The following is a 72,089-nucleotide window of genomic DNA, read 5'->3' as shown; positions in this document are numbered from 1 at the left end:
CTATCACGATACACTGAGCTCCTGACAGCAACCCATTGTTTCACAAATGTTTGTAGAAGCAGGCTGCGTGCCTAGGTGCTTGAATTTATACACCTGTGTCCATGGAACTGATTGGAATACCTGAATTTAATTATTTAGGTGGGATAGTGAAGTAAGTCAGACATGTTTCCAGGGAGAGTTGGACTCCATCAGGGCTGCCCTTTGTCTTAGATTCTGTTCATAATTTTTATGGACGGAATTTCTAGGTGCAGCCAGGACGTTGAAGGGGTCCGATTTGGCCACCTCAGAATGGAGGTGGATGGAGGTGGATGATGTAGTTCTGTTAGCGTCGTTGGGCCGTGATGTTCAGCTCTCACTGGAGCGGTTTGCAGCAGAGTGTGAAGCGGCTGCCATGGAATGCCCTCTTCGGGTTCAGAATGAGATCCTTCCCCAAGTGGAGGAGTTCAAGTATCTCAGGGTCTTGTTCATGAGTGAGTGATGAATGGAGCGGAAGATTGACAGGCGGATCGGTGCGGCGTCCGCAATGTTGCGGGCTCTGCACCGGACTGTCATGGTGAAGTACGAGCTGAGTCAGAAGGCGAGGCTCTCGATTTACTGGTCAATCTACGTTCCCATCCTCACCTATGGTCACGAGTTGTGGGTAGTGACCAAAAGAACGAGATCGCGAACACAAGCGGCCAAAATGGAAATGGGCTTCCTCCGCAGGTTGTTCCCTACCTCACAGATCAATACTTCTTTGTAAGTATGGATACATGTTCTTCAGGAACCCATGAGATCAAGTGTGGGGTTCCCCAGGGGTCAATTTTAAGTCCAATTCTTTTTAATCTTTACATGATTCCCCTCTGTATGTTTTCAGGAGGCACAGCATCAGCTTTCATAATTAATGCAGACACTTTTAACAAAATTACAATATCTTAAACCAACAAAAACTTAGTTTTATTCCACATATCAAAAACATAACAAATATAGGTTTTTACCATCTTAATAATATAGCCAGAGTCCACCCGTTACTCTCTCAGGCCAGCACGGAGATGCTGATGCATGCTTTTATCTCTTGTTGTTTAGATTACTGTAATGCCCTGCTTTCTGGTCTTCCAAAAGAGAGTATCTCTAATCTTCAGCTACTGCAGAATTCAGCCACATGAGTGCTGATGAGGACCAGGGGGTGGGAGCACATAACACCAGTTTTAAAATCACTCCATTGGCTCCCCATATGCTTCACGATCAATTCTAATGTTCTTAACGTCTTAACAGTCGTGGCCTTCTCATTTATCGGACTTACTTTTACCACCCCAGCCCTCACGAACCCTGAGGTATTCCGTTACTGGTCTTTTAACCATACCACATGTTCGATCAAAAACACACAGGGAGGCGGCTTTTAGCTAGCCTGCCAGAGAACCTCAGGGCCGCAGAGTATGGATACATGCTCAAGACTCAAGACTCACCTTCTTAATTCAGGCTTCAGTCTTCAGTTTTTAGCTCCAGTGTTTCCTCATGGGGACCTACCACGCTGGGAGCTGCTTTTGGTCCACTGACGGGGGTGCTGTCCTGTGGACTGCTCTGGCCAGGGTCAGGGCTGTCTCTATAGTCACGGATGTCTCTGTGATGGCGCTCCTTGTAGTCGTGGGCCGGGAGCCCTCTCAGTGTGGTCGGCCCACAAGGGTGGCTTTTTCCTTGCCTTAGATCTCGGTGCCTGGCCATGTCTCTGTCTAATAGGTACAGTGGGTATGAGCTTGTGTGTTTTTGTGTGCATGTGTGCATGCGTGTGTGTGGGTGTGTATGTGTGTCTGTATGTCTCTCTGCATATTTATGGGGGTGGGAGGGTTGTTTTTTAAAAAATATTTTAAAATGTGTTTTGTCGTTGTTGTTTTTAGCCACTTTGTGTTGTGTTTCAAGCATGAAAATTGCCATATAAATCAAATTTGATTTTATTTGAATCAGTGGGTCGGTGGTTTGACTTGGTGGTTTGGCTTTGGCTTCCCTGGACAACATGTTTAAGTGTCCTTGAATGTGCTTTGAAGTGGTAAACTATTTTGTCAGTACTGCCCGACAGTATATAATATCAACAAAAGATTCAGAGACTGGAGACATCTCTGTGAACAAAGGGACACAGCTGATAAATCATTTCTGGATGTCCAGAAACCCTTATCTAACACAGCTCATCGCACCATCAACCAATGCAGGTTAAAGCTCTATAATACAAAGTAGAAGCCATACATGAACAGGATCCAGAAACACAGCTGTCTTCTCTGGACCAAAGCTCATTTAAAATCGACTGAAGTGGGATGCCAGGTTGTTCAAATGGTTAAACAGGCGCTAAAGCTCCTGGACACAGCTGGCCTGGGTTCAAGTCCTGGCTCAGGGACTTTCTGCATGTCATCCCCTCTCTCTCTGTCCCCATTTTCTGTCAAATAACTGTTGAATAAAGGCCACTAATGCCAAAGTATATTTAAAAAATAAGTAACATGGACTGAGGCAAAGTGTAAAACGGTAAGACTTCTTTTTGAAAATCATGGACTTCATGTCCTCCAGACTAAAGAGGAGAAGGACCATCTTTTTGCACCAGACAATGTGCAAATTTCTCTGTTCTTCCCTGCAGTCCAGGAGAAATAACTGAAAACACTCCTAATACTATCACATCACTTGACATGTACAGCACAGGCTCAGTCAGTGTCCACTGATCAAGGTTGAGTGAGTGAGATTTGGTGTGGCTCAGGTAATTTGTAATTCTCATACATTCTGCACAGAATAAGATGTAAAAGTTAGCATATCGATTTCACTGAACATAAATTAAAGATGCTAATGTATCTGGTTTATTGTTAACTACAGAAGTAAATAATCCTCTTGGTAGTTTTAGCTTAGTTTGAACACTTTTTTGTTGTAAGGCACATTTTTTCCAGAGATAAGCCTATTTAAATTTGTTTGACAGACAGTGTTACTGTAGAAATTTTGTAATTATGATGTTAGTTTCTATATGTTGCATTTTCATGCTGTCTACTACATGTATGTCAAGCTATACCCCCTGTCATGATAAGATAGGCGTCTTGCGGAAAGTATTTTTGAGAAGTGTGGAAGGGAGCAGGGCCTTGACACTGCTCACACAACATATTATTTAGGGTCAGAATGTTCTCTGTCGAGGCAATGACAAAGATGCTGTGGCAATATCAGACACAGCAGTACCAGACAGAGATTGGGTTTAGGCCACATACACACAGAATGATATCAGGAAGTATAAGAGGATCTCACAAACTGAGGTCGCTGGGAATTCTTATAATAAATAAAAATTTACTGATAATTCACCAATGAAAATCAAATCAGACATTGCTTTTTGAATTGTGGTTCAACAGAATCATTTAAAAAACAAACTAATGAAACAGGCCTAGACAGAAATGATGATACCCCTAGAAAAGATTGAAAATAATTTAACTCGAGGGACATGTGAACCTAAGATGTGTCCTCTAATTAACATCACAGGTGTCTTCAAACTTGTAATCAGTCAGTCTGTCTATTTAAAGGATGACAAGTAAGGCAAGGCAAGGCAAGGCAAGTTTATTTGTATAGCACAATTCAACAACAAGGTGATTCAAAGTGCTTCACAGAGACATTAAAACAGAAGAAATAAAAAGCATGATTTAAAACTTAAACAAAAGAAAGAAATAAGAACAATAGATAAAGTCTGATTCCGTTTTGAAACTCAAGCTTATTCAAATGCAGCTGAAAATAGATGTGTCTCCAACCTGGACTTAAATACACAGTGTTTCAGCTGATCTGAGGCTTTCTGGGAGTTTGTTCCAGACATGTGGAGCATAGAAGCTGAATGCAGCTTCTCCATGTCTGGTTTTGACTCTGGGAACTGATAAAAAACCGGATCCAGATGACCTGAGGGGTCTGGAAGGTTCATAGTGGGTCAGGAGGTCACTGATGTATTTTGGTCCTTGACCATTCAGAGCTTTATAGACCAGCATCAGAACTTTAAAGTCTATCCTCTGATGGACAGGCAGCCAGTGTAAAGACTTCAGAGCTGGACTGATGTGCTCCACTTTTTTGGTCTTAGTGAGGACTCGAGCAGCTGAGTTCTGGATGAGCTGCAGTTGTCTAACTGACTTTTTAGGCAGACCTGTAAAGATGCTATTACAATAATCAAGCCTACTAAAGATGAATGCATGGACTAGTTTTTCCAGGTCCTGCTGAGACATCAGATCTTTTAGCCTTGATATATTCTTAAGGTGATAGTAGGCTGACTTTGTTATTGCCTTAATGTGTTTGTCCAAATTTAGGTCTGAGTCCATCACTACACCCAGATTTCTGGCCTGGTTGGCAGTTTTTAGATTTATAGATTGAAGCTCTGTGGTGACTTTCAATCGTTCATCTTTGGCTCCAAAGACAATTACCTCAGTTTTGTTTTTGTTTAGCTGGAGGAAGTTGTGGCACATCCAGTCATTAATCTCCTCAATGCATTTTCCAAGGGCCTGTACAGGCCCTCTGTCTCCTGGTGACATTGTTATATACATCTGTGTGTCATCTGCATAGCTATGGTAGTTTATTTGGTTGTTTTTTATAATCTGTGCCAGTGGGAGCATGTAGATGTTAAACAGAAGAGGTCCCAGGATGGACCCTTGGGGAACTCCACATGTGATTCTTGTCTGCTCAGATGTAAAGTTACCTATTGACACAAAGTACTTCCTGTTCTCTAAGTATGTTGTTGTATGTATGTAACCAGTTTAGTACAGTTCCGGAAAGACCAGCCCAGTTCTCCAGTCGTTTGAGTAATATATTGTGGTCAACTGTATCAAAGGCAGCACTGAGATCCAGTAAAACTAAGACTGACATTTTTCCACTGTCTGTATTCAGACATATGTCATTAAACACTTTGGTCAGAGCAGTCTCAGTGCTGTGGTGCTGTCTAAAGCCTGACTGGAAGGTATCATAGCAGTTATTTTGTGTTAAAAAGTAATTAAGCTGTTGAAAAACCACTTTTTCAATGATCTTACTTAAAAATGGGAGATTTGAGATGGGCCTGTAGTTGTTCATTTGCGTCTTGTCAAGATTGTCCTTTTTCAGCAGAGGTTTAATTACAGCTGTTTTTAGAGGCTCTGGAAACACATCTGATGTTAAGGATAAGTTCACAATCAGTAACAGGTCTGACTCCAAAGTCTTTGAGACCCCTTTGAAAAAACCTGTTGGTAGGATGTCTAAAAAGCAAGAGGAGGACTTCAGGTGATGTAAGATGCCCTCCAGGTCTTTACTGTTAATGCGTTGAAACAGTGTCATGGTGTTTAAACCGGTTTTCGGTGGACACGGTACATATGCTGAACCTGCTGCTGATGTACCAACTGCTTGTCTAATATTTTGGACTTTGTCTATGAAGAATTTGGCAAAGTCATTGCAGGCCATGGTGGAATGGAGTTCAGTTGCCACTGAACAGGAGGGTTTGTTAGCCTGTCAACTGTAGCAAATAAGGCCTGAGCATTATGACTGTTTTTGGTGATGATGTCAGAGAAGTAGGATTTCCTTGCATTCCTCAGTTGTAAATTATAAGAGTGAAGTTTCTCTTTATAGATGTCATAATGAACCTGGACATTTGTTTTTCTCCATCTGTGCTCAGCTTTCCGACACTCTCTTTTCCCATTTTTCACCAGTGTGGAATTTCGCCATGGAGACTTCTTCCTTCCAGAGATAACCTTCACCTTAATGGGAGCAATAGCATCCATAACATTTAACATTTTAGCATTGAAGCTACTGACGAGCTCACTGACTGAACCCCCGGACAGGGCAGGTGTTAAAGAGAAGACCTGGTTAAAGATCTTACTAATGTTTTCAGTTATACACCGTTTTGAGATCACTACTGTTGAGACATTTGTGTGCACTGAAATCGTACTCTCAAAGAAAACACAGGAATGGTCAGACAGGCCCACATCAGACACAGTAATCTTTGAAATGCTTAGACCTTTAGAGATCACTAAGTCTAGAGTGTGCCCCCTATTGTGCGTGGGCTCTGTTATATGCTGAGTCAGCCCAAAGTTGTCCAGAGTGTTCCTCAGGTCTTTAGTCCCTCTGTCCTGAGGATTGTCCATACGGATGTTAAAATCACCAACAATAATTATACACTGAAAATCAACACAGATCATAGACAGCAGTTCACTGAGGTCTTCAGAAAAATCTGCACAGTATTTAGGGGGCCTGTAAATATTCAGAAACAGGACTCTGGGTGAGGCCTTCAGCTATATAGCCATATATTCAAAGGACTGAAAACTTCCAGGAGATAACTGCTTACATTGAAATGATTCATTGAATAAGACTGCGACCCCTCCTCCTCTCCTGCTCATTCTGGCCTCGCTGATAAAACTGTAACCAGGAGGGGTTGACTCAATAAGAACAGCAGCACTGTTATTTTGTTCCAACCAAGTTTCAGTTAAAAACATAAAATCCAGTGTGTGCTCAGTGATAAAATCATTAATTAAGAATGTTTTCCCAGCTAAAGACCTAACATTTAATAAAGCCAACTTAAGTGTTTTAGAGGTATTATTTGCCCCCTCGTGTTTGGGAGCAGTCTGTGGCACACAAGGTATGTTTACTTTATTTAAAGATCTTTTTGAGTGCAACTCTCTGTGTTTTGACTGGGTCACATTTCTCCTTCTGTCACCTAAAAGTACAGAAATTTTAAAATCTTCTAATGAACAGGGCCCCAGCTTGTCCTGGGAAAAGTCACGACTGTCAGAATCCACACAGCCTGGACCCCTCACACATCACACATCAGACTGCGGAGACAGTACATGGTGGCAGCGTGGAGGGACAGAAGGGGGTGGGGCTGGGCTCCGTCGCTTCGGCTGCTCTAGTAGGGGCGGGGCTCGGCGGGGAACCTTTGGCCGCTTTGGTGGGGGGTTTATGGGGGATAAAAAGGGATTGGGCTGGGGGGTAGATCTAAGCCCAGCATTGACCCGTTCCATCATCTCCTCAGTGAATTTCAGGTGAGGGGAGGAGGAGGGAGAAAGGGAGGGTGAGGAGCACAATGACCTGTCAGGGGTTTGGGGGCTGGGGAAGGTCCTGGTCCTGGTCCCTGGTCCTGGTCATTAGTGCTGTTGAGAGGGTTTGGGGAAAATAAAGACCTCTCTTCTTGCCTCTGATGTCTCTCCTTTCCAAAGTTCCTCTTGGGTGGGGGCAGATGGAGTTCCTCCTCAAGGTTTCTGCTGGGATTTGTTTGTTCCTCTCTATGAGATAACTCCTTGTTTATCTCAGCCTTGGCCCTGAGCACAGATGGATGACGTAGGAAATAAAATATGTTGGAGGTGAACAGTTTCACCCCTGACTTGTTCAAATGAAATCCATTTGCCTTAAAAAGATGCCTGCGTTCCCAAAAAATGCTAAAATTATTAATAAAATGCACTGAGTGGTCAGCACATGCCAATAAAAGCCATTTATTCAGTGCCAGCAACCTGCTGAATCTTTCCTCTCCTCCTCGGACTGGTGGTACAGGTCCACTGATGAATACAGCTGCATTCAGCGAGCTCACTGTGTTTAATAATCCAATGAAGTCCTGTTTCAGAACCTCGGATTGTTGCTTGGACACATCGTTTGACCCTGTATGTAGAACGATGTTTGTCACAGTTGGATATTCATGTGCAATTCCAAGAATTCTCTCCTTTAGATCGTTAACCATATCCAGAGGAAAGCAGAGGACTTTAGTGTTCTTCCCACACATCCTTTGTGCATCATTTACGGCAGAGTCACCCACAATCAGAGTTTGAGGCCCAGCCTTTAGCTTTCCCTGTGGCCTTTTACTTTCCAACAGGTTTTCAGTCCTTGCCTTGCTGCTTTGGGATGGATGGTCATCCAATAGAGATCCAGAGTCCTTCGATAGTGGAGCAAATCTGTTCTGCAGTTTCACACTCGGTTGTTTTGGAGGTTTGTTGTTAACCTTCCCATTCACAGATGTCCAGTCCTGTTTCCTCCCATGTACAGGGGTAGAAGAGCTCCTCTGTCTCGTAGGGAGTGAAGGCCAGTCGGTTTCTCGTCCTCCCACTTTCAGGAGACATGATTTACTCTTTGGTTTTGCACCGAGACAGTTCCAGGGAGGATTATTATTAGCTGATTTATTATAATGCACAGAGTCTACTTTCTTGGTTGTGTTATCTGTGCTCCTTAGCTGTGTGTTAGCTTGCTCATCTCCGCTGTTTTGAATCAATGGCAAGGTTGTTTCATTTCCACATAATCCATTTACCTCCACATTTACTAAGCAATGAATTTTCGTCTCCAGTACTGCAATCTTCTGCAGGAGGCTGTAGTAGTCATCTGTGGAGAAGGGAGGCATCTTGTTGCTAGTTAGCCTAACGGTTAGCACCTTTCCAGGCTATTTAGCTTTAGCTGAGTGCTAGGTGCCCGGACTGTGTGTAGGCCACGCACACGGAGTTGCTGGCTCGACAGATAAGTTGTAAAAAGAATAAAAAATTATTAAAAATGATTTAAAAAGTCTTGGTTCACTTAAAAGAAAAAGAATAGAATTAAATCCAAGACTTGTGGAAAGAAATAGAATGATTTAAAAGCAAATTAAGCAGTAAGCAGCAGGAGGAAGCGGAGACGCGTCTGCACTCTTTAGAAGCAGGAAGTATAAGTAGTCACTGTGCTGTTTGGTGACATGGTATCTACCACACTAAACATTGACCACCGGAAGTGAAGGAGAGAGCTGTCTCAGGAGACTCCAAAGGCTATAAGACTATCTCCAAGCAGTTTCATGTTTCTGTGACTACAGTTGTACATATTATTCAGAAGTTTAAGGTCCACGGGACTAAAGATGAGAATCAACACCTCCAAATCTGAGACTATGGTTCTCAGCCGGAAAAGGGTGGAATGCTCTCTCCAGGTCGGGAATGAGATCCTTCCCCAAGTGGAGGAGTTCAAGTATCTCTAACTCTCTATTTACTGGTCAATCTACATTCCCATCCTCACCTATGGTCACGAGTTTTGAGTACTGACCGAAAGATCGCGAATACAAGCGGCCGAAATGGGTTTCCTCCGCAGGGTGTCTGGGCTCTCCCTTAGAGACAGAGTGAGAAGCTCAGTCATCCGGGAGGGAGTCGAACCGCTGCTCCTCCGCATTGAGAGGAGTCAGATGAAGTGGCTCGGGCATCTGGTTAGGATGCCCCCTGGACGACTCTCTGGTGAGGTGTTCTGGGCACGTCCCACTGGGAGGAGACCCCGGGGAAGACCCAGGACACATTGGAGAGACTATGTTTCTCGGCTGGCCTGGGAACTGGCTGGCCTGGATGGATGAATAGATGGATGGGACTGAAGATAGCCTGCCTTGACGTGACCGCAGGAGGAAAATTGAGAGACGGATAATACAAATGGTAACCAAAGAGCCTAGAACAACCTGCTAAGACATTAAAGGTGAACTCCAAGGTCAAGGTACATCAGTGTCAGATCACACCATCCGTCACTGTTTGAGCCAAAGTGGAGTTCATGGGAGACGACCAAGGAGGACATCACTGTTGAAAGGAAATCTAAAAAAAACAAGACTTGAATTTGCCTCAAACCTCACCTTTATCACCATATCTAGTTCAAGTGGACGCTGGCGCGATTTGCTGCCACTACTCATTGGTAATGTGGAGGTTACACTTTAGCCACTTATTTAATTTTCCTCAGTGTTGCAACCCTATCCAGCTGCAACTGTCAACAATGTGGGCAATCCAGTGTTACATGTCATTGTATATTTTTTGCTGTCCCTTTGTATGTGTCTGCCATGTCTCTGTGTTTAAGGTGCAGTTTCCTGAGGGATGATTGAGGGTACCTCCATTAAGCTGTGGGTGTGGCCTATATAAGTGAATCCTCCCTCTGCCCTCTGCCCCCTCTCAACTCAGGGGTACGAGATCCTAGCTTTTGTTTGTGTTGCACTTCTTTTTGTTGTACATAAATGTTATTCTTTCACATTGTACTTAGTATGGTGTCTCTTAAATGTGTTGTGACTTTGAGCCGGTCGTAACACCAGCTTTACATCTGGTCTGCAATAGTATGGATTCCTGTGCTGTTGTTTCTCCAACCCGGGTTGGGCCTTCTCCAGTACACTGTGTTCGAGCTCCTTCGGACCGCTACCAGCTGACTGAGCCTCCGCCAACAATGCTGCGCGTCCACCCAGATGTTGCTCTCCTACCATGCGGGAGGGTGGGTCTCGCCGGAATTTCCACCTCAACAACTCCAAAACCATCAAATCCTTCTGGTTGTCCACTCATCGCCCTCACAAGAAACCCTGCCCTGTTGAGCACAGCGTGCTAGCCAGCCTGACTAGGTCGGCTAACCCTCTGGTCAAACATGACAACAGCACCATCAACTTCGGTCTTCTCAACATTTCTCTTCCTGCTCTCAACAAAGGCGGTTGCCTTTCTCTTCTCTCCACTATCTCCCCTCTATCTTATCTTCCCTGCTTTTCTTCACATCTTGTCCTGTCTTGTCTCAAACTTTGGTGCCTCTCTCCGTATTGCTATCAAACTTAAAATCATGGAATTGGTCAATTGGTCTCAACGCAATTGACAAAATTTTCTTGACGAGAAGCTCAGGTTCGGGGGAACCTGTCTGCCCTGATGGAATGTTCGCCGCTGGTTACATGAGGGACTCCTGGGAGAAGTGGAGGGTCCTGTGCCTGGAGATTCTTTCCGTTGAAGACATCGAGGAGCTTTACAAATTTGGAACCATGATAACAGGCTATCAATTGACTGGATTAGGCATTGCCCTGGTGTATAGGAAAATTCGGAAGTCGGAGAGAGCGGTCCGAGGGCCCATGCTGCTCGACATGATTGTAGCAGTGGGCAGAGCTGTTGGCGGTCAGACTGTGGTCATTAACCGCAACATGGATAACATCTTGGAGAAGCTGGTGGCTTTGCAAAGATGTATGGATCGTTTTTGTGACCAGAATGGACAGAGTAAGTCGTGTCCATTGAAATACGACTACTCGCCCTAACACATCAATCATAATCTAATCTGCATTCCAGCTCTCCTGTGGCCTTGGCCAAGGTCGCTGCTGAAACCCCTACCCCTACCACCACTTTCGATGCATCCACCTCAACGACATACTGCTGGTCAGGATCAGGCACCTGGAGGATGGGAGCTGATGTGAACCAGGTCTTAAGGGTCCAGAAGGCCTCATCTGCAGCCATGGTCCACCTGTAGAGTACCTTGGAGAATGTGAGACTGGTAAGACTGGCTGCGATGGAGCTGTAGTTGCGGATGAAAGGTCAATAAAAGTTAGCGAAGCCCAGAAACCTCTTTAGCTGCTTGCGGGTGTCAGGGATGGGCCAGGACTAAACTGCTAAAACCTTGGTTGGATCCATCTGGATACTGTCCTGCACCAGGATGTATCCCAGGAAAGAGACAGAGGAGGCATGAAACTTGCACTTCTCAGCCTTGATGAAGAGAGAGTTCTCCAGAAGTCGCTGCAGGACGGACTGCACATGATGAACATGTTCCTCATGAGACTTGGAGAAGATAAGGATATCGTCCAGGTAGACAAACACACAGCGGTTCAGCATGTGTCTGAGCACATTGTTCACCAAGGCCTGGAACACTGCCGGGGCATTGGTAAGCCTGAAGGGCATTACTAGGTATTCTTAATGACCTGTGGGTGTGGCAGTCTTCCACTCATCACCCTTTCGAATCCACACCAGGTGATAGGTGTTGCGAAGGTCTAGCTTAGTATAGATGGTGGTCCCGTGTAGAAGTTTGATAACGGAAGAGAAAAGAGGAGGGGGATAGCAGTTCTTGATGACTCGTGACATCATTTAAACCCCGGTAGTCAATACACGGTCTCAGAGTCTTGTCCTTCTTAGCAACGAAGAAGAACCCCACCCCTGCAGGTGATGAACAGGGGCAGATGATGCCAGCAGCCAATAAGTCATTGATGTAGGCCTCCATGGCCTCCTTCTCAGGGTGGACAGAGAATACAGCTGTCCCTTTGGCTCCATGGGGACTGTGAGGGGGCAGGGAAATCGCCTTGGTCTTGCTGAACACCTCCTTGAAGTCATGGTACTCAAGCGGAACCCCTCCCGGATCCAGTACGATGCTGGTCGAAGACAAATGCCGCTGTGTGGCAGATCTGGTGTCATGATGAGCTCCACCCTAGGATGACTGCCGTCGTCCAATCTATGTGAGGATTATCACGATGAAGCCAGGGGAAGCCCAGGATGAGTGGAATGCGTGGTGACTGCAGGATGTGAAACTGGATGGTTTCATGGTGATTCCCGGACAATAGGACATGGACAGGAGTGGTCTGATGGGTCACTTTCCCTAGAAGATGACCGTCAAGGGCACTGCCGGATACAGGACTAGGCAACCGGACAAGCCCTATCCCCAAGCAAGTTCTTCATCCATTATGTTTACATCTGCCCCAGAGTCAATGAAAATGGCAAGGATGTGAGTCTCCAGGCAGGAGGAGCTTTACTTGGAACAATCTTCTTCCACTCCTGATGAGCTTGTATCTCAATATAACAACTGTTTAAATAACATTTTGAACTTTTTTGCTCCAGTGAAAACTCGGTCTGTTACTTTCTTACACACTGCGCCCTGGTTTACCCCTGAACTCAGGTCCATGAAGGCTAAATGTCATCAGCTTGAACGTTTCCATAAAAAAACTGGTCTTACAATTCACAAAGAAATCTACAAAACTCACATATTACACTCACATGTTGAGTTGAACTGCTGGCTGAGAGGCAGGTTTGGGTGTGTCTCCTAGGCTGGTGGCAGGGGATTGAATGCACCAGGTGGAGATGATCTGGTGATCGGGGTGGTTTGGAGGCACTCACTCACAGTACAGTTAAGAGCGAGCAGTGTGTGAAAGGAATGGTTGGAGAGTCTGAGCTTGGAAAAAGGAGACTGCAGGACTAAACTGGTCATACAGAGACCGACCGGCCCCTATCAAGGGGTCCGGCACTCCATAGTCCCGGAGCACCCCCCACAGGACTCGGTTGAACGCTTTCTCCAAGTCCACAAAACACATGTAGACTGGTTGGGCAAACTCCCATGCACCCTCCAGGATCCTGCCGAGGGTATAGAGCTGGTCCACTGTTCCACGGCCAGGACGAAAGCCACACTGCACCTCCTGAATCCGAGGCTCGACCATACGACGGATCCTCCTCTCCAATACCCCCGAATAGACCTTACCAGGGAGGCTGAGGAGTGTGATACCCCTATAGTTGGAACACACCCTCCTTCTCCCTTTTTAAAGAGGGGGACCACCACCCCGATCTGCCTGTCCAGAGGCACTGTCCCCGATGTCCACGCGATGCTGCAGAGGTGTGTCAGCCAAGACAGCCCTACAACATCCAGAGCCCTGAGAAACTCAGCCCCAGAAATGGGAGGTCCTGTCTCTGAGCTCTCCGACTCTGCCTCCTCCGAGCACGTGTTGGTAGGATTGAGGAGTTACTCAAAGTATTCCCCTCACCGACTCACAACGTCCCTAGTTGAGGTCAGCAAAGCCCCGTCCCCACCATACACAGTGTTGACTGTGAGCCGCTTCCCCCCCCGAGACGCCGGATGGTGGACCAGAATCTCTTCGAGGCCATCCGGACGTCGTTCTCCATGGTCTCACCGAACTCCTCCCAGGCCCGAGTTTTTGCCTCAACAACCACCGAAGCCGCAGCCCATTTGGCCTGGCGGTACCCATCAGCTGCTTCCGGGGTCTCACTGGCCAAAAAGGCCCGATAGGACTCCTTCTTCAGCTTGACGGCTTCCCTCACCACTGGTGTCCACCAGCAGGTTCGGGGGTTGCCGCCAAGACAGGCACCGACCACCTTACGGCCACAACTCCGATCAGCCGCCTCGGCAATGGAGTCACGGAACATGGCCCATTCGGACTCAATGTCCCCCACCTCCCCCGGGATATGGTTGAAGCTCTGCCAGAGGTGGGAGTTAAAGCTCCTCCTAACGGGGGATTCTGACAAACGTTCCCAGCAGACCCTCACAATACGTTTGGGCCTGCCAGGTCTGATCGGCATCCTCCCCCACCAGCAGAGCCAACTCACCACCAGGTGGTGATCAGTTGACAGCTCCGCCCCTCTCTTCACCCGAGTGTCCAGGACATACGGCCGCAAGTCCGACGATACAACCACAAAGTCGATTATCGAACCGTGGCCAAGGGTGTCCTGGTGCCAAGTGCACATATGGACACCCTTATGCCTGAACATGGTGTTCGTTATGGACAGTCCATGACTGGCACAGAAGTCCAACAACATAACACCACTCTGATTCAGATGGGGGGGGGGGGGGGGGGGGGGGCGTTCCTCCCAATCACACCCCTCCAGGTCTCACTGTCATTGCCCACGTGAGCATTGAAGTCCCCCAGCAGAACGAGGGAGTCTCCGGAAGGAGCATTCTCTTGTGCCTCCCCCAGGGACTCCAAAAATGGTGGGTACTCTCAGTTTGGACCCGTCCCCCCACCCGAAGGCGGAGGGAGGCTACCCTCTCGTTCACTGGGGTAAACCCCAATGTACAGGCACACAGCCGGGGGGCAATAAGTATGCCCACACCTGCTCTGCACCTCTCACCACGGGCAACTCCAGAGTGGAAGAGAGTCCAACCCCTCGCAAGAGGACTGGTTCCAGAGCCCAAGCCATGCGTCGAGATGAGTCCAACTATATCTAACCGGAACCACTCAGCCTCGCGCACCAGCTCCAGCTCCTTCCCCAACAGAGAGGTGACATTCCACGTCCCAAGAGCTAGCTTCAGTAGCCAAGGATCAGACCGCCAAGGCCTCCGCCTTCAGCTGCTACCCATCTCACATGGCACCCCCTTGGCCCCTCCCACGGGTGGTGAGCCCGTCGGAAGGGGGACCCACATCATGTTTTCGGGCTATGCCCGACCGAGCCCCATGGGCACAGGCCCAGCCACCAGGCACTCGCTGCCGGGCCCCATCCCCGGGCCGGGCTCCGGTGGGTGGCCCCGGTGTCTGGGCAAGGGATGACGTAGTCCAAATTTATTTTTCATCATAAGGAGTCTTTTGAGCTGTTCTTTGTCTGGTCCCTCATCTAGGATCTATTTGGCTTGGGTGACCCTACCAGGTGCTTGAAGCCCCGGGCAACATAGCTCCCAGACTCACTGGGGCACGTAAACTCCCCCACCACGATAAGGTGACAGGTCATGGGAGAGGGAAAATCATCAGTTTGAGCCTTTTATTAAACAGACTCATGCTTAGACTTTGCTTCAGCTCTGTTTGAAGTTTATTCCAGACCTTCACACCACTGACTGAAATACACATTCTCTTCATGGTGCTTCAAACCCTCAAGGTTCTGAAGTTAAGGTTTTCCCTGTAATCACAGTCCCCCACTCTATCAGTGAACAGTTTTTGAATATTATCTGGTAGTTTATTTCTAGCTTTATACATCAGCTGAGCGGTTTGAAAATCTACCAGATCTGGGAGTTTGAGAAGGCAGGACTGTATAGATAATATGTTAGTATGGTCGTGGAATCCCGTCTCATGAACCATTCTGATGGCTCTTTTTTGTAATGTGCATAATGGTCGCAGCAAGGTTTTGTAGTTGTTGCCCCATACTTCCACACAGTAATTCAAGTAAAGCAAGATAAGTGAGCAATATAGGATATGAAGTGCACCATAATTTAGAAAATGTTTAGCTTAGCTGAGAATAGCAATACTTCTGGATATTTTAGACTTAATGTAGTTAATATGCGGTTTCCAGCAAATCTTATGGACTATCATCACTACCAGTTTCTCTCTCCACCGACACATCATCTATTAGGATTTGCAAAAACAAAATGAAGTATTTTAGAAACTTTACTGATGTCATTAATATAAAGAATAAACAGTTTTGGTCCCATTACTGACCCCTGGGGGACACCCCAAACAATGTCCAAGCAAGATGACTGGCAGTCACTCATTTGCTTAAATTGTTGCCTGTTGCTTAGATAGCTTTTCATCCAGGATAGGACTTTTCCCCTGATACCATAGCGCTCTTTCTTGATTAATATTTCATGATTTATTGTGTCAAATGCTTTTTTTGTGATCAATAAATACACCAACTGCAAATTTATTTTTGTCTAAGGAGCTGGTGACTTCTTCTGTTAATTCAAGGACTGCCATTGCTGTGGATCTTTGTGATCTAAATCCATATTGACTTTCAGAAAGTAGTTTATGTTTATGAATGAATGTATCCAATTTTGGAAAATTGTGGAAGTAGAGAAACAGGCCTATAATTTGTGAATTACCTTCTTAATTATTGCTATGTCAATGCCATCACAGTCAGTTGACCTTTTATTTTTACATTTACTGACAATATCCAACATTTCTCTTTCTCTCACTGTGGTGAGAAACATTGAATAAGGATTTCTGCTGATTAATGTTTCATTCGGAGCTCCAGCTGTTGTAGGATCAGGGATTTTCTGCCAGTTTAGGTCCCACACTTACAAAATATTTATTGAAATTATGAACCACATCTTTACTGTCCTCAAAATTCCTTTGTAAAAAACTGTGGAAAACTAATTTTTCCAGAGTTTTTCTTGATAATATCCTTTAATACATATCCTTTAATGTTTTTCTTATTTCTATCTAATAATTTACTGTAGTAATCCTGTTTATCTATTCACAAAATAGCAGCTCATTTGTTTTTATATTTGTTATATTTCTTCTCTACCTCCAATGATCTATGCTTTATGAAATCTCTATATAGTTTGTTCTTTTTTTACAGGCATTTTGCAATCCCTTCATGATCCATGGAGCTTCTGACTATTTGTTTTTATGAGAGAATCATTTTAATGGACAGTTTTTGTCACATAATGATTTAAAGATATTAAGAAAATTTTCATATACTTTATCAATATTCAGCCTCCTGCAATTCTGACTCCCAATTATGTTTCAATAGTTCATCTTTGAGTGAATTGATTGATTCTTCTGTTCCTATTCTTTTAAACCGCGGCTTGATTTTCTCCTTAGTTTTCACATAGAAATTGTCACTAACTACAAAGACTAGTAGATGATCACTAATATGTTGAATTATTAATCCCCTTATTGTATTGTTATCTAAAATATTAGTAAATATATTATCTATTAATGTGGCACTGTTAAGTGTGATCCTGCTGGGTCGAGTGATTCTGGGAAAAAGGCTCAGACTGTACATGGTATTAATGAACTCTTTAGTAGGTTTGTGATTGTTTGAGTTAAGTAGATCTATATTAAAGTCACCACAGATGAAAAAGACCTTCTGAGATGTAACTATATATGTTTGCTCAAACCATTCTCTAGATATTTCCATATTAGAACAATGAGCTCTGTATATACAACTAACAATACAATTTTTAGTTTTTTCCATATATATTTCAGCTGTTATACACTCAAATGCATCTTTAGTCACGCTGGTCATGTTTTCTACTGTTTTCTACTTTAGGTTTCTGTCCACATACACAGCTACTCCTCCACCAGTTTTCCCTTCTCTGTTGATATAATTGAACTCATAACCCTCCAGGTCAAAGCCAGCCCCCCTTTCAGAGCTGATCCAGCTTTCAGAGATGGTAATAATGTTAAAAGGCTGTTTAAACTGGCTCAGACAGTCTTTGATGCTGTTAAAGTTTGTATATAAACTTCTGCTGTTGAAATGTATGATTGAGAGCTTATTGTCTACTGTAACTGTCCTGTTGTATTGATCTGTTGTATAGTAGCAGCAGTTATCAACGATGTCATTGAAGAAGTTATTATCTGGGTCTACATCCTCTTCCATGTCCTGACATTTATAGTCCATATAGCTGAATGTTTTCAGTTCCAGGTTATCGGCACTAACAGTCGTAGGTGTTAGTGTTGTGTCCATAAATGATGAAGAAACACTTCCTGTAACTTGTAACATGGTGACAGTGATATCACCTGTGATCCAAATGTTCCTCAAAGACTTCAGTTGTACACCATTGTACTACAATATTCTGTTCCTGCATTAATGGCTACCACATTCTGTCCCCTCGACTAAACACTCAAAACGGGCTGTGCATACATACCACTATTCAAATACAATATTTTAGCAGTCACGATGGATGGCATGAAAGAAAATCTTTGTTGGTAAGAATAAATTGTTTTCTCATTTCTGACTATATCATAATTTGCTACTAAAATGCGATATCTACATCTCCCTTTTCAGATATCTTAAATTAAGTTTTGACTTGGCGAAATGACGTTGTAGATATCTCAAACTGGAATTACTACTAGTCATAATTCAGTTACAAAACTTAGTTTTGAACAATGTTTTGAACAATGTGTTACAAAACTTAGTTCTGTAACACATTGTTCTGTTAGGAAAATACCTTACAATGAGATCTTTAAGATATGATGGAGCTTGGTCATTAAGAGCTTTATATGTGAGGAGAAGAATCTTAAATTCTATTCTGAATCTAACAGGGAGCCAATGAAGAGAAGCTAAAACTGGAGAAACATGATCTCTCCTGTTAGTTCTCATCAGAACTCTGGCTGCAGCATTTTGGATCAGCTGGAGGCTTTTCAGAGAATATGTGGGACAGCCCAATAATAAAGAATTACAGTAGTTCAATCTTGAAGTAACAAATGCATGAACTAGTTTCTCTGCATCAGCCTGAGACAGGATGTTCATGATTTTAACAATATTACAAAGGTAAAAGAAGGCAGTCCTAGAAACCTGTTTTATGTGTGTCAAATGATAAAGATATCTACAATTTGATTCTGACTTGTCATAATTCCAGTTCAAGATATCTTTAATTCACCTTGTTATAATTGGCTTTGTTCTTAGACATTATGTATTCATATTCTGTATTTTACTAAATAACCTATATTCCTAGCTGGTACTTTTCCACTCTGCTCATACTGCACAACAGATGACCTTAAATGGTCCAAGACCTTAGAATGACATAAACAGCTGGGTCAGACAAAACATCTCTATTAGGGCAGATAGGTCTGGTACATTAGATCCGAGCCTAAAACAGCACTCACACACACACACACATTGTTTATCACATCCAAAGAACACAACAAGGACAGTGTTTGGCCTGGTCATGCCACTAAAAACTGGCCAATTATACTCTGACAAGTGTGAATACAACTTCTGTGAGATAAAGCTGAATATGAATATGAAATGTTTCCGGATATCGGGGCTCGGCCTGACGGATTTCCTGCAGGAGCTCTGGCACTCCGAGTCCAGCGCTGCAATATACTTTACATGTGACCACTAATAAATACTTTTTTAATAAATGATTTCTCCAGCTTGTTGTTGGGCTTCCAATGAAAGAATCGGGCTAACAACCTCAATTAAAGATATCTACATGTCCCTGTTCAGATATCTTAAATTGAGTTTTGACTTGGCGAAATGACGTTGTAGATATCTCAAACTGGAATTACTGCTGGTCGTAATTCAGTTACAGATATCCGTAATTACGTTGCAGGTATCTGCAACTGAATTGTAGATATCTGTAATGACAAACCCCATACACATGAATGGCAAATGTGACATGATTTGTCTTAGCAAGAATGTAGTTGTGGATTTCTGTAATTCAGTTGTGCCAAGGCAAAACTGAATTACAGATATCTCTATATTTCCTTTCTGTCACGATTTAGGTTTGATTCATGTCTTGTCTCGTCATTTCCTGTTTTATTTTTAAACACTAACTGCTCCTCTCGTTTCAGGTATCTTGCCCCTCCTCTTGTGTCAAGTGTCTTATTGTCCTCCCTGATTCCCAAAGTGTTTCCACCTGTTCCCCATGGCTCCTCTTGTGCTCAAATAGTCTGCGTCTCCCTCTGTTCCGTGCCAGTGTGTTGTTTCTTGTCATGAGCTTCTCTACTAGCATTTTTTCCTACAGTATCCACAGCCACAGAATCCATGAGCCTGAAGTCGAGCGATCCTCCCTCAGAGCTATTTTGTTTGTAAGTTATTCCTTGTCCATAGATTAGTTCACGGTAAGTTTCATAGTCGGTTTTGTTCCTCCCTTTTGGAGTGATTTTGCTTTGTACCCTTTTCATAGTCACCTCCATTAGCGGAGCTTTGCGTTCGTTAATGTTTAAGTTTCATAGTTCCTCCTTGAGTGGAGCGATTTAGTGTTTTTGTTCTTAAAGATCTTTGTGCCGCCGTTAAAGGCGTGCTTATAGTTAATTGTTAAGTTTCATAGTGCCTCTGTTCTTTAAGAGAGCGTCTTTTGTTTAAGTCCACCTCAATAGGAGAGCGTGAAGCTTTATTTTGTAATAGTTCATAGCCCTTTGTTTTCCTCCTAGAGTGGAGAAGTTTTGATTTTGATCATTTTTCATAGTCGCACCATCCTCAAACATATTTAGTGAGGAGAGTGTTCAGGATTTCACAGCCTTTTCATTTGCTTTGCTTGGAGATCCTCCACCTGCTGTTTATATAGATAAACATTCTTGACTTTAAATCGACCCTACATCTGTGTCCTGTGTCCCGAGGCCCTGACAGTTTCGACTTGTCACAATTACGTTACTGATGTCTTGAATGAAAAATCCAACTATTCAACATGTAATTACGCCTAGTCAGAAAGACATTGTTGATATCTACAATGTTAATTGTTGGATTATTTTGAAATGAAATCATTGGATTTCATTGGATTATGATTACAATTAATTGAATTCCAATCAGCTAGAATTGGACTATATTATTTAAGTGCCTTGAGATGACAATTGTTGTAATTTGGCACTATATAGATAAAACTGAATTTAATTAATTCTGGATAGTTAATCGTAGCTTTTAAATGTTAAAATGGCTTGCCATAGAAATGGCACTAAAGTGTACAAGCTTTTGTGACATCAGTTATGGTGCAAGACGTTGAGCGCAAGGGTGAGAGCGGCGAACATGAATGCGTCACAATATCAGCTGAGTGAAAACAGCACTGTTGGTTTCCCGGCTTGATGTGTGTAAGCACACAGCAAGGAAGGATGGTTTTGCTTCTCTAACTAAAGAGTGACTATTCTGCCTTTGGACCTTCACACACAACATGATGTGCAACAAAGAGGTGTCAATTTCTAAAGCCTATCAGTCTGAGAGACAAGATGCACAGAATTATAATGTCACTGTTAGAAAGGCTCCAGATTTCAGTGATTAATATTGTTTGTTATCCGTCTTGGTAGTTCCACCTTAAGGGTTAACATTGAACAAAGTAGTCCGCACCACCTTAAAAATGCAAGGTATTCTGGTTATTGTAGTGGTGCCAGAGAAGTGAGCGCCCGTTAAGTTTATTTCAGTCATCATTTATATGCTGTTCAGCAACAAAGTGCCAGTGTGCGTCATTGTTGATTAACCACACTTTCACACACCTATTCAGTGTTTGCACCGTTTCCTGCCATCCAACCAATCTCTTGCCTGTAACTCACCTGTGCCTGCCTCTCATCAGTAAACTGCCAAAACTGGATTCCAATCTCCTCTGTTTGTGTCCTGACTGATGCCCCGGGAGCGAATGTAGCTTAACTCATAACGTACCAACCCTATACAGTCCTTTATTCTATTCTCACCAACAGTCACTGTTTCTATTTGAGGCTGGCATGAAATGACCAGACTTCCTGACAGATGCACTGGTGTCAGACATGTGGCATTAAAAGCTTTTCTTCAATAGTCAACCTTTTTTTTTTTTTTCTCTCCAGTTTGACAGGTTTTGTCTGCTCGCTGCATGCTCACATATATACATGAGGTGGATGCATCCATGTTGAGTCCCAAGCAGGTTCCAAGGACATCCTACATTTCATATTGATATTCAACCTGAAAACATCCAATGTTGTTTTGGCCACACATCACTGTGGTTTGAGATTAGAAATCACAAGATGAAAGGAAATGCCAATGATTTTTCTTCCAAATAATTAACCATATTTCCAGTTTTAGAGTCCTGAGTGATGCCAGAGAAGAGTTGTTGTGTCAGATCCTCAGTGTGTTGAATATTAATCTAAAAGAAAAAAACTAAGTGGATTATCAGTATGCAGAGATGACCCTAAAGACAGTCTGGTTTCCTTTTAAACTCATCTACACATATCCTTCTGTTAATCTGTCTGTGTCCAGGTTTTAAATGTAGATCAGGTATAATAATATAGCAAAGATTTATTAAATATAAAACCTTTTTTATAAAGCAGCACTAAGCAAATAAAAAGAAGATGCTGTCAAATATAGTTCACAAATAATAGTTTGTCAGTACACAATTAGATGATTTGTTGTTGTTTCTGAATCTATGCATATTTTCAATAATTCCTCTCTCTAAGCGATTGTGTTTTCTGCTTTTCTAAATGGTTGCATCTTATGGTCATCAGCCTCCCTGCGAGCATTGTGAAGTAATAAAGGATTGTCACAGCACTGTTTTCACCGCATACAGATGAGTTGTACCAGCAGAGGGCAGTAGAGTCAGCATAGCTAACTGTCACAACCCTCCACTGATGATTGCACCACTGAACAGACCAAAAACACGTACCATAAATACTTTACAGAAGACATGTGTGGTACATTTTTGGAGAAAGACCCAAACCCTGTGTCTTGGCAGCTGTGCACTTTCATTGTCACATGACCATTCATTATGGAAGCACCCATCATTTCTGCCAAGCTGTAAAAGGATGAATGATGAGTATCAATTTGGCTAAAATATCATGATATATCATGAATACTACATTAAAGCCAAATTATCCAAGTCTGAACATTTTTATGATGAATGTTGGTGATTTGGCAACATATGAAGCTATACTTAAATCATCTAGTCTAAGGAAGCTATTTGTTAATTATTTTCAGGTTGGAGGATGCAACAATTTTAATAGGTTTTGAACAACCTAATATAAAACAAGCATTGAAAAAGAGAAACAGTGATTTAATTAGAAGAAAAACACAACACAGCGTGTACAGACATGAAATTAGCTTGACTCACACATATACTATCAAAGCAGTTGCACCTGTATAAAAGACAGTCACTGTTTTCAGAAATACTTTTGCATAGCCCTCAAAGTACCAACTGCTACTCATATTTCAAAATGATCTTTAGGCATTCATAAAAGTAAGGACAGTTATTGTATCATACACTAATAAAATCTTATGCTGCAGGAAATCAGTTATAACGTACAGCTTTTTACCGCATATGAGTCGTCTCTTACAATCATAAAAAAACAACACGTTTTTCCTTCATTAAAACCTTCCACACTATAGCTTGAGGACATTTGACCAGTCATTTGAACTTTGCGTTGTTCACAAGTTCCCAAAAGTGAAAAGGATTGCATCTATCCATCCATCCACTGATTTAGAATCACCAGTCAACTTAACATGCATGTTTTTGGATGGTGGAAGGAAGATGTAGGATCCGGTATATCCTGCTGTCATGCAACAGAGCTAACCACCACGCCAGAGGGGACAACAAATACCGGAACACCATTCAAAGGATACCTGTTGAGACAGAGAAATACAAGTTAATGACAACAATGATGTCATATATACTTATTGTCATATGAGAGATTAAACGGGGGAAAAAAGAGAGCAAAGTGAGGAAATGTGTGACATAAGAGGCCTCCGAGCAGTCTAGGCCTATGGGAGCTTAACTATGGGATTTTTCAGGGTCACCTGAGCTATCCCTAACTATAAGCTTTATCAAAAAGGAAAGTTTTACACCTAATCTTAAAGGTAGAACCCTCCGAAGCCTAACAAGGATTTTATTGTTTGCGGCCTTCCTGATGCACCTTTCCACACTCTCACCAAACATAATACTTCTGGGAGATTTTAACATTCATATGGACAATGCCAATAATATTCTCACCAAAGACTTCACATCATGCTTGGACAGCTTTGGACTGCAGCAATACGTCATTTTCCCCACACATATTAAAGGACATATTTTGGACTTAATCTGCTGCTCAGATGTTATACCTCTTAGCTGCAAAGCAGATTCCCTGCCTCTTTCAGATCATATGTTTTCATCGTTCAGTGTTAATATCTCACTCTTCAAATCTAACCCCCCACGCAATATAACTTTCCGTAAAATTAAGGACATCAACTTGGACAATCTATCTTCTTGTATCAATAGCCTTCCTAGTGCTGACAGGTTTTCCACCCCGGATGAATTGCTCTCACACTACAACAATTGCCCTCATAACCTTCTAAACAATCTTGCTCCACTCAAAACCAAATCTGTTTCATTCCCCCATACTACACCTAGGTTTACTCCCATTCTTAGACAGTTGAAGGCAAAAAGACATCAACTTGAAAGACCCTACAGGAAAACTGGTCTCACTATGCACAAAGACATGTATTCAAATCATATTCTTCACTACAAAGATTGCATTTCTACAGCCAAATCCATACATTATTCTGGTTGAATCAGTTCAAATGAAGGTAAGTCTAAGGCCCTTTTCTCCCTGCTTACAAAAATCACAAAAACGCTGGATTCACTTCCTGCCCACTGGTACTCCTCTGATTTCTGTAACACTTTTGGTATTTTTGGTAATTTTTTTTTCTTCAAAAATATTACATATCCACCAACAGATTATACCCATCTCTACCCCCAATTCCATTTTTCCCAACCCATTCACTTTCAGTATTCACTCTACCCTCAGTTAATGAAGTTTCCAAACTCATTCAAAAATCCAAATCTTCAACCTGTCAATTAGACCCTCTTCCCACAGTCCTTCTTAAAGCCACCCTCCCCTCTCTGCCCCCTCTCATCACAGACTTTATACACTCTTCCGTTACCACTGGTGTTGTTGCAATAATTTATATGAACAATTCCAGTCTGGCTTCCATCCCCTCCATAGCACTGAAACAGCACTCCTTAAAGTCTCTAATGACCTCCTCCTTGCTGCTGACTCCGGTTCACTATCCATTCTCCTTCTGCTTGATCTGACGGCAGGCTTTGACAAAATCTCACACACCATCCTTCTGGACAATTTTTCCTCTCTTGACATCACAAATACACCTCTTAACTGGTTTCATTCATATCTTTCAGGCAGCACTCAGTTCATTCAGTTAAGATCATTCACTTCCCATCCAGTCCCTGTCACCTCAGGTGTCCATCAGGGCTCTGTCCTTGGGCCCTGCTGTTCATTATTTACCTTCTCCCCTCTGTCACATTTTCCGCAAACATCATATTCACTTTCACTGCTACGAATGACATCCAGCTCTACCTGTCAACCAAACCCAACTCCACCCTCCCACCTTCGTCCCTCACTAATTGCCTCCTTGAAATAAAATCCTGGTTCACCTCAAACTTCCTTAAAATAATTTGCAATAAAACAGAACTTCTTTTAATAGGCACAAAATCTACATTAAACAAACTCCATAACTTTTCTATGTCTATTGATAACTCTTCCATCTCTCCCTCCCCTCAGGTCAAGAGTCTGGGTGTCATCCTCGACAGCACCCTCTCCTTTGCCTCCCACGTCAATAACATCACTGGGTCTGCCTATTTCCATCTTCGTAATATCAATCATCTCCGTCCTTCTCTAACTCCTCATTCCAACTGCTGTTCTTGTTCACAGTCTGGTCACCTCCTGTTTAGATTATTGTAATTCTCTTCTTTTTGGTCTTCCACATAAAACCCCTCATAAATTATAACTGGTCCAAAACTCAGCCTGTATCATCACACACAGCCCTTATATTCATCATATCACAGCTATTCTACAACAGCTCCATTGGCTCCCCATCATACATCGCATCAACTATAAAACACTCCTCCTTACATTCAAAGCTGTCCACAACCTCGCCCCTCCATATCTTTCTGACCTCCTTCACATTGTTACACCTGTCCGCACCCTCAGATCCTCTTCCTCCATCCATCTCACTGTCCCCCGTGCCCGTCTTGTTACCATGGGGAGCAGAGCATTCAGCTACTTTTCTCCCCAGCTCTGGAACTCACTCCCACCTGATCTCTATGACATTGACTCACTACCACATTTTAAATCCAATCTCAAAACCCATCTATTTAGACTAGCTTACTCCCTCTGATCACAACTGCATTGTCCAACTTAAATTGTATTTTTGTATTTTATTTTTATTGTGTTTTTAATATTGTGTCTGCTTTAATCTTTGATGATGTATGGTGACCTTGAGTGTTAAGAAAGTCGCCTATGAATACAATTTATTATTATTATTACATGCTACATTCACCCATTGACTCACAAAGCACATCTTAGTCTATACAGCTACGTGCTTCCTACTACATTCACATACATTCAATACACAGATGGATGCATTGGTAGACAACATGGGTTTAGTGCCTTGCCCAAAGACGCTTTGACATGTGACCCAGAGAAGTCGGACTCAAACCACCGACCTTCCAATTGGTAGGGTTAGAGTAAGGGTAGGCAACTGCTCTTCCTCCTGAGCTACAGTCATCCCAGGAGATCAGCTGAGTCTGGCCTGGTCCACCAAGCTGTAGCTGGTTCGGTTGAGGTGTGGAGCATTTGCACAGTGAGACTGGGCCTTATTGTTCCAAATGTAATGTGCATTTATAAAGGTACAAGCATCTCTATCTTGTTCTCTCCTTTGTCTGTAACTGAAACAATGCATTCTCCTCCAAGCATCCTTTTTCCAGAGGAGTAATGAGATAGCCCGGCCATATAATTGGTAAAATTATTAGTCATTAGTTCCATCATAGGCTAATTAGCTCATATGTTAATTTGTGGGGGCAGATAAATCTCAGCACCCGTCTCTGTGTAATTAGTCTGTAATTCCTCTGCATTTTGTGGCACAGGGGTTTACTGCAGCTGAGGGGGGGGACTGGGGACTAATTAGAAATATCTCACAAGAAGCATTTCTACATTAATTACATTTTCTGTGTACGTTTTCTTCCTTCCTTCTCCCCACAACTCATCTGTGTCAGAGGAGGACATTGTAAACCAACAAGGAGCCTGACTGCTGTTTAATCAAAGATGTGGCTTATTTGCATTTCTAATTGAAATTAATTAGGATTTGCCTAAGTACTGTCTACGTGCGTGTTCACTGCGGATTTCTTAATTTATCAGATGATGTCATTGTGAACAGCACACAGGCAGTAAGGAAGCAGGTGAATCAGTTGTTGTTCAGACAAACAACATGTGAAGTCGCTGTTTGGTGCAGCTGTGTGCAAAAGTCTGGACAACTTATAGAGTGTGTTTAAGATCTATCTTGTTTTATTTGCTTTTCCTCACCTCCTTCACTTCACTTCCTTACCTCTGCTTCCAGAGCACGAATAGGCTCTTATTTTCTGCCCCTGTTACACCCTTGCTGACCTGATTAAACACAGCTGATGGGACTATTTCAGAAATGTCCTCCATTTCACTCACTCTTTGAATCTTTTCGCCTTCACATGGGGTGGCAGCTCAAGTAAATTCAACTTAAAACTTTATTCATATAGTCCCTTTCCCATAGGCATATAGATCAAAGTGCTTCACATAAAATTGACAGCAACAAGACGGAAGTGACACACAATAATCTCGTAAAATCAGACATGAAGATAGCTTGTCACAAAAAAGAGTATCTTTATTGTAAAATGAAGTATTGGTAATTATCTTTAGTTCTTTGGTTTAGTGTTTTTTAATTTAGCCTTGAGTATCTTTTGCAAGAATTAATTTCTAATCATTTGTTTGCTCTCTTTCAGATTTGCAGTCCATGTGTGTTTGTGCCTTCCTTTTTTCGTAGTTTACATAAATTCACATTTATACTTCAAGAAAAAAATGATGGTGGTCAACTTTACCTTCTGAATCCTCTTACAGCATGGTCACATGTACAGTAAAGTCAAGCGACAGTTCCAGCTCAACTTGACCATTTAACTGGACCTTGTTCCAGTATACATGTACAGAGCAGGAAAAACGTTTTTGACTGTTTGAAGTCTGATGTTGTGGACTGTGAGAGAAAATCTTCCAGACATCCTGCTACCTCTAACTTCCTCTGTGGGAGATCATGGTACATGTATGTACAGATGAATTTACTGCACAGACGCTGTCTTTAAGTTAGTGCAATGGTGAGTTTGTCAGATGAGGCTGTGTTTATAAAAACAGGATTTTATTAAAGCAGAGCGACAGTCTGGAATTACTTTAAGTGACCACCAGTCAACACATAGTCTTAATAGGCGGATTTTCAGCCCCTTTAATTCAATTAAATTTAATGCCTTCCATGGGGCAAATCATTTTTCAGTTAGGCCTGTTCATTAAAAACATATAAATAGTAAGATAAAGATAAAGATGAGACAGCAATCAACCAACAGCATCAACATGCCAGGGACACAGTGTACAAATCAGTGGAAGTCTTCACATTTAACCACCAGTGTGTGTGTGTGTGTGTGTGTGTATATATATATACATTCACTCTTTTTTATAAAAAAAAATATTTTGAGCATGTACAGAGCACAGAGGTCTAGTTGATCCTAGTTGGGTTTATACATGCAGGAGTGATTGAAACCAAAATCACATTATCTGGGTGGGTTGGTATAATTAATCTGTTGGTTTCCTCAGCAAGGAGCATGCATGCAAACACCATAACACCATTCAAAGGATACCTGTTGCAACAGGGAAACACAAGTTAATAACCACTATAATGTCACATGTACATAAAATCATTTGAGAAATTAAACAGGGGGAAAAAGAGAGCAAAGTGAGGAAAGGTGTGACCGATAAGGTCCCCCAGCAGTCTAAGCCTATAGCAGCTTAACTATGGGATGTTTCAGGATCACCTGAGCCATCCTTAACTATAAGCTTTATCAAAAAGGAAAGTTTTAAGCCTAATCTTAAAAGTGGAAAGGGTGTCTGCATCCCGGACATTTACTGGCAGCTTATTCCACAAGAGAGGGGCCTGATAACTGAAGGCTCTACCTCCCATTCTACTTTTAGAAACTCTGGGAACAACAAGTAAACCTGCAGTCTGAGAGCAAAGTGCTCTGTTAGGAAAATATCCAACTTTGAGATCTTTAAGATATGATGGAGCTCGGTCATTAAGAGCTTTATATGTGAGGAGAAGAATCTTAAATTCTATTCTGAATTTAACAGGGAGCCAATGAAGAGAAGCTAAAACTGGAGAAACATGATCTCTCCTGTTAGTTCTCATCAGAACTCTGGCTGCAGCATTTTGGATCAGCTGGAGGCTTTTCAGAGAATAAGTGGGACAGCCCAATAATAAGGAATTACAGTAGTCCAATCTTGAAGTAACAAATGCATGAACTAGTTTCTCTGCATCACCCTGAGACAGGATGTTCCTGATTTTAGCAATATTACGAAGGTGAAAGAAGGCAGTCCTAGAAACCACTTTTATATGTGCATCAAATGATAAATTCTGGTCAAAAGTAACTCCAAGGTTCCTCACTGTAGAACTAGAAGCCAAGGAAATACCATCCAGAGTAACTATATAACTAGACAATTTCTCCCTGAAGCGCTCAGGTCCAAAGAGAACAACTTCAGTTTTGTCTGAATTTAAAAGCAGAAAGTTCTGAGTCATCCAGGTCTTTATGTCTTTAAGACAGGCTTGTAGTCTGACCAACCTATTGGTTTCATCTGGTTTCATAGATAAGTACAGCTGAGTATCATCAGCATAACAATGGAAATTTATGCCATGCTGTCTAATAATGTTACCTAATGGAAGCATGTATAAAGTAAAAAGAATCGGTCCAAGCACAGAACCCTGAGGAACTCCATGACTTACTCCAATGTGTGAGGAAAATTATTCATTTACAAGAACAAACTGGAATCTATCAGATGAACATGACTTAAACCAGCCTAATGCAGTTCCTTTAATCCCAATAACATGTTCAAGTCTCTGTAACAGAATGCTGTGATCGATCGTATCAAATGCAGCACTGAGATCCAACAGGACAAGCACAGAAACAAGTCCGCTATCAGAGGCTCAGAGGAGATCATTGGTAACATTCACCAGTGCTGTTTCTGTGCTATGATGCACTCTGAATCCTGACTGAAACTCTTCAAACAGATTATTTCTATGTAAATGATCACAAAGTTGAACTGCAACTATTTTTTCAAGAACTTTAGACAAAAAAGGGAGATTGGATATAGGTCGATAATTAGCCAACACTTCTGAATCAAGAGTAGGTTTTTTAAGTAAAGGTTTAATTACAGCAACCTTAAAAGTCTGAGGTACATATCCTATCAACAAAGACCGATTGATCAAATCCAATATGGAAGTGTCAATTACGGGGAAAACCTCCTTGAACAATCTGGTTGGGATTGGGTCTAACATACAAGTTGATGGTTTAGAAGAGACTATTGCTGTTGTTAGCTCAGAGAGATCAACTGGACAGAAGCTGTCTAAATACAAATCAGGTTCTAAAGATACTTCTAAAGCTCCTCTACTTGATTATACATCAGTGATAATAGTGGGAAGTATTCCATTAATCTTCTCTCTGATAGAAACAATTTTATTGACAAAGAATCTCATGAAATCATCACTGCTGAGAGTTAAAGGAATACATGGCTCAACAGAGCTCAGACTGTTTGTCAGCCTGGCAACAGTGCTGAAAAGAAACCTGGGATTGTTCTTATTCTCTTCTATCGATGATGAATAATAAGCAGTTCTAGCTTTACGAAGTGCTTTCTTATACGTTATTAAACTATCTTTCCAGACTAATTGAGACTCTTCTAAATTAGAGGAACGCCACTGTCTCTCCAGCTTTCTTGCAGTCTGCTTTAAAGCAGCTGTGAATTATACCAAGGAGCCAACCTCTTCTGACTGATTACCTTCCTTTTCAGAGGGGCAACATTGTCCAGTGTTGTACGCATTGAAGCTATAGTGCTGTCAACAAGAGAGTCAAGTTCTACTGGAGTAAAATTTAGGTAGCCATCCTGTGTCATATCAGCACATGGCAGTGAAGAAAAGGATGATGAAATCAACTCTTTAAATCTGGTTACAGCATTCTCTGACAGACACCTTCTAGATGTAGAATTCTTCTCAGAAACCGTGTAGTCAAGTAATGTAAATTCAAAAGTTATTAAAAATGGTCAGACAAGACAGAGTTATGAGGGAACACTGTTAACTGTTCACTCTCAATGCCATAAGTCAGCACAAGGTCAAGGGTATGATTAAGGCAGTGAGTAGGTCCGTGAACACTTTGAGAAAATCCAATAGAGTCTAATATAGAATTAAAGTTAATATTTAGGCTGTCATTTTCAACATCTACATGAATATTAAAGTCACCCACTACAATGACTTTATCTGTACTCAGCACTAACTGGGATAAAAACTCTGAGAATTCAGACAGAAACTCAGAATAAGGGCCAGATGGACGATACACAACAACAAACACAAGAGGTTTTTGTGATTTCCACTTTGGGAAAAACTGAGAATCAGAGATTCAAAGGAGCTAAAACTAATCTTGGGTCTAGGACTGATTAGTAACCCTGATCTGAAGATAGCTGCCACTCCTCCTCCTCTGCCTGTGGTTGGAGGAACATGAACATTTAAATAGTCAGAGGGAGTTGATTCATTAATGCTAACATGATCCTCCTGCTGCAGCCAGGTTTCTGTAAGACAAAATATATCAATATGATGATCACAAATCAAATCATTCACTAACAGAGACTTCCAAAGGAGAGATCTAATATTCAGTAAATCACATTTAATAGTTTGTTTTTGTTCAGTTAAAGTTTTTGTTTTAAATTTTTTTTGCACAAGAGGATTTGCTCCTTTTGTGTTTTTTGATTGAGGGGGGGGGGGGGGGGGGGGCAGCATCAGGTGGGAAGCCGCAGAGAAGTGTGTAAGACTACAATTCTGCATCCTGGTCTCAACCCTGGGTTGTCATGTTTTTGGATGACTAATAAATTCGTCCATATTTCTAGAAATGAGAGCCGCTCCTTCCAAAGTGGGATGGATGGCGTCTCTCTTCATCAGACCAGGTTTTCTCCAGAAAGATTATCTATGTAGCCCACGTTGTTTCCTGGACACCATCTAGACAACCAGCGATTGAATGAGGACATGCGGCTAAACATGTCATCACTGGTCAGATTTGGCAGGGGTCCAGAGAAAACTACGGTGTCCCACATTGTTTTGGCAAAATTACACACCGATGCAACATTAATTTTAGTGACCTCCGATTGGCGTAACCGGGTGTCATTACCGCCGACGTGAATAACTATTTTACCGTATTTACGTTTATCCTTAGCCAGCAGTTTTAAATAGGACTCTATGTCGCCCGCTCTGGCCCCTGGAATGCATTTGACTATGGTCGCTGGTGTCTCTAATGCCACGTTTCTGACTATAGAGCTGCCAATTACCAGGGTTTTGTCCTCAGCGGGTGTGTCGCTGAGTGGAGAAAATCTATTAGAAACGTGGACAGGTTGATGGTGAACCACGGGCTTGACTTTAGGATTATGACTCCTCTTCCTGACAGTCACCCAGCCACTCTTAAGTCCTGGCTGCTCAGGATCTGCTAGGGGACGACTAACAGAGCTAACTAGGCTAACAGAGCTAGCTACGCTAGTTGGCTCCGCACTGGCTAAAAGCGCCTGGCTCGCTATCAGGTGGTTTTCAACAGTGCAGAGCCGAGCTTCCAATTCAGATAACCTTGCCTCCAAAACTACAAAAAGACTACATTTGTTACATGTACCATTACCACTAAAGGAGGCAGAGGAGTAACTAAACATCTGACACACGGAGCAGGTGAAAGCAGGAGATGGAGGAAGAGAACTGGTAGCCATGCTAAGCTAGAGAACCAGACACACCGCTAAAAAGTGAAAAATAAAAAATAAAGATCTGTAAGAGTGAGCGTTAGAATATAACAAGTATGCGATAGAGAGAAATAAGGTGATTATTAGTAGTTCAAGAAGAGCGAGAAATGTCACAGTGCACACACAAAGCAACAGGAACTGATGTAATATGTCTTACCACAAAGCAAAGCCGCAAACCAAGCACTATGCGTGCTTTATCAAAAAGGAAAGTTTAAAAAACTAATCTTACAAGTAAACAGGGTGTCTGCTTTGTGAATCCAAACTGGCAGCTGGTTCCACAGAGGGGGCCTGATATTCTGCTTTTAGAAACTCTGGGAACCACAAGGAAACCTGCAGTCTAAGAGCAAAGTGCTCTGTTAGGAAAATATCTTACAATGAGATCTTGAAGATATGATGGAGCTTGGTCATTAAGAGCTTTATATGTGAGGAGAAGAATCTTATATGCTATTCTGAATTTAACAGGAAGCCAAAGAAGGGTAGCTAAGACTAGAGAAATATGAGCTCCCTGTTTGATCTCATCAGAACTCTGGCTGAAGTTTAAAACTTTCCTTTTTGATAAAGCTTATAGTTAGGGATGTCTCAGGTAATCCTGAAACATCCCATAGTTAAGCTGCTATAGGCTTAGACTGCTGGGGGACCTCATCTGTCACACCTTTCCTCACTTTGCTCTCTTTTTCCCCCTGTTTAATTTCTCAATTGATTTTATGTCCATGTGACATTATTGTGGTTATTAACTTGTGTTTCCCTGTTCCAACAGGTATCCTTTGAATGGTGTTATGGTGTTTTTCCCCCCTCTTTTCCCTCTTTTCTGTCTTCTCAAACCCCAGCTGGTCGAGGCGGATGGCCACCCTTCCTGAGTCTGGTTCAGCCAGAGGTTTCTTCCTGGTTCTGGTTCTGCCAGAGGTTTCTTCCTGGTTCTGGTTCTGCCAGAGGTTTCTTCCTGGTTCTGCCAGAGGTTTCTTCCTGGTTCTGGTTCAGCCAGAGGTTTCTTCCTGAGTCTGGTTCTGCCAGAGGTTTCTTCCTGTTAAAGGGAGTCGTTCCTTTCCACAGTCGCCTCAGGCTCAGGACGGGAGATTGGACTGAAGACAAGTTTCGGTGCAATCTGTTGGTTTCCTTAGCTAGGACATTGTTTTTGAATTGGCTCTGCATAAATGAATTGGATTATTTTGAAATTAATTAATTGGATTTCATTGGATTATGATTACAATGAATTGAATTTGAATTGGCTTGAATTGGACTATTTGGCGCTATATAAATAAAACTGAGTTGAATTGAATTGACTGAATAAGACTGTGTCTAGCGCAAATAGAAGATTTATGTACCTGCCTCAAAATCTCTGTCCAGACTTTCTCTAATATTGCCACCCCCAGGTCCTCCTCCCAGAGTGACTTTATTAAGCCTGGGGGCTCTGAATGTAAAAGATTAATTTGATTATAGATATGAGATCGAGCCTTTAAGAGTAGGAACTGGCGTCAGGAAGCCATCTTAAGCAGATTCAGAGTGTAAATGAGGAAAGCTAGGGAATGTGTCCTGAACAAAACTGGACTTGTAAATATTTAAAGAAGGGGAATTTAACTAAAAGTTGCTGAAAAGAAGCAAAAACACTATCAATATACATGTCAGTTATTATCAAAATTTGTCCACCTTATGAAAACACTGTCTATGAGGGAAGGAGGAAAAGCGTGGGTAGCAGCTTGTGGTGCATAAATAGAGTATGCATATAGGCAAAAAATGGCGCTTAAACTGGACCCAAATCCTAAGTGAGGTCTTAGCAATCACATTCTTGGTATAGGGAAAAGTGGAGGAGTGGATAGGGGAGTGCACTAGGGCTTTCAAGGCTAATGGTTTTGCTGAACCCACCATGCTGTGGGAGGATCAAAAGTCTCATATTGAAGCAAGTATTCAAGAATCCTGATAATGGTGGCCCAATTATAGAAGCTAAAATTTGGCAGGGACAGCCCTTCCAGCAGCCTCAGTCTTTGCAAATATTGTTTGCACAGCCTTGGAACCTGATTCCAGATAAATTTAGAGATCAGGCTATCTAGTTTATGGAAAAAGGAAAGAAGAGTGGTATGCATTGAAACAGGTTGAAGAGTCTTGGGAGAACATTCATTTTAACAGAGCTGACGTGCAATCAAAGACAGATTAAGCAGAGACCATCGTTCAAAGTCTTTCTGGATTCGGGTCAATGGGGGGCAAAGTTAGCTTTGTAGAAAATTGTACAAATTTGTGCATAACATGAATACAAAGATATACAAAACTATATAGAGCAACTTTAAAGGGAAAGTTTTCCAGGGGATGCTTCTTAGCAGCAGGGTTAATGGAAAATATCTCACTTTTGTTTAAATTGAATTCATATCCCAATATTTGATGAAATTAATGAAGAATGGCAAGAGCAGCAGGAACTGAGACAGGCAGGTTGGAAACATATAAGTAGGTCATCTGGGTAAAGGGAAACTCTCAGCTGAATATCATTTCTAAATAGTCCTGTAATAAGGTGGTTGGAACGAAGGGCTATCAAGAGAGGTTCAATAGTGTCAGGGCCTAGAGTACACAGGACACAGATGCAGGGTCGATTCAAAGTCAAGAGTGTTTATTTATAATAAACAACAGGTTGAAGATCTCCACACAGAGCAAACAAAGAGGCTGTGAAACTCCTAACACACTCTCCTCATTAACTATGGTTGAGGAGGGTGCAGCTTTATCCAAATCAAAAACTCTCTCCACTCTAGGAGGAAAACAGAAAGATAACAAAATAAACTCACGCTCTCCCACTAAGGCGGACTTAAACAAAAGACGCTCGCTTAAAAACAGAGGCACTATGGAACTTAACAACTTTGAGCACTCCTTTAATGGATGCATGACAAGAGCTTAGAAAAAACAAAACACAAAATCGCTCCAATAGTGGAGGAACTATGAAACATTAACATTAAATGACACAACGCTCCTCTAACGGAGGTGACTATGAAAAGATTACAAATCAAAAATCACTCCAAAAACGGAGGAACAAGACGGTCTATGAAACTTACCATGGTTTTAAGCTAGAGGGTAAAGAATAAATGATCAAAACAAAGGATACGCTCTGCAGGAGGATCGCTGCACTGCAGGCTCAAGGATTCTGTGGCTGTTGCTTTCTGTGGATCAAGGACACTAGAGTGAAGCTCAGGACAGAGTACAACACACTGGCACAAGACAAGGGAGACGCAGACTATCTTCAAAGACACTGGCCGTAGTTCTCATGTATATGTCAGAGGGCAGCTTTTGTCCCCTTTACATACGTTAACATGGGGATGTCACATACTCCAAATGGACGCATCCAGTGGCAATACATATGAATTGTGTCCACTTCAAATACACTGGGTCTAGTTCTTATGTCTCGATAGATAGATCATCACCTCAGACGGCAGAGCATCCCCACCCGCCACAACCACGAACAGTTCAACCCCCCTCTCCACCACAACATTTTAACAACCACCATGACATTTTAACCCCCCTCCCCTTCACTATCACCAAGGAGCAGGTTAGCAAAGAGCTGAGGAGGCTGTGCCCAGGGAAAGCAGCAGGCCCGCACAAAGTGTGTCCAAGGATGCTCAAGGCCTGTTCTGCTGAACTGGGGGAGCCGCTTCAGCATGTGTTCAACCTGAGCCTGCAACTGGGGAGGGTCCCCCTGCTCTGGAAGACTTCATGTCTCACCCCTGTTCCGAAGATAAAACACCCCAGGGAGCCGGGTGACTTCAGACCAGTGGCACTAACATCACAAATCATGAAGACTTTCAAACGGCTGCTACTCCATCTCCTCAGACCCCAGGTCCTCCACGCACAGGATCCACTGCAGTTTGGCTACCAGGAGAAGGAGGGCGTAAAGGATGCCATCCTCTATCTGCTACACAGGGCTTACTCTCATCTGGACAAGGAGAGCGGTGCTGTGAGAATCATGTTCTTTGATTTCTCCAGCGCCTTCAACACCATCCAGCCCCTCCTGCTGAGAGACAAGCTGACAGAGATGAGGGTGGACTCACACCTGGTAAGATGGATTCTGTAGCGTTCTAAATATGAAATTAATTAATTATTTATCACCTCAGGGCACCAACCCCCATTCACGTTGGGTGGAACGTATCAAAATTTCTCAACTAAGAGTCGTTACTGAAGGACAGTTTTCTCTGAATTGATCGGAATTACTTAAGTAACATGAAACACAGATCGTGATTAATATGGTAATTTATTTAACATTGACGAAAACAGCAATCTTAAGGTTCGCTCGGGACGTATGGTAATACTGACATAACACCACAGTTTAATAATAAGAGAAATGGGGCTTATTATTCCTATAGTGGCCTCTGGCTAAATTCAGGGATAGCTTGTTGCATGGATGCAAACTTGGTTATTTTAACTCAGCCCTATTTATTACCAAACCACAGCTCAAGGTTCTTAGGGAGTTGACTTGGAGCAATCTTACTTTTGAGCAGGTTCCTCGAAGTATTCGCCCACGTCCTCCAGTTATCCTCATGCCATTGGCAAACAAATCCCCAAGCTGATACTTGTGGATTCCCTTGCTTCGGTGAAGTGGTTGACGGTGGATCAGTCGGAGGACCCTCGGAGCGTGCCGTCCCGTCTTTGGTTCTGGCTCAGTTAGAAGGCACTTGATGCAGCCAGTCCCGTCTCCCTTTTGGTTGAAGGTGCAAGTCTGTGGCTGAGAGGCTTTGGAACTGTCTTGAGTAAAAAAAAAAAACTAAAATAGGGTTCAAATAAACTTTGTCAAGGGGGAATTATTGATTGAGTCTGCCCTGTGGATTTTCTTTGGGAAATGAACATCCAAACTTTAACAGAAATTAAATAAGCTGAGTCAGGGAAAAGTTAAAAACACATCTAAGGACTAATAGGAATAATAGGGTAGAGAGCCAAAAAAGGAGCATAATAATATAAATGGAATTGAAAAGGAAAAGTAAAAGAAGATGAAAAGGTGTAGTAAAGTCTAAAAAGGTAAGAAGTAATATCTGCGTGCTCGGTTTTCACGGGCAAGGGTGGAGTTTCGTTTCTAGCTTTCAACTAGTGAGATATCTGATTTGTCTTTGGGTGTAACAGAGGGGCTTCATTTTTAATTCAACTTTTATGAAAGAAAAGTTATTCTCTCATCCCTGCATCCCAAAGCACATTCACAGAATACATTAATACCATACTTATTACACAGACATGAAACATAAGCAAGGTAAACTGGAGTCACTCAACAGCATTCAATAAGAAAAGACAATTGATTATGGTGAGTTTAAATCATATCAATTAAAGTGGAGATGTATTAGACACACGTTTCATTTACTAAAGGTTATTCCGTCGGTTGGACCTCTGGTTTATTGTAACACACACACATTTAATTTGTATTAATGCTGCAGTCACAGGATTATTCACAGGAGTATTAAAATGCAGAATGATTCTAATTCCAGGATTCGGTACCACCGCTCTTGGTGGCACTGTGACTCCAGAATCTTCCAAAGGTGGAAGGTCCTTGGTTGGAATGTTTTTTCACCCATTTTCTCATGATTGTAAATTAGGTGGTTTTGTTGTTTTGAAACCACTCCTAACCGATCAAAGCATCAAGGGTTTCTTGGTGTCTCCCCCCTTTCCGGTTGTCCTTGAGTACGCTACAACAGACTACCGCACAGAGAGACCGCAGTACGCAGTACTGTGGTTAGCAGCACTGGAGCACCACAGAGGACTGTGCTTTCACCCGTCCTCTTCACCCTGTACACATCTGGCTCCCAGTACAACTCTGGGCTCTGCCACTTGCAGAAATATTCATATGACACTACGATAGTTCGCTGTGTCAAGGATGGACAGGAGGGGGAGTACAGGAGCCTGGTTGAGGACTTTGAGGGGTGGTGCAGGTCCAACCGACTACAGCTGAATACCTCCAAGACTAAGGAGATGGTGGTGGACTTAAGAAGGAAGAAACCAAAGATCCAACCTGTGTCCATCGAGGGGGTTGATGTGGTCCTTGGTGGTCAGGACATATAAATATCTGGGGCTGCAGCTGGATGACAGACTGGACTGGACACCAAACATAGACTCTGTACACAGGAAAGGACAGAGTCGTCTGGGGTCCTTCTACATCTGCAAAAAACTGCTGCAGATGTTTCACTAGTCGGTGGTGGCCAGCGTCCTCTTCTACACTATGGTTTGCTGGGGAGGTAGCCACATGCCACATTCACCTATTCACTCATACAGCATGTCTTAGTCCATGTAGTTACACAGTGCTTCTTCTACATTTACACACATACATACATCGATGGATGGTTGGCAATGTGGGGTTCAGTGTCTTGTTCTTCAACATGTGGCCTGGGGAGGCCAGGAGTTCACCACTCTTCCTCCTGAGCTACAGCCTTGTTGTACAGCCGTGTGTCTGAGAAGGAGCACTACTGTAATCTCACTGTTTCTCTTCCCTCTGTAGACCTCAGTCTTCCAATACAGTCCTGTCATTTACAGAAATGAAAGACTGCTGAGGGACCTCCCATAATCACCGCTGCTCTCTTTACTATCCATGTACATATGACATTGTTGTTGTCAATAACTTGGTTCTCTTTCTCAGCAGGGATCCCTGGCCTGATGTTATGGTGCTTGTTGTTCCCTCTTTCCCATCCTCTCAGCTGGTCGAGGCAGAAGGCCGCCCTTCCTGGTTCTGATGGAGTAAGTGCCTGTTAAAAGGGATTTTTTTTTCTTTCCACAGATGAAGAGAATTTTTGGTGCCATCTGTTGCCTTCCTTAGCTAGGCTACTTTTTTTTTTAAATTAGCTCTGTATGAATTTGACAAGGGCTGCACAGTGGTGTGGTGGTTAGCACCGTCGTCTTCCAGCAAGAGGGTTCCAGGTTCAATTCCTGGCTAGGGTTCTTTCTGTGTGGAGTTTGCAAGTTCTCACTGGGTGCTCCAACTTCCTCCCACTATCCAAAAACATGCATGTTAGATTGAATGGTGACTCTAAACTGTCCCTAGGAGTGATAGATGAATTGGACTCAATTAGATTAATATTTTTTTTACAAGTAGTTTAACTGGATTGTATCTTGGGAGTGCCTTGAGACGGCATTTTTTGGGATTAGGCGCTATATAAATAACATGATGTCTTCTCTTCAATAGTGTGATGGAAAGAGCGTTCTTTGTAGCAGCTGTTGGGGCAGGGGCATCAAAGCCAGTGACTCAAAGGGTTAGGGGTTAGAAGGCTGGCCCTGTGCTGGGGACTGCTGCTGTGGAAGAAGATGCTGCTGAACAGTGCCCACCCTCTACATAAAAGTGTGCAAACAACAGTGTGTTCAGTCAGAAGCTTCTTCATCTCTGCTGTAACACAGAGAGATACAAAAGAATCATCCCGTCAGCAGGAACAACAAATAATGACGGCTTACACTAAAAATAAATAAACAACAAAAACTGCAACAATGTAAATTCTCTTTGGAATAAATAAGAGTAATGCATCAACACATTCCATTTGATATGAGGTTACATTCCTCGCAGATGGAGTTTTTAGTACATGACCTTGGCTCAGACTGCATCTAATTCAATCTGCTTTACTTTTTGAGGGCAGCACCGCAGGCTACGCTACACACCCAACTCCAACCCAGCAGTCCCTCCCCCTGCATGACCCAAGGCTCTCTGTCTGACAGCCAACAATTATAACTTATGCAGTAACTACCCCAGACTTTCATTACCAGTTAATTAAATCAACTCTATCAGGAATTCTACACTTTAACATGGGAGGAAGACCTTCAGGAAGCTCTCAAAAGTGAGAGCTTTGTTCTCATACATGTCCCTCTGTCAGTGTGGGACATTATAGTTTGATCTGTAAATGAAGCTCCGTCAACTCGAAAACATCTTATATTGTCAGTTCTTTTTCTATGACATAGTTTTGAGTTTCCCAGTTGAGGGCTTTTTCAAACCTTCACAAGACCAGCAATATCTTCTCTTTCCAATCTATTTTTATTTATCAGAAAGAAAATGAATATGAAGACTATGTACACAAACAAGTGCTTTTTTTATTTTAAAAGGCAGCATATACAAGCTGAAGCATTTACACATTTTGATTCAACAAGGAAAATGTTTGATCTTCCATAATTTTAATCAATAATTTCACAAAAATAACATCCATTTATTTCTTCTCAAACAGGTAAGAAAACTATGAACTATGCACAGAAATAAAATGTCCGAATGGCTGGACTGAACAACGGTGGCATCCTCATCTTCCCCCTCGTGTCATCAGGTGAACTTGTATGTGTGACAGTTATGGAAACCCACTTTGAAAACTGCAATCACAGAAACATACACACGCATGCCCCCTACTCATTTACTAAATACCCGTGCCATAGTGCTTAGATTTGCATAGCCGGACAAAATTTGCAACACACCTTCATCATGCCCAGGCGCACAAAAAAGTTGAGGGACCTCATGGCGTCGGGTCAACAGGAAGTCAGCCATTTTGAGTGCAAGACGCAAATTGGTGCCGTTTTGCCTGTTTCCACACCTTGCATATGATCCAACTCCTACAGATTATACAATAACGCCTTCAAACTTGGTCAGGTTACTCTTCAGCCATGGCGGATAAAAAGTTGTGATTAATTTTTCCAAAGTCTGAAGGCTGTGGCCGTGGCCGACCCTCTGACTACTCTGACTACTCGCTACCGTTCGTCAAAAACCACAAAGTCACTTACTTTTGCATATTGTTCGATCTTCATCCAAACTTCATAGGCCTGCCCGGGACTCTGCCCTGACTGCATATGTATACACATACTGACACTCACCTATAGTGCCTTCTGCTGGTTGAAAACGTCACTTTGTTTACACACCTCGCATATGATGGTAACCTTTAGCATTACATTTGTAGGAGGAGTTCTAACTTGGTCAGGTTACTTTTCAGCCATGGGGGATTAAAAGTTAGGAGAATCTTTTCCAAAGTCTAAACGGTGTGGGCGTGGCCAGGCGGCGAATATCGTGTCATGGGGTTTGTGGGTTGAAAGCCATACCATCATCACAAGGTCATGAAACTTGGAACAGACGTCCACGCTGACGACCTCGTACATATGTAAAGAATATCGTGTGGCCGGAGTAAATGGCTACGAATTTTCAAAAACCCTGATGTCTTGATATACACGGGATTCTCACAACATGCTTTACACTTGATGGACAGCTGTGCTGTGCACGTCGGCTGGCATCCAACTCCTACCCAGATGTGCGCATGTGCTCGATCAGCTGCTTGCAGATTTAATTCACTCTTGTGATGTGACGTGAGCTTTGCTGCCACCTAACGTCATGGCGGTGTAACATAACAGAAGTGCTAAGCGCTAATGACGGTCCCACCACAAGGGGCTGGCGCAGAGGTATAAATCACCTTAACTCTTCCTAAGTGTGATGGAGGGTAGGGATGCTCCTAGCTTTTTTAATCTATAGTTCAGTTCATTTAAAACAAACCACACACACACACTGTTGGGAGGTCTTATTTTTCTCTTCAGCAATTCAAAAACTATTAGAAGAGAGCAGAGCTTAGGCTGCGATCACTGCTTCTGGTGTGTTTACTGTTTAGTTTTTGTCCAATTTTTGTGTGTGATGAACAGTACCATCAAAACAAAGCATGTTCACATGACAAGAGAAAAAAATGAGTTACTGCGCGGAATTTTAAAATATAAGCAAACACGTTAGCTCAACCTAATATCGTATGAAAGCCAGCTTCTCTAAAGCTGACCAACACACCCGCATAAAACAGATGGAAGTACAATCAGTCCTCCAAGTATATGCTCAACAAGAACAAGGCTCTCTGTTCATGCTCTCAAGTTCCATCTTTTAGTAAAAACACGAAAGTGTATATTAATCCAGCTGAATTCCCAATAAAGCTGCTGTCATTCACATATTTTTCTGTTTCTTCTGTCAGAAACGGGGACCGAAAATCAGCCCATTAAGATTAATGTCAACTGGTGGTCACTTAAAGTATTTCCAGACTGACACTCTCCTCTAATAAAATCCTGATTTTATAACCACAGCCTCATCTGGCAGAATCGCCATTAAACTAGCTCAGAGACAGCGTCTGTGCAGTGAACTCAGCTGTGCTTACATGTACCATGATCTCCCACAGAGGAAGTGTTGTAAATTGGTGCTATATAAATAAAACTCAATTGAATTGAATTGAAGTTAAAAGGAGCAGGATGCCTGGAAGGTTTTTTTCCACAGTTCAAAGCATCACACAGTCAATAACTTATTTCCTATTCTGTACATGCATACTGAGACAAGATTGGTCGTCCAGTTGAGCTGGAACTGTAGCTCGACCCAACTGTGCATGGGACCACACTGAGTGTCTGATAGACTGCTGAGTAAGAGATCAGAATGGACGACTGGGTAGATAGCTACAGAGGCATGTTGTTAAAATGGAGTAAAAGACATCAGGAAGAGACAACTGGTTTGCTATATAGAACTGCATCATGCAGTGTCCCATGGAGGGTTGGAACCAATCGCACACACACATTTTTCTTTCACTGTGAAGAACTATGGTTGTGGATATTACTGAGCACTGTATTGGTGCTCAGTAATACCCCCCACACCCAGTTTGCCCAGCTTTTAAATCTCTGTAATCTCAGTTACAGACCATGATGAAATGATGGCAGGCAGGTGGTGTCAGGCTGAAGAGAGCTGGCAGCAGTTTCTGACCTAAAGTAAAACAAGCCTTCTGTTCTGAGCTCTCACTGGCTGGAAAGGATATGATTCATAGTCCAGTTTCTGGGTGAGAACTCCAGTCAGGATGAACTCGGCATTGTGGACATCTGGATGACAGACAGAAGACATCAGGTCACCTTTATGGTCTGTTTAAACTTTAAAGGGAAGAATCAGCACATTGTGTGTGTGTGTGTGTGTGTTACCAATGTTTTTCAAGAAGTACTCTCTACACAGATGGAGGTCATTGTCACAGGAAATTAAAATGATCTCTGGAAGGTTCTGCAACGGAAGAGCAAGATAAATTAAAGCAGGTCAGACCACGGTTCTGTCAGCACAAACAGTAATGTTCGTTATCGTTTCATCATGAAAGGGGAAAAGAGTTTTCAGAATTGATGTAATTACTGAAAGTTAATGCACTGCCAGATGCAGCAGGCAATTCACAATATAGAATATTCTATTTGTTCCCATTGATATGAATGCATTTAGGGAAGCAAGTTGAAGCACACTTAGCTGCAGAATGTGTGTGTGAGGACACTGCAGCTGCATGAAAGCACCTTGTTCTGTTTGTGCTCCATGATCTTTCTGTATGAGGGCTGTTTGGACAGCAGCTTCCCTCCAGCACTCTCCAGGATGGACTTCATGGTGCTGAGGCTGGGACAGATACCCGGCGTCAGGTAGAAGTACTTCCCCTTCATCACACACACACACACACACACACACATCTATGAGAAGCAGTTCACAGCTGATGAATGACCCTTTTAAAAAATACCACTTTGGTCTATTTGGACTCATCTCTTTTCAACACATTTGGAACTTTTCATCTTTACTTGTTTGAGGTGACAGCTGTGGCCATCTGTCCTGTTTGCAGTTATGATGTTTGAAGCCTACCCCAGCTGTCATTGGGTGAGAGGCAGGGTACACCCTGTAAAGCTCATCAGTCCACCACAGGGCCACACAGAGACAAACGAGACACACAACCACAGCCAATTCTAGGGTCAATTTAGAGACACCAATTAACCTGACATTTTTGGGCAGTCTGAGAAAGCCAGAGTACCGGGAACCAGGAACCTCTGCCGTGAGGCGACGGGGCTAACCACCTATTCAGCCTAATTTTCAAACACCATGATGGAAATTATGGAAAACAGCCCCCAGGCCCTTTATTTCTTCCTATATGACCGCCAACATTTGGTCATCTACAACATTGTGTGTATATCAACATATTGGCCAATCAATGTAGTCACTGTAACTGAGAATTCTGCCTGTGTACACCCCCTCAATGGATTAGATCAGTCAACAGTCATCTGTGCACAGCTGCCGGTAGCAGAGGATGATGTGTGTTACTACTGTGATTTAACTTAGGACAGTGCTACAGCAAGCTGTAAGTCTGCACATCTGGAGCATCATTCATCTCTCACCTTCGATGTGTGCACCTTTGGAATTGTCAAAGTTTTTCTTGAAGATTAGCATACGTCTGTCAGTGAGAGAGCTGTTCAGAGCAGCAAATGAGTGCATGAGAGGAGGAGGCGACAGTTAGGACAGGAACAACTGAACATGTCACATTCCTCTCTTTTAATCTGAAAACAGCAAAAAAATCTACGAGGCCGTCCACATTCTGTAAAAACAACTACTGCCAACCTCCACTGCTCTGGAGAGTTCCATCTCCCTGTACAGACAAAGGCTGTATGTCTTTGTCTTTGCAGTGCGTTCAGGTTACATCTTTTTTGTACACACGCTGGCACCATGACCAGATGTAGCAGGGGCCTAGAAGAGTCCTTAGTCTTGATTGTCCCAAGAATCCTGCGGAAAACTCTGTATATTCAAAAAAAACTTTGACCATGACCAGCCAACACCTCCACAGTATTTTTCTTCACTAAACAGAATTATGGGGTCATTTCACTTCAGTACCCCCAGTCATCTTGCAGACCTTTAGCTGTGCCACAACCCACCAGCACGATCCTTTGTTTGAAAATGTCTAAACCTGCACATATGGTAAGCTTTCAGGTTTCTGTCCAACTGGCCGTTTGGGTTCTTTTCTTTTTTCGGAACTGCTTTCCACACTGAGATTTCCCCAGACTCCCTGAATCTGTTCCCAATATTCTGCTCTGTAGATGCTGAAAGACCAAAGTTCTTTACAGTCTGACTCTGAGGAATATTTCCTGAACTTATTGATGATTCTCTGATGGAGTTTGGCACAAAGCGGTGAGCCACGACCCATCCTTGTTGGAGAGGCTGAACCTTTGGTGGAAGCTGCTTTTATACCCAATCCTGACACCCTCACCTGTCAGCAGGTAACCTGCTGGTTGGAGAATCAAAGTTTTTATTCCATAGCCTGTGTGCTGCAGAGGAGGGCTCATCCTGATCATGTTTTAATGGCACATACCAGATATGTAGGGAAAAGGAGACCTGCTGTGTCCCTCTGTCCTACTCATCAAACAGGAGTTCACCACCTGCTTCAACTTTTTATCTTTACATGGTTCACTGTGGCACTAACCACTTCACCACTAAAGTCGTGTTAATGTGACACTTGTTTTTCCATTTACAAAAGGGTAAGGTGATGCTTGCATGTTCAGTTCAATTCTATTTGAAACAACTGAACCATTTCATCATAGCTCCCATCTTCAGACTGAGCGTCTTTCATGGTGACACCAAAGTTTAGACCTTTCTGCTGTCTGACCTTGAAGAGTGGTGCAGTTTGGGCTCTCTTCAGAGACTCCTCCAGACTGAAGCTGAACAACACCTCTGCCTCCGCATCCCGCAAAGTGTAACTCTGCTCTTCTGCAACACACACACAAATACACACATCAGGTAAACCGGTTTAGAACAAAAAAAAAAAACAGGAACATTACCTACTGACCAGTGAAAGCTTTATTTGGCAAATACCAAGTGTTTGTACTTTTTTGTCTCCTCTCAATAGGAGGTCCAACTGCTCTTCAAAAACAGCTAACAGTAAGAGTGATGTAGCTGCTGTGGCTCTGATGTCAAACATACCCACAAACTTCTGGCTCCTCCAGCTTTCCTCCAGCCAGTCAGGGCTGACAATGTGTTTCACCACAGACATGGCAGTGAGGAACTTGACGGTGCGAGTCACCTTACTGGCCAGCAGGTGGGTGGCTTTCTGACTGTTGTCTGCCACTTCACCACCTAGAGCATGTAACCTCTGGAGGAGGCCAGGTGATGACAGACAGCAGAGAGGTTCATGGTGACATGAGTGAGTGAGAAGGTAACTCATGCAGTCTGATTCTAACATGGACGCAGGTGAGGAAACCCACAGCATTGGTGAGATCAAGCTTTACCTTTGTGAACTGCTGTACTTGCATGGGCTCAAAGCCTGTGAACATGACCCGGGGAGTAGACTCTGGAGGAAGCTTCTTACTGGGGGACTGAATCTCTTCCAGCCTGCACAGCACACACACACACACACTCCTACCTTTACCAGAGTTTAACCAGAACAGGCCGGCACTTAATATTTGCACAGAAACAAGCAGGCACGTCAACATTTTCTGCACTAACCTGGCTTTTTTGTTTGCAGGCAGGTTGGTGGAATCAGGGATTTTCTGCTTCTGCAGTAGCTGGAGGCCCTACACATGCCAAACATACAATTTTAAAAACATACATTTTTGTCATTTTGATGATTATGGCTAACAGATAATGAAAATCCAAAAGTAGAATATTGTGAAAAAAATGAATAAATAAATAAATGCAATACTGGAAACTCATGGTTTCACATTTTTTTAATTTCCCCCACTTGGGGATGAGTATTTTTCTATTTCTAATCAGCAAATTAATTCCTGAGCCTTTAAACGGTCTCTCAGTCTGGGTCAGTAGGCTACACAATCAAGGGAAGACTGCTGGTGTGACACATGTCCAGAAGACAGTCACTGACACGAAGGGTAAGCCACAAAAGGTCATCGCTGAAGAGGCTGGTTGTTCACAGAGAGCAGTATCCAAGCATGTTCATAGGAAGTTGAGTGGAAGGAAAAAGTGTGGTAGGGAAAGGTGCATCAGCAACAGGGACAACTGCAGCCTTGAGAGGATTGGGAGAGCTTCACAAGGACTGAGGCTGGAGTCAGGACATCAAGAGCCACTACGCACAGACAAACCCTGGACACGGGCTTCCTCGCGTCAAGCTGCTCCTCAAGCAGAGAAGTTCAAGGAGAAAAAGAACTGGACTGTTGCTCAGTGGTCCAAAGTCATCGTTTCAGATGAAAGTAATATTTTGCATGTTATTTTGGAAATCAAGGTCCCAGAGTCTGGAGGAAGAGTGGAGAGGCACAGAATCCACGTTGCTCAAGCCCAGTGTAAAGTTTCCACAGTCAGTGATGCTTTGGGTGCCATGTGATCAGCTGGTGTTGGTCCACTGTGTTTTCTGAAGTCCACAGTCAACACAGCCATCTACCAGGAAGCTTTAGAGCACTTCATGCTTCCTTCTGCTGACAAGCTTTAGGGCGATGCAGATTTCATTTTCCAGCAGGACTCGACACCTGTCCACACTGCCAAAGGTACCTAAAGCTGGTTCAATGACCATGCTGTTACTGTGCTTGATTGGCCAGCAAAGTCACCTGACCTGAACCAAGAGGAAGATGAGAGACACCAGACCCAACACTGTAGATGACCTGGAGGCCGCTATCAAAGCAACCTGGGCTTCCATTCCACCTCAGCAGTGCCACAGGCTGATCGCCTTCATGCCACGCCGCATCGATGCAGTGATTCATGCAAAAGGAGGCCCAACCAAGTACTGAGTGCATAGAAATGAACATACCTTTATCCTGAGCCATAATCATCAAACTTACAGGAAGTAAAGGCTTCAAATATTTCACTCTGTGTAATGAATCTATAGAATATGCAAGTTTCACTTTCTGAAATGAGTTAACTTTTTTACGATATTCTAATTTTTTGAGCTGTACTTGTAGTTGGGTCAAGCTGCTCCTGTATTTGGTGAGAAATCTTTAATTGCAATAGAACGTGTGAAGCATGCTGTGGCACCACAAACTCACCACCAAAGCTTCAGGAGATACTTTAACTGGAGTCCTCCAAGCAGCTAAAAGCAAAACAAAAAGTCAGAACTCACACAAACACATGTACACATACATACATGCATGCATGCATATATCTACATACAGAGCATCCAGAAAGTATTCACAGCGCTCCACTTTTCCCACAATATCTTAAGGAAGGAAAGCTATCATAAGATTTTGTCAGCAATAGTTATAGAATAAGCAGTCAGCTGCGACTGTAACTGAGTGGCCAGCACAGTCTGGATCTGAACCCTACTGAGCTGTTGTGCTAGCAACTGGACTGTGTGGTAAAGAGGAAGACTCCATCAAGCCAATCCATGGTATGTGGGAGATGCTTCAGGAAGCCTGGGTTGAAATCTCATCAGATCGCTTTGAAAATGTAACAGCTAGAATGCTGAAGGCTGCCAGGCTGTCAAAGGTGGGGTTTTTTTTTTTAAATGAAAAAGTTTTGAGCGGTACTGTAATCACACACACAAATCAGTCAACTTCTTAACCTTTGATCCATTTCATCATAATCCGTCTGTTCTGGTGGATTCAAGTGTACATACCTAGCAGATTCTGGACCAGCTGTGGATTAGGCACCAGTGCTTCAGGGTGTGTATAGATGGAATATCTGCTGTGTTGAATCTGTCGCAGTGCTTCAAAGTTACCGAGCAGTATGTCACACAGCCACTGGGCATTCACACATGGGATCTTCCACTCTTTGGCCTTCTCATATTTAAGCCCACTGGGTCTGAAGAGAGATCAGCGAAGACATTACAGGACATGCAAAAGCTGCTGCAGCTGGTGGCACACAGGCCACGTAAGAAGGTGCAAATCACAGCTTTCATTATTTCACATGCATAACACAGATTTCAGTTCACTAGTGTCATCACTGAATAAAACCTTTTGTTAAGCACCACTACTTACTGTGACTCTGAACTGCTTCTGTGGCAGCAATAAAGCAAACATGATGTGTATAAGCAGTCAGACTGCTGTCTCTTCTGTGTTGTCTGAATGTAAGCAAGACTGGAACACAATCGGCTTCACCTTCTATCTGGCCATTTAATTTCAGTGTAACATTCTCATCATGCATACACTGATAACACTCTATCAGCGCCCCGGTCTTACTCTTTGCAGATGAGGACGGTGTTACTGCGGCACAGATATCCTGTGTATCTGGCACCAGCCAGGTAAGCCATGAGCTTCAAGTCGTCCCTGTCGGCATCCACAAAGCCAGTCACTGATATGATCTGACAGAAAATACAACAGAGAACCATTCATGATGCGTTATAGAGACTTTTTTTTTACATTTTTCATGAAAGTGTTGCATATCATCTCACTCAAAATAGCTAATTAAACATGTTAGAAGACAAAAAGCGTAAAAAAACCTAGAAATGTCAGGTTGATTCAGAGCTGTGGAGGGAACTGGTGACTATTCACTGAGAGTTTAGGCAAGGCAACACTGAGGTTACAGTTAAATCAGACCTGACCTGTGTGAAGCTTATCCTGTAAATGTATCAGTACCCTGGCCCTTAGGATTTGTTCTCTTGCAATCCTGTCATGTAGCAGTATGTCACCTTTTGAAAATATATATATGACAAATGCATTCTTCTGTTTTAGAATATGTACAATTACACCCTAACTTATGGCTTCTGGGTCAAAGTACTACCTTTACATCTCTACTGTGTAAAACCCCCGGGAGAAAGGAGGGCACCACTACACTTCATTCAGTTTTATCATTTTGGGGAGTTACCTGAACAAGTCTAAATATGCAAAGGAGTCTGCAGGTAAAAGAGTTCTTACAGAGCTTAATGAGCTGTTGGAGCTGTAAGACCGAGAGGAAACATGACCAGAGAGCTGTCAGTGGAATTAATGCTAAAGGATTATTAAACTCAGCTCAGCGTGGTAAAAGATGTTGGAAGGTCCCAGTGAGCTGGGTCTAAAATTTGGAGAAAGTACAAACAAAGTGGGAAGGTTGTAAAAGGGAAACGTACAGGTCGACCAAAGAAGAAGTCAAGATAAAGGACCAGTGGAGTTTACAGTCATTCCCTCTACAGGAGATGTACAGGTGGACTCATTTGGTGAGGCTGAGCTCATTTTTCAGGATAATGACGCATCTCTCCACAGAGCAAAGAGGGTTCAAACTTCAGCTCAATGACATGACCAGCAAACAGTCCGGATCTCAGTCTGAGAAAAAAAAAGGTTCCTGACAAGGCTCCACCCTGCAGAGCTGATCTGTCAGCTGCTGTCAGAAACAGAAGATGAGCTGCAACTATAGACTGACTCAGGTGTTGATTAGTTCATTTTATTTTAATCTTCTACTTCATCTTAAAAAAAAGTATTCAATTTCATTTTAGGTCGAGGTTTTAGACTCAGAATGTTCAGCAATTAAATCCAACTGCTATGTGTCCCATTTGTGTTTTGCTTATTTATTTTACAAAAAAAGTTGAATGAACATCAACTATGGTGATTCCAGAATTTTGACCAGGAGTTTTAAACGTTTCCTTCTCCATACCGCCAGCTTTTCATGGATTAGATATTGGTAATTCACCCCTTTTACCATTTGTCCTACTTTGTTCTCTTACAACCTGGACTTAAGAGTGAAACCTTGAATATTTGTTATTGTGAAGCAAAAAAGAAATAATACAAAGAAAAAGAATAGCAAACTTGAGTGTGCATAACTATTCAGCTCTCAAACTCATTGTAAAGCCAGCAAATACAGCTTTAAGTCTCTTAGAATGTGTCTCTATGTGCGTGGCACATCTAGCCACCGGATCTTTGCCCAGTGAAGTAAAACTGCGCCAGCTTCTTCGACCTGGATGGATCTCACTAATGTGCAGCAATCATTAAGTCACAGATTCTCAGATGGATGGAGGTCTGGGCTTTGACCAGACAACTCCAACCCATTAAAACGATTTCCTTTAAACCACTGCTGTGTTGTTTTAGCAGTGTGAAAAAAAGAGGGAAAATGCAAAGGGAGGTGAATTATTTTGCAGGCCATTGCGTACACTACAGCCTGAGGAGGAATATATGAGAGAGCAAACAGACTCGGTATCATCGGTCCATGACATTATTGTTGGCAAAACATTCATCACATAAAGCAACAGATTTTAGGTTTAGTTAACTAAAGCTACTGTTTGAAAAATGTTAACAAGGTGAACCTACATGCTGAGAGCAGGGTTTGGCCCCAGGAGGGAAAGCAAAGGGAAGATGTAGGGTCCGATGAGGGGGAACCATCCTCTTCCTCTTCAGCACAGTGTTGAGCCAGTGAGCCGTCACACAGCGCTTCCCCTCTCTGAGCGCCTGACAGAGAAAACAACTGAATCAGAGCAAGAACTTAAGACGTTGTTGTTCATTGTTATCAGTTACCTGACCTGTTTACACAATGACAAGTCTTTCTCCCCTTAAAATGACACGTTTAAAGGTTTTACTTCAATGAAAAAAATAGATCATAAAATGCCCCCCCCCCTCACACACTTTCCTCTAACAACCCCTACAGAGCTGGTTACACCTAGCATTAAAATGCATTTCTGCATGGACAGTGAGTGACCACTAACAATCGGCTGTCCTTTTCCAATCTGCACATCACCTTCCTGGCACTCAGTCAGCTCACAGTAACAAAGAGGACATGAGCAGGTTTACTCACCTTTCTGTCACACCCTGAATACATTCAGAAACAGGACTTGTGAAAGTTTCAGACATTAACACTTCTCGAGTCGTTCAACCCATCTTCACAGCTGAATTCTGATAAATATTTGTCAAAAATAATAGGCTCAACTCTCAACATTTGGGACCAGCAGGATAGACTGGAAGCTTTAGAGTTGGCCTTACAGCCTTTCTGTTCACAGTCAGGGAAGAAGTGAACATTAATGAGAAGCAGATGTGTTTGAGTGCTGCTTTTTACAGAATGCGTTATTATTCCAGAAATCAGGAGAAATCCTACCACTCGTGGGGTTACATCAGGTCAGTCATTAGTCTACCAACTTGGTCCAGGACAAATTTGCTTTCACACAGTGCAAAGACTGTTAAAGAGGATCAGACTGACCATCGTGGACAGAGGCAATGAGCTGAACATGTATCTCAATACGTTCAGCTCAGATCAACACTCAGCATGCTCCTCCCCTCCCTCCAGCAACACGGCCCTCGCACCCTACCTGTAATCAAACACCTCAGCCACGGATCTAAACACAGCCTCACCAACAAGGTAATCAGGCAGGTGGAGAGACTGTACCAGAGCAAAGCTGCAGGTCCCGATGGTGTCAGCCTCAGGGTCCTGAAGTCTGTGTGGGACTCTACAGCACCTCTTCAACCTTAGCCTGAGTCAGGAGAAAGTTCCTTGTTCCTGTAAGTATCTACAGACCGTAGAGTGACTACAGACCAGCTGCCCTAAAATACCACATGTTTATGTTTTTGGCAGACGCTTTTATCCAAAGCTTACACTGGTAGGCGTTAGGGTCTCTTGCCTGAGGACACCTACTGGACGTAGTACCTTTCATGCAGGGGAGTTGAACCCACGCCATCCACAAGGTGGCAATCTTACCACTACACTATCGAGTCCCATAAAGGTTTTCAGTCCTGCAAAAACTGTTATTGACTCACATTAGTAGGTAAGGGAAACAGACAGCAGTGAGCCCACTCTATTCTGAACAAAGCAGGTAGCACTGTGAGGATCATGTTCTTGGATTTCTCTCGCGCTTTTATTAAAATTCAGCCTGCACTGCTATGTATGAAGCTACAGAAAACACAGGTAGATGGCTCCACAACCACCTGGATTATTGAGTACCTGATAAACTGAGCACAGTTTGTGAGATTGACAGATTGTTTCACCACAGGAGGCTGAACTCTCACTGATTCTCTTCACTCTGAACACCTCAGATTTCCAGTACAACTCAGAGTCCTGTCATCTCCAGAAATAACAGCTGACTCTGCAGCTGCTGGGTGTATCGGTGATGGACGAGAGGCTGAGTACAGGGACCTGGTCGATCACTTTGTAGCATGAAGCATCCTCACCTGTACATACATGTTGCTAACTTGACTCTCACACAGCAGGTGAGTGCAGCGGCTGGTCAGGGTGGGGTCAACAACACCTCCACATGCCTGGATGACCTAACGGAGGAGTTTGACAAACATTTATTTTATGAAAAGTTTCTTTTACCAACTTGTCTTCATTTGTGGTGGAAAGCATTATTTGGCTTTACTCTACACTTTCAATTGATTGTATTTGTGTTTTCTGTGTGTGACTGAATGACAGTCCTACCCTCTTCCACGTGGCAAGGAGCTGCTTGTCAGCCATTTGTTCTGGATAGTCAGCAATAGCAAACACACAGCCCAGCAGAAAGCCATCCAGCGGAACTGAGAACAGAGAAGAAGATTTATGCTCTGTAAACAGTGGTCAGTACCACAATTTGGTCAACAATGATGCAATATTTCCTTCCGGACTAATGAGTTAGACAAATATTAAGCAGTGCCACTGTACTTACTGTCCTGTCCTGGTTCATGTCCAAACAGCTGGGAGATGTGAGGAGGCTGTTGGAGCTGAGGCTGCAGCGTGGTGGTTGTCTGCTGCTGCTGGGAGGTCTGTTGGTTCTGATGCTGTAGCGCCTGCTGCTGATGCTTCTGCATCTGCTGCATATGCTGCTGCTGTAGCAAATGCTGCTGTTGCTGTTGTAGATGCTGTTGGTGCAACTGTTGCTGGTTCTGCTGTTGTTGCTGTAACATCTGCATTCGCTGCTGTTGCTGAAACTGCTGCAGCTGCTGCTGCAGTGCTTGCTGCTGCTGCAACTGCTGGAGACCAGGTCGTAAGAGCTGCTGGGGCCGCAGCTGCTGCTGGGGGAAGGCATGCTGCTGCTGGGAGAAGGCATGCTGCTGCTGCTGCTGCTGCTGCTGCTGCTGGGAAAACATCTGCTGTTGGTGCATTTGCTGCTGTTGTTGCAAAAACTGCTGCTGCTGCTGTTGTTGGGGCAACTGTGGGAAACCTTGTTGTGCAGGCTGTGACTGTTGCTGCTGTAGTTGTAACATCTGATGGTGCTGCTGGAGGTGCATCATGGGATGCTGCGGTTGCTGTGGTAACTGCTGATGTTGCTGAGAAGCCTGGTGTGACTGTTGCAGTAACTGCTGCTGCTGGTCGACTGTGAGGGGTTGGCCACTCAGTTTGGACTGATTGAAAAGAGAAGGGTTGGTGCTGTTAGGAGTCTGTCCATGGCTCTGATTCGTCTGCTGCTCCAAAGGTTTTGCTTGATTGGCTGTCAGATTTTGAATTATCTGCAATAAAGGCAAACCAAAAAAACAAGTATTGATGCAGTGGTTTTTAAAAGCACCCTCATTTTCCATGTGCAGATGGGCTGTTTGTGCCTCTATAGATGAGCTTAGCTCACATCTGGGAAGACCACTGCAGGGGAATATGTCCACAAGAGAGACTTTGCTAATGCACAATGACAACCATGCTGCTTTGCAGTTTTGTGACTGTACCTCCTAAATTTACAAAAATGATGACAATAAAAAATATTTTTTCTGATTAATTTAATTATTTTTGCTATTGAACTAAAATATCACTGCAATTGTTTAGTAAATTGTTCTATGATACTATGATGCAAAGAACAACAATTTAAGGGTGGCCGGAGCAGCAGATCACCCTGTATGTCAGCATTTTGAACACAGAAACCTGAGCAGGAGCCCCACATCAGTGCACATGCAAGAACAATCACTGGGACTTCTTACATGAGCTACGTTGGCAGGTCGACTGGCTGGCTGCATGTCAGAGTTGTTTGTGATATTACGAAGGGTTCTAATGGTTGGGCTCCATCCAGGGATGCCGTCTGCAACCGATACGCCTAGAACAGACAGACAATACCTTTGTTATGAGGATAGTGTATCAACAATTATTGAAGTGGACTGTACTGTATTGGTCTTCAGTTGAATTTGTTGACTTTATCTAGAAAGTGCCCACAGATGACGTTTGTTTTGAATTGGCACAAAATTAAGAAGATTCATTTATAAGATAATTCTTTTTTTTTTTTTTTTTTAAAAAAAAGGAACAGTACATAAAACGTCTTTACAAAAAGACTGAAGTGGAAACATAACCACAGTCTGAATTAACTGGAGTTCCTGGAATGTATGGTTCATGAAATAAAACCCTGCTGCAGGAGTCTATAGGCGCATTCCCACGGTAGGAACCTTTTGCAGTTCCTGTAACCATTTTAGCTCCTTCTCCGAGGCAGGATCTTTTCTGGGTTCCACAGGAACATGACGTAGGTGTTTGGTGGTCGGTAGCTCCGCCCCTTGTCTGAAACGTTTACTCATACGACACGGACCCAACCGGCGCCTGTTTAATAAGTTAAACTTCGTCTCCTTTGTCTGCGGCGCTCTGCTCTCCTTCTTTCCTCCATGAAACGAAGAAGTATCGCCCGCTGCATGATTCTTCGTCTCCTGACTCTCGCTGTGCGCTCTTCCAGCCTCCATCTTAGACGCCTGATGTGATCGTCCATGATTAATATCACCGTCATGCAGACCGTGAACACGGTGGCCTCCTCGCTCTCCATGTTAGCTTCTTGGTGCTGTTGTTTTCTTCTCTCCTTACGTTTCGCGGGTTTTGTTTTGTTGTTGTGTGTGGAGCTAAAGTAACACGTCTGTCGCAGACGGCTGCGTCACATCAGTCCCTGTCAAGGTCCCTGACTCATGTGCGAAATCAAAATGAAACAGTTTCCCTGGGGAAGGGCAGTTCTTAGAACTAAATTCGCGGTGGACAGTTCTTAGAACTGCGTTCTTAGAATGTCTGTGTGTCTCTGCGCCTTATGTGCTACTGACCCTCACTTGGATGGATGCTCTGTGAAAGGCCACACCGGTGAGAAACCTCCTGCCCTCATCTGGCTAATCAGTGGCCCAACTTCAACAGTCAGTCTGAGGAATCTGATGATTTTAGGCTATGACCTTTTTTTTTCCTCACTTCACTCTATTTTCTAAATGTGGGAGGAAGGGAGTAAAAGTGTCCCTTGACATTACACAGCATGACAAAGTTAAACACGACAAATATGGCACTGACAGAAAGCTGGAAAGCTCTTGACATACTGACCTTGCTGTGTGGAGTGACTGACGGCAGAGGCAGTGGGGCGAGCCTCTGCAGGCACGGCTCCCCCACTGCCAGGTACAGGAGGAACAGTGGCACACAGGTTAATCAGCCCACTGCCTGTGGAGGACGACACTGGATCTTTGCTGCCAGGTGGCCTGTCCCGCCGTCTGGCAGTGCCAGTTAGAACAGGAGTGGTTGGTGTGACAATTTCAGCTGGGGTCCAATTAAGATTGGTGCCCTCCTTCTCTGTGGAGGAGTCATCATCGGAGTCATCAAACATCCGCTCACTACGGCGCTCAGGTTTTCGGGGAGAAGTTGGCGAGATAGAGTTAAGTCTTTTGGGTCCTGGTCGTCTGCGAGGGGTGGACTCCTCATCAGATGAACCTCCGCTGGACTGCCGGTATCTCCGGGGACTATAGCTTCCATCTGAATGAGAATAAATGTCGGAGGATTCTGCTTCACTCTCCTCCTCTTCCTCAGGCTCCACATATGTGAGTCTGGGGTGATAAAGAGTCTCATCCTTCCTGCTTTTATCTTTAAAAAGAAGATAGATATGGAGGATTACCAGCTTAAAAGAAGACCTTGTTCATTAGGTATGTGCACTTGATATGGACTTTTCTTCTATGTGTATATTTATCACAACAGTCTGTAATGCCATTTCTCTACATGCACAATGCACTGCTTCTTTGTGATCTCCTCTTAGCCTCTGATAGCGGACTTGTTTCTGTGCTTGTCCTGTTGGATCTCAGAGCTGCATTTGATACGATCGATCACAGCATTCTGTTACAGAGACTTGAACCTGTTATTGGGATTAAAGGAACTGCATTAGGCTGGTTTAAGTCATATTTATCTGATAGATTCCAGTTTGTTCTTGTAAATGAAGAATCTTCCAGAGTAAGTCATGGAGTTCCTCAGGGTTCTGTGCTTGGACCAATTCTTTTCACTTTATACATGCTTCCATTAGGTAACATTATCAGACAGCATGGCATAAATTTCCATTGTTATGCTGATGATACTCAGCTGTACTTATCTATGAAACCAGATGAAACCAACAGGTTGGTCAGACTACAAGCCTGTCTTAAAGACATAAAGACCTGGATGACTCAGAACTGTCTGCTTTTAAATTCAGACAAACTGAAGTTGTTCTCTTTGGACCTGAGTACTTTAAGGAGAAATTGTCTTGCTATACAGTTACTCTAGATGGTATTTCTAGTACTCTTCTGATGGCTTCTCGTACTACAGTGAGGAACCTTGGAGTTATTTTTGACCAGAATTTATCATTTCACGCACATATAAAACTGGTTTCTAGGACTGCCTTCTTTCACCTTCGTAATATTGCTAAAATCAGGAACATCCTGTCTCAGGGTGATGCAGAGAAACTAGTTCATGCATTTGTTCCTTCAGGACTGAACTACTGTAATTCCTTATTATTGGGCTGTCCCACATATTCTCTGAAAAGCCTCCAGCTGATCCAAAATGCAGCAGCCAGAGTTCTGATGAGAACTTCATTGGCTCCCTGTTAAATTCAGAATAGGATTTAAGATTCTTCTCCTCACATATAAAGCTCTTAATGACCGAGCTCCATCATATCTTAAAGATCTCAAAGTTGGATATTTTCCCAACAGAGCACTTTGCTCCCAAACTGCAGGTTTACTTGTGATTCCCAGAGTTTATAAAAGTAGAATGGGAGGTAGAGGCTGGTTCTGATGGAGGTTTCTTCCGGTTAAAAGAGAGTTGTTTCTCTCCACAGTCGCCTCAAGCATGCTCAGGACGGGAGATTGGATCAAAGAGAAGTGTCAGTGCAATCTGTTGGTTTTCTTAAATTTGGCTCTGTATGTATGGACTCATTTTGAATTTAATTAATTGGATTTGACTGGATTATGTTTACAATTAACTGGATTCTAATTGGCCTGAATTGTATTGTATCTTTGTGCCCAGAGATTCTATTTGTTGTAGATTGGTGCTATATAACCCTATATAACCCTAACCCATAAAACTGAATGAACTTCATTAAGTGCTGTAAAAAGTGTTTAACACACTCTTGCTTTTTTGTGTTTGAAACTAAGCACTGTCAGATAAAGAAACCAAATCAACAGCTCATATGTCACATAAGATACTTTACAAAAATGTATTAAGCCTGTTAAAGCGCCACAGTTAGTCATTGGTCTCGTAAGTTACGCACTAACATTCCTCTAGCTTCATTCAAACATGCCTGTGAGAGATAGACACCGGTCACTTGCACTTAGTACTTGCTATCTGTGCAAAATTGGACTGTAGATAAAGTGTGGTGCTTGACTAAAGCCCTCATAAGACTCTTTTCCACCAAAGGGGTTTCAGTGCTGGTACAGAACCAGAGATGACCTTAGTCCGCCTGCTACTAGAAAGCACTGGCTCCTGCTCAGGAAAACTGGGCGCCACAGTTGCACCATCTGTTTGCTAGGCCAGAGAAAAGCATAATTTATGTCGAGGCTGGGAGACAGCAGAGTTTAGGGGTGCGAAAATGTCTTCATTCTAAGGCCAAGAACACTCTTGCTTTAGTCCGGCCAAAAATCTTTCTTTCCTTCATGTTGAAACTTGTCTATCAGTCAGTGTTATATTGTGAGGGTTTATTAACATTAAGACTTTATTGTCACACAGATACACAAAATTACTTCTCCTTTTAATCCATCCAGGTTGGCACTTATTGAACGCACACATGCACAGGGTCACACACTCATGGAGACAGATGCCATATACACTGGAGCAGTGGGCAGCCATTTACAGCGCCCAGGGAGCATGGGGGTACGGTGCCTTGCTCAAGGGCATGTACCCTAGTAACAGCGTAGTTAGATTGGTCCTCTGAACAGTTGATTATGTCAGTTAACCCCTCTGTACTGTGTGTTGTGAACAGGGAAGTTAGAAACAGCAAAACATGGCAGTGTTCCTTCAAAGAAAATTGCAATAACTGATTATCATTTATGGGTACAGCTGATCACTTTTCTGTTGACTGATCAAGCACTAACCCACAGAGAAACCACAGCAACAGAGATGTGCAAGGTGAACACATACAGAGAGACCAACAGCATTGACCTTACCTTTGACAGAATCTGTTATCCAGTCTGGAGTGACAATCTTGATGCCAGGGTGTTTCAGGCCACACTCAAACTTCACCTAGGGGCAAAAACAGAGCTTGAAAAGAAGGACGTTATCATAAGGTGAAATATGCACCTACAAATGGGTAAACTAAGATGAATAATCATGGCAACAGGAACATTTCTCCCATGTGGGAGTAGCTCATTGATCTTTCTAAAGCCTAAATAATGCCTGAAGTAAGACTCGTAACCCAGAAAGGTTCAACAGGAGACTCCATTGATGGAGAGAAAGGAGGAGGAAATTTAAATAATTTCTTCCCTCGATCATCAAGAAGAATGTAAGACCAAATCATACGGAGAAGCTTGGAATGTGCAGCATTATGTGTTTAAGTGAGACACAGAGCAGCTGCACATACTGGCCTCCAGCACCTCTACACAGCTTTCAGACTATATGATCAGACAGGGAGGCAACACAGGAGGCTTTACAGAGCATGTTAACGTATTCCTTGAGAGGAGATCATCTGGACTGTGTTCAGTACCTCCATGTTGCCTACAGAGAGCTCACCTGTGTTACCTGCAGACTCTGTGACATCATCAGCTCAGTCACTGCCAAGTTACAAACAACACTCCCACACTCATGGCGATCTCAACCACACCTTTCTCTGCTCCCAGCTAATTTCTATTTTACGTTATTTGTTAGACTGAAACTATTTAATTTTCCTTTGGAGATTAAGAAAGTATGGTTCAGTTCAAACAGTCACATGACTTTGTGTAAAGACCTGAGCTAATTTCAGCTAGGTACGGCTGGTAAAGTTTCCTTTCATCTTCAGAATACAAATAACTTAACTTTTTGGTTTCAACGTGACACCTGATGACGACATGAAGCTTATTATTTACTTATGTGACTAAACTTTCTTCTGTCCTCTCTCTTGCAATCCTGTCACAGCTGACAGCACACAGAGGCCAGAATTTGGTTGGATTCAAATGCCAATAACTTGTTAGCAGAAGCGTGTATTTGTGATACAACAATGTGCAACTGTGCACATGAACCATTCTGCAGCATTTGTAAAACTGTCCATTACACACTGAGAAATCTCAGACAAGTCAGCATGAGTGGAGCCAATCCAGCTGAGGAGCATTCCTACAGACCACCTGTAGTGGCAGTAGCTCAGGAGGAAGAACACCAATTGGAAGGTCAATGGTTTGACTCCAGCTTCCCTGTGTCGAAGCGTCCTTGGGCAAAACAATTAACCCCACTGCGTGTGAGTGTAGTAGAGTCTTATAGACTAAGTTGTGCTGTGTGAGTGAATGTGGCATGTAGTCAGCTAGACCAGAAAAGAGCTATCTAAGTACAGTCCTTTTACCATCTGCTCAATGATAACTTCACCTCCATTAATGAGCAATAAAACTAAATTATGAAAAGCAAAATTCTGAGCAAGAATGTCGCAGAAATGTCCACAAGAAAAGAATCTGGACAGAGAATGCACCTACCCCTTTTGGCTCTTTCACCACTAAGTGGGTGACCTTCTTGTTGAGGTTCAGCTGACATTCTCCCCCATAAAAGGTTATGTAAGCCCACAGAGCGTTGAGATCATCTGGAAGCTGTCAACAAACACATTCACAGAAATACATGTGTCTTTGTATGAGGAACACAGGATGAGCAAAGCAACACGATCTCTTAATCTGATTAGAAGCAAGGGTTGTTCTGATACTAGAACCTTAAACTACTCTACTAAACTCTACTAATATCAGATATCACTAACATATGTATATATATATTTATATAAATCACTAATTCTCAGTACTTGACTATATTTTTGATACCACTGAGGAAAATGTCAAATTAAGAAGTAGGAAATGGTTTCAAACTTGTTTCATTTTACAGAAAAAAGTCACAAAGTACAGTCTAGTGACTAGTTATGAGTTTATGAAAAAAATAATGATTAAGGCCAAAGTAAAAAAAAAAAAAAAAAGAAAAAGAAAAAAAGAAGCAGTTTGGTGTTGGTAGAAGTTAAACTGTCAACTCTTTTTTCATAACAGAGTCAGAGGGAAGGAATTTGGTCCTTGTTTCTGTCTCATCTGCAGACTGATCAGTCGATTCCTGCCTTTTAAATGCTGCACTTCAGAGTTCTACACCAGCCTGTTGTTACACGCAGAAACTTTGACTCCAATCAACAAACTAGTTTTTTTCTAGTGATAGTGTTCCATGAAATACACATGAAATAACTTGACCTGATGAAGTCGTGCACATGCCATTCATTTCAGGACTGTCATGTCACAGGTCTGACTGCATGTTTCTTTAGAAAAATGTAGCACAGTTCAAAGAGTCGAGTCAAGTGTGAGGACACAGGTAGATGATGAAGTGCGCAGTCCCCACTCAGCATTGTTACACACACACACACACACACACACACACACACACACAGACTTACTCTGGGAAGACAAGCTGTCACACCAAAAAATATCTGTCCTGATTCTGGGGAGAATCCAGTAACTCTGATGTCTATGGTTAGAGAACAACAACTACAGGGATGCCACTTATTTTCACATTTGTATGCAGGAAGAAAAAAAGGCTTTCCATTCTGAAATTGTACACAACAACAGTCTGAAGCTTTTTGGGGTTTTTTCAATGGGGGGTTAAATTCCACTGGTGATGGCAGAAGGATACGGTAGCAGGTCTCCACATCGAACTGAGAGGATCACCCATGATGGCTGCAAAATGACAAAGACAACCAGAAGTTAATGCTTGATATGTTTGCAGTTACAGTTGTTCAAAGTGGTTTTGAATCACTGATGCAGTTTTCTTTATGCCACGTTAACCTGCTAATGGCTGAGACACAGCTGTGGTTAGTTTAAAATTAACAAAAAACACGGTGCAGTCTTTAAAAACATTTCGCCAGCATGCTGCTGCATGAGCAGCTTCCAAATAGATGTTTCAGGATAGGTCTATGCTAATTGTCCTAAATTCAGGACCAGTTGTAACCCGAAATAACAAGAAAAACAGTGTTTAATGCTACATCAACCAGTGTCTGCTGGACATAGATTTCGGCACCACCCTTACCTTGACGACAGGCAGGTCAAAAACCTCTCTGGACTCCCCTACTTCAGGGTTGTCCCCGTCCTCTGCAATAATGTGTGTGGCCAGAGCATTGTAGGACACCTCCTTTCCTTTTCCTGCTTTCAGGAGCTGCACTACCTGGAATATCAACAGAGGACTCAGTCAACTTCCACTTCAGTCCACACAGGCTCAAACATCAGTCACTGTGACAGCACGGCCGTGAGACAAAGCAGCCTCCACCATTGTGTAGACATTAAAAATGTTTACATGAACTGTTCGTCCAGCTGAGACCAGATGTTTAACTGCACAAAATCCAACTTCTCAGTCCTGGACTAACACAATCAGTTACAGTTGAATCCCTCCTGCATGTATAAACTGATCTCCCACAGAGGAAGTTAAGATGTCTGGAAGGTTTTCTCTCACAGTCCATAACTTGTTTCCTGCTCTGTACATGTATACTGGGACAAGGTCCAGTTGAGCTGGAACTGTAGTTAAATTCAACCGTACATGTAAATGTGCAGAGCCCAATTTAGGAGCACCAATGCAACTTATAGGTAAGCTGCAACCTTGCAGGTTCCAGTTTTAGCTTCTCTTCATTGGCTCCCTGTTAAATTCAGAATAGAATTTAAGATTCTTCTCCTCACATATAAAGCTCTTAATGACCGAGCTCCATCATTTCTTAAAGATCTCATTGTAAGGTATTTTCCTAACAGAGCACTTTGCTCTCAGACTGCAGGTTTACTTGTTGTTCCCAGAGTTTCTAAAAGTAAAATGGGAGGCAGAGCCTTCAGTTATCAGGCCCCTCTCTGTGGAACCAGCTGCCAGTAAATGTCCGGGAAGCAGACACCCTTTCCACTTTTAAGATTCGGCTAAAAACTTTCCTTTTTGATAAAGCTTATGGTTGGGGATGGCTCAGGTAATCCTGAAACATCCCATAATTATGCTGGCCTAGACTAACTTTGTCTTTTCTTTCCTCCATCTAGTATCTCTCCCTCTCCACACAGCCCTGCTCAGAAAAACTTCACAGCACAGAGCAAAAAGAGAAGATCCAGAAAAGATTTTATTTGCCACAGGTTTGGCTCACATCGAACTCAGCAGGATCACATTGAAAAGGAAAAGCTGTATGAACAGCTACAGCAGTGTATACTTTCACTTTATTTGCATTACCAATAAGCAACGACGTTATATTTCAAAGGGGTCAGATTGATTGGGCTCAGACATCGGCTCAGCTCACAGCAGACAAGCTCATGTTGAAGGAAGTACAGATCTGTGCCACAGGTCTACAGCACCAGCGGGTCAAATAGAGATGACGCCTGCGCAGTGAGCTACGCCCAAGTGGCTAAGCGGGTGACAGTAACGGGTTGATGTACAATGTCACAGTGTAACATCGTACGACACTGCAGCTATGTAACAGCACTGTTACGCGGCCACCTTTAAGGAAAAGCTGGTTAGCATTGCCTGATAACCCCCACCCCCTCCCCCTCTCTCAACTGTAGGCTGTAAGCTAGCAGCTAACAGACAAAACTATTAGCTCAGGCTTCAAGATTTAGCAAAAGTGTTTTGCTAAGGAGACTGAGCGCAAATCAATCAGTCAAGGAGTCTCGCAGACAACGTCTCGTACGTCTCCAGGACTGCATAGGTCAGGACAGGACAGGTTGTCCACTTGGCTTGCTAGTTAGCTTCTCCTGTAACACCTCGGTAAGACTGAATATAGCTGGCATGTTAGCATGCTTCCAATACAGCTAAAATAAGCTAACGCTCAAATCCTCACCTTCTGATCAATGTCCCCAACCAAGTAGAATTTGACATCTTTAAAAAGCTCATCTGTGACCTTCCACTCCTCTTCAGACATGACTGTCCATGTACAGCAGACGATTATACCAATGGACGCAGTCCTAAGGAGGAAGAGTGTGACGGCTGCTGTGGAGCTCCCGGTGAGCAGAGACACTGTAGCGCCAAATCGCTGAGCGCCAAACGGACTGCAGCAATCTGCGCGGTCGTAGGGGTGTCTACAAATCTGCCGAGTTTAGTCTTCTTTTTCGTCTTTGTCTGACTTGCTATTGTCGTCTGTTTTATTATGGAGTTGCACAAAAAAACAGGTTTAATTAAATATCTTGTATATCAGGTTTATTAGAATGGGACAATGTTTTAAGGCTTAATTCATAACCCCCTAAACCTCTAACCATAATATGAATTAGACAGTCCAATTTCAGTCATTTGACTGTTGCTTTCAGACAACACGTAATCTGGAGGGTGCCCACTGGTAGCCGGTTCAGTCCGGTGACTAAATTGAATTCAATAGAAAAATAAATGTTTATTTGCAGAGCCATGTAGTTCAGAGACTTACAAAACTGCCCAAATGAGTCTAAAATATAAATAATAATTGAGAGAAACAGGAAAACAATAGTGGGAATGCTTTACAGTATTCTCACAACTAAGCAAAAGAGCTGAGCAAACAACTATGATGTGAAAGTTTAATTTCAGTGGTTTCATCACTTTGAGGAGCTTAAAATAGTAAAGCATCAATTTCATAGCACTTTTCTTTACAATGTTAAAAAATTGATTCATAAGAAAAGATAAGGGGGCTTAGGGCAGATGGATTTTAACAGGAAGAAACCTCCACCAGAACCAGGAAGGGCAGCCATCTGCCTTGACCAGCTGGGGGCTGAGAGGACAGAAAAGAGGGGACAACAAGCAGCATAACACCAGGCCAGAGATACCTGCTGAGAGAGAGAAACACAAGTTAATGACAGCAATGATGTCATATGTACATGGAGGGAGGAGAGGTGCATCATGGGAGCTTCCCCAGCAGGCTGGGCCTACAGCAGCATAACTATGGGATGTTTCAGAGTCACCTGAGCCTCCTTCATGGCCAAAAACAGGCCCTCAGAACAAGAGCAGTAGAGACCAGAGTCTATCACATCAGACAGGTGTAGGCTGTGCAAAGAGCCCTCTGAGACAGTCCAGCACATAATAGCCAGCAGATTCGAACAGAAGTTCAACATTTCACAAGTCATCGGTTACATTCCAATTTTACCACCAAATGATGGCTACAAAGACTTTTTAAACCGCAAAGGATGGCCCTCATATGTCTTCCAAGCCATGGTGGATGACATGTATCGGTAAGGGCCAAACAACTTTATTTAGTTGTTTTGGTATTTAGGAAATAATTGTTGATACAATTACTGTACAGTTTGCAGTAATAAAAAATCTCGAGCATGCGCAGTATGCAAAGTCCAATTCTCAGTCCAATTCACCATATACAAACACGTTTAGTGTGACTATCAACCAAGTTATCTCAGGGTCTTACTGCGACTGCGAGGAACCCGATCTGGACCAATTTCTAGTCAGACTACAGTGTATACATGAACTTAATAACTCAGTCTGATTGTAATTTAGCCATTAATCCAATTCTTCACAATGCCATGTAACCCCCGCTGACTGTGTAGAACCCTAAAGCTTCCAGGCCTTTGGTAGAAGACCTGAGCTTGAAGCAAAGTTATTGCCCACAAGAAAGGTGAGTATGGAGTTGTTGTTTATATATAAATAAAACTATATATCATATATGTATAGTGCTGTGCTGTGGTGGAGCAATGAATGAGGAGGAAATTATATTCTGTGTTGGATAATAATAGACATCCTCTCCATAGCATCCTGGCAGGTTAGAGTAGCTAAGAGTAGTAATTATTATTATTATTATTATTATTGTTGTTGTTGTCTAGTATGAAATCATTGTAAATATTTATAATTTTTTGAGCTACTCGACTAATTTGCATTTTACCTATTGGGGGATGAATAAAGTATTGTTCTATTCTATTTCTATTATATTATATTGTATATACATATATGTGTGTGTGTGTTTGTATGTATGTACATATAATTGCACAGCAGTTTGAGTCAACTGTTGTTTAAAATGTGCTTTATAAATAAAGTTGGATTGGATAGTTTTTATTTTAATAATTTATACTGCAGCAATATCATTTCCTTTCCGTCATTAATACATTATTATTCCTTTAAACTGAGGTCTACGAAGGGAGAAAGTATGAGTCAACAAGATGTTTTTAGAGGAGACAGAACAATATTCTTCACAAAAAAAAAATCTCGTAAAAGAAATTGTGTTTATGTACATCTATCCAATGACAAACAACATATTTCTACAGGTTCTATCGTTGTTATTTTGTTGCTGACATATTTACAATAAATTAAAAATGTCCCCCTAAAAAATGTCACAAATTCTCAATCAAGTTAAGAGGAGAAGCACCCACCTACCCACTAGCCCTGCTCCCCATACAAATCTTTCTTTCGTTTCTTAAAAAAAACAGTATGCATCAAGACTGAATGTAATTATTAATGTATGAGATGTAAGGTATTGTAAACAGGGCCGATCATGTATATCTCTCAGTCATCTCTATCCATGGCTGAAAAGTCTGTATTCTGTCACAACAACTGTCTGACAGCCTCTATTTCTCTTCTGAAGAGGTTTTCATACTGATTTTCTACGATGTCATTTAATTTACGATTAGTTACTGCTGCAGCTAATTATTTAGTCAATTAGCAGGTCTCAAGCCAGCTGTCAAGTACATACACTTCGGCGCCCCCTCCTTAAATAACCGAGTTGTGACCAACTGAGTGTAGTAAATGGAGGAGCTTTCTGACAGCTCATGATGAAATGCTGACCCACATTACTTAGGACACACCTCCTGTCATTATGAATACAATTGGTCTTAGGCTTATTCCCATCACCACATGGCAGCACCGACTGGATGAACATTTTAACAGCTATATTATTGCTCAGACTCATCACCTGGTGACTTTCCACTTGTCAAATTTAGACATACCTTAATCGGTCTTCTCCAAGAGGACTAAGTCAGAAATTTTGTTTTCAAAGTTCAAGGGCTACTATATTTTTCAGTGTACAAGTACAAGGTCAAATTAGACCGCATTTCTCCATGGATGCTGTGCAACATATAGCAACAAACAATAAACAGGCATGGGAGAAAAAGCACACAATAAGATAAACAGACAGTGTAGTAATGTACCATTAAAGTGAGAATGAAATGCAAACTTGATATCGCATATTATGATATTGCACAGGACAGGTTGCAGCCCTGACACTACAATACAAAAGGATAGAGAATAAATAGGCAACTATACTAAACAATGAATAGACAATACTATAAAAAGACAATACAACAATGCAACAGTGGAGTTGGAATGGCTGATATTGTACATTAGTAGTATATATAGGATGAAGTAACAAGTATGCAAAGTGCATGTGTGATTTACAGAGTGGATGTGAAAAAGTGTTTCAGGGCTGAAGAGAGGTAGATGTTTGTGTGTGTTAAAAGTTCTGATAAACTGTGGTATGAAGCTGTTTCAGTCTAACAAAAGTACTACAAAAGCTTCAATACTATCTGCCAAATGTCAAAGAGAAAACAGTCCATGTACAGTAGTGGGTGGGAATGACCCTTTACAATGTTTTTGGATTTTGTTGTAACAGCGGGTCTGGGGAATGTCTGTCACGGGGGGCAGGGGCACACCAATGACCTTTTCTGCTACTATCCGTTGCAGTGTGTTACAGTTTGAAACATTAGACTTTCCATACCAGACAATAACGCAGCTTAAGAGCAGACTTTTAATGGTATTTGTGTAGAATGTAATGAGGACAGGCTGGCTCAGTCCCAGTGAAAAGTGCAGACGCTACCAAGCCCTCTTGGCTTTGTGTTGAGAGACCAGGAATTCAAGGTAAACACAAGAACCCCCTGAGCTGTCACCTTATCGTGGTGGGGAAATTTGCGTGCCCCAATGAGTCTGGGAGCTATGTTGCCCGGGGCTTCAAGCCTCTGGTCACCCAAGGCAAACAGATCCTAGATGAGGGACCAGACAAAGAACAGCTTTGCTTTGCCGTAAGACGTATTGCATCACTTCCTGTTGCTTTGTGTGTGCACTGTGACATTTCTCGCTCCTCTTGAACTACTAATAATCACCTTATTTCTCCCTATAATTTACACATCTTGCATAGTTAACTCTATCCCATACTTGTTATATTCTAACGCTCACTCTTACAGATATTTAGTCTTTATTTTTCACTTTTTAGCGGTGTGTCTGGTTCTCTAGCTTAGCATGGCTACCAGTTCTCTTCCTCCATCTCCTGCTTTCACCTGCTCCGTGTGTCAGATGTTTAGTTACTCCTCTGCCTCCTTTAGTGATAATGGTACATGTAACAAATGTAGTCTTTTTGTAGTTTTTTAGGCGAGGTTATCTGAATTGGAAGCTCAGCTCTGCACTGTTGAAAACCACCCGATAGCGAGCCAGGCCTGTCCCCAAGCAGGACACCATTTAACTCTCCTGCAGAATAAGAGAAATGTTGGTAGGATATACATCTGTTAAGACTTGACAATTTGATGCAATACGTGTCTAATATGTCTATCTATAATAAAGTAGGACGAGCACTTAAAATTCCTTAAAATGACCTCTACACCTGACCTCTCATTAGATTACCAAAATTATGCCTATGCTATATACACCTTACTTCAAAAGTACACTCCTTTGGGTAAGTAAAATTCTCGCGCCTTGTGCAAACCTCTGTGCCAGTGAGGATGCTCGGAAGATCCTGGAATCATGAACCGATCCCGGCCATTTAGCCTCATTGTTGGAACTTAAATGAACTCCATCACAGATCATCTGTATGCATGGAGGATAGGAGTCAATGATGAGGTGCTTGGTTTCACAGGGCATTAATGTAACATTGCTCAGCATTACTCAAAGGAGTTGATGTGGTGTTTTTCCAAATAAGAAATCCAGCTCAGAGTCTATGGACAATTATCCCCAATAAGTACCTGTACATTTAGGTTCTGGAAAAATTTTTTGATTTACGTGGTCAGCCTCCACAGGTCCAGCAGGGGCCTGGATACGTACATGGGTACAGTCTAGTGCACTGATAACATTGGGGAAGCCTGAGGGAGATGATGAACTTAATGCAAATACGTGAGCCAGAAGGTTGTTTTACATTATCGGTTTTTGTAAATGTGGAGCAGCAGCCTGAAAGGACCTGTCCCCCATTTTTTGAGTCTGGTCCTGGGTGGGTGTAGGTCGGGTGATTGTGAAATGTGAGACGGAGATGTAATAAGGTATTAATTAGTTTAACTGAATATCATGTTCTTTTTCATTTAATTTCATGTTCAGTACTTGTATAGTTGCATTTCTTTAGTTGCACTGGCACTGACTGACTGATTTATTGATTTTTCGAGACAGTGAAAGTGGTGATATGATAACCACAATGTTTTTTTGTTTTGTTTTTTATACAAGGCGTAAGTTGCAGGAGCATGGAATTCTAACAGGTAGAACTTTCTTTCGGGAGTCTATTTCAGCCGGTCAGACATTCTTTGAGTGGTCAGTTAGACTACAAAAGCGCTATACAAGTACAAGTCCATTTACCATTTGAGACACAGCTGAGCTAAGCTTGAACGCAAGCCTGCTCAGGAGCAGGAACGGAACTCTCTCCCTCTTAAATCAGCCAGATTTATCGAAATAAGCAAGGCTTTCCCTTAATCCAGCTTCGTGGAACACCCCTCTGGTCTGTTCCTTCTGCAAATAACCCCCGGTCTGTGTTGTTGAAACAGTCTTGTAGGACCAAGGTGGCTTCCTCAGTCCAAACCTGCACTGTTTTTACAGTTGGTCTTTGTCTGCAGATTAGAAGTTTATAGGCAGGGATCAGTGACAAAGAGAGATGATCTGAGAGCCCCGAGATTTGGCAGAGGAGGGGCTTTGTAGGCATCTGGGATATTACTGTAGACCAATTCCAGTGTTTGCAGAATCGAGGCAGGACAGATTTCAGATTTGTGTGATTAAAGTCTTGTACTGCAGCTATAACACAGTACGGGTGCACCGTTTGTTGTTAGTTAGTAGAGTATTGTAGCGTGCCCTCTGATAATGAAGGTGATCAGTCAGAAGAGGTTGGTTCCTTGGTATAATTCCCAACTGTGTGCTTGAAAGCAGACTGCAAGAAAGCTGGAAAGAAAAGGCGTTCCTCTAACTTAGGAGAGTCTCAATTAGTCTGGAAAGATAGTTTAATAACAAAGAAGAAAGCCCTTTGTAAAGCTAGAACTGCTTATTATTCATCATTGATAGAAGAGAATAAGAATAATCCCAGGTTTCTCTTCAGCGCTGTAGCCAGGCTGACAAGAGAGCTCAACTGGGCAGAAGCTGTCTAAATACAAATCAGGTTCAAAAGATACTTCTAAAGCTGCTCTACTTGATGATACATCAGTGATGATAGTGGGAAGGATTCCATTAATCTTCTCTCTGAATCTCATGAAATCATCACTGCTGAGAGTTAAAGGGTAAAGTTGAAAGAGTATATGAAAACATTCTGGACCACAAATCACTCAAAATTCTCTACTGTTCACTGATTTTACCATATTTACAATACTGTGCAGAGGTTTGGGGCAAAATTTATAAATGTACAATACAATCTCAATCCATACTACAGAAAAGAGCCATAAGAATAATTCATAATACCGGTTATAGAAACCACAAATATACTATTTTTTACAATCAAAAACACTAAAATGTACTGATCTGATCTTTCCGAACAGCACAAATCATGTACAAAGCAATGAGCGATCTACTTCCTGGAAACTTTTTTTTTTTTTTTTTAAATAGAGATGGGGTTATAATCTGAGGGGCGAGTACAATCTAAAACATCAGCGGGCACGTACAACATTAAAAAGCTTTGGCCTTTCAGTTTGTGGAGTGAGGCTGTGGAACAGACTGGATGTGGGGCTCAAGCAATGTCTAAGCACGATCCAGTTTAAAAAGTGGTACAAACACGTTTTTCACGAGGTACAAGGAGGAAGAAGGGCTTTAACAATCGGGTGTTTTCATAAATGATATACGATTTATGTAGTTGTTTATTTACTCCATTTTGTTTTGTAAATATGTATTATTTAGATATGTATGGGGAGAAAGATTATTAACTGAGTAGGGGAGAAGGGGTAGGTTTAAATAAGCATACGCTTCATCCTACTCCTTTTCGGACTTTTCGTTGTAATACTCGCACATGTTCGAAATAAACTAAACTAAACTAAAGACGACCAGACACAAACAGAGGCAAAGCAGCAGTGGTTGTACGGGCGGATTAGCCGCCGCTGCACCGCTACAGTCAGTCACCCTAAAACTAACAAACAATGAGCAACCTGCAAATGACTGGAGGAGGAAGCTAAACCCACTGCACAACATACCGGCCAGACAGTCCCGGCAAACACGGCGTGGAGCGGAGGGATAGATGCTACACGGGAGCAACCTGTAAACAAACAGGTTGCCATGCATGCAACGCCAAACGGGACGACACGAGGAAAAAGCACACCTGCCAGCGGCGGACAGCGAGTGCATATGGAGCGGTAGGCAGCGCGCACCCTACAGCAACACCCAAGCGCGCCTTTATAAAACAATAAACCAAATTAATACCAGATGGATGACATACGGGAGAAATGCAGCCGCTACCGGTAGTCTACCTGTCACCGCACGGAAGCAGATATGGAGGACACACGCAGGTGTGACAAGCAAGGGGCCGACAGGTGCTTTACACCCGCCTTTATGTGGCAGTCTCCCACCATGATTGGTTGA

General features: G+C 42.7%; 1 protein-coding gene across 1 annotated transcript; it reads right to left on the bottom strand.

Annotated features, from left to right (window-relative positions):
- Positions 1-40,673: 40,673 nt before the first annotated feature.
- Positions 40,674-64,425, bottom strand: paxip1 (PAX interacting (with transcription-activation domain) protein 1). The gene is made up of 23 exons (XM_072363109.1): positions 64,234-64,425; positions 62,466-62,600; positions 62,073-62,116; positions 61,837-61,900; positions 60,896-61,006; positions 59,408-59,483; positions 56,337-56,867; positions 54,986-55,098; positions 53,749-54,529; positions 53,526-53,620; positions 53,279-53,374; positions 51,434-51,571; positions 49,397-49,518; positions 48,835-49,019; positions 48,266-48,309; positions 46,782-46,849; positions 46,565-46,667; positions 46,260-46,428; positions 45,946-46,046; positions 43,826-43,960; positions 43,475-43,550; positions 43,319-43,378; positions 40,674-40,846 (listed from the first exon to the last, which is right to left on the bottom strand). Exons 1-23 carry the CDS (start codon positions 64,312-64,314, stop codon positions 40,830-40,832), a joined length of 3,345 nt encoding a protein of 1,114 aa, XP_072219210.1. The 5' UTR covers positions 64,315-64,425; the 3' UTR covers positions 40,674-40,829.
- Positions 64,426-72,089: the final 7,664 nt, after the last annotated feature.

The sequence above is a fragment of the Leuresthes tenuis genome, unplaced genomic scaffold, assembly GCF_036924035.1.
Source record: "Leuresthes tenuis unplaced genomic scaffold, fLeuTen1.0.hap1 SCAF_14, whole genome shotgun sequence".
NCBI lineage: Eukaryota > Metazoa > Chordata > Actinopteri > Atheriniformes > Atherinopsidae > Leuresthes > Leuresthes tenuis.
This window is presented reverse-complemented; position numbering and strand designations above follow the sequence as displayed.

Bases quoted from the DNA above. Each gene is read 5' to 3' on its own strand.
- paxip1 (XM_072363109.1), bottom strand. From the start codon at position 64,314: ATGTCTGAAGAGGAGTGGAAGGTCACAGATGAGCTTTTTAAAGATGTC. The intron at 51,572-53,278 runs GTGAGGATGCTT...TTTCTCTGTCAG, and splicing joins TTAGCAACATGTATGTACAG to GCGCTCAGAGAGGGGAAGCG. The intron at 48,310-48,834 runs GTATGTACACTT...TTTTGCTTTTAG, and splicing joins GCTGGTCCAGAATCTGCTAG to CTGCTTGGAGGACTCCAGTT.